Source organism: Stegostoma tigrinum, chromosome 11 (genome assembly GCF_030684315.1).
Source record: "Stegostoma tigrinum isolate sSteTig4 chromosome 11, sSteTig4.hap1, whole genome shotgun sequence".
In the NCBI taxonomy this organism is placed as follows: Eukaryota; Metazoa; Chordata; class Chondrichthyes; order Orectolobiformes; family Stegostomatidae; genus Stegostoma; species Stegostoma tigrinum.
This window is the reverse complement of record NC_081364.1, coordinates 71,075,101-71,147,189: the sequence shown is the minus strand read 5'-3', so window position 1 is coordinate 71,147,189 and position 72,089 is coordinate 71,075,101. Positions and strand designations below refer to the sequence as shown.

Below are 72,089 nucleotides of genomic sequence, written 5' to 3'. Positions count from 1 at the left end.
TCACACTCACTGGAGAGAGCAAATACTGATGTACTCATGTGGAGTGACTCAAATAATGAAATGCTGTCCATGGAATAACAGAAATCCTGACACACACCAGATGGAATGAATGCAGTTATTAACAAACCACAGAACCAGAGAAATTCTGATAGGCTCCCCTTATTTGTGTAAGTATCGGTGTATTTGTGTGTGTTTCTGTGTGGGGCAGGTCTGACAGTCTCTGAGATAATGGGAACTGCAGATGCTGGAGAATCCAAGAAAACACATTGTGACGCTGGATGAACACAGCAGGCCAAGCAGCATCTCAGGAGCACAAAAGCTGACGTTTCAGGCCTAGACCCTTCATCAGAAAAGGGGGATGGGGAGAGGGTTCTGGAATAAATAGGGAGAGAGTGGGAGGCGGACCAAAGATGGGGAGAAAAGAAGATAGGTGGAGAGGAGAGAATAGGTGGGGAGTTAGGGAGGGGTTAGGTCAGTCCAGGGAAGACGGACGGGTCAAGGAGGTGGGAAGAGGTTAGTAGGTAGGAAATGGAGGTGCAGCTTGGGGTGGGAGGAAGGGATGGGTGAGAGGAAGAACAGGTTAGGGAGGTAGAGACAGGCTGGGCTGGTTTTGGGATGCAGTTGGGGGAGGGACGAACTGGACTGGTTTTCGGATGCGGTGGGGGAAGGGGAGATTTTGAAGCTGGTGAGGTCCACATTGATACCATTGGGCTGCAGGGTTCCCAAGCGGAATATGAGTTGCTGTTCCTGCAAGCTTCGGGTAGCATCATTGTGGCAGTGCAGGAGGCCCATGATGGACATGTCATCTAGAGAATGGGAGGGGGAGTGGAAATGGTTTGCGACTGGGAGGTGCAGTTGTTTATTGCGAACTGAGCGGAGGTGTTCTGTAAAGCGGTCCCCAAGCCTCCGCTTGGTTTCCCCAATGTCGAGGAAGCCACACCAGGTACAATGCATACAGTATACCACATTGGCAGATGTGCAGGTGAACCTCTGCTTAATATGGAAAGTCATCTTGAGGCCTGGGATGGAAGTAAGGGAGGAGGTGTTGTAAAAGTGTAGCATTTCCTGCGGTTGCAGGGGAAGGTGCTGGGTGTGGTGGGGTTGGAGGGCAGTGTGGAGCGAACAAGGGAGTCACGGAGAGAGTAGTCTCCCCAGAAAGCAGACAAGGGTGGGGATGGAAAAATGTCTTGGGTGGTGGGGTCGGATTGTCGATGGCAGAAGTGTTGGAGGATGATACATTGTATCCGGAGGTCGGTGGGGTGGTGTGTGAGAACGAGTGGGATCCTCCTTGGGCGGTTGTGGCGGGGGCGGGGTGTGAGGGATGAGTTGCGGGAACTGCGGGAGACGCGGTCAAGGGCGTTCTCAACCACTGTCGGGGGAAAGTTGCGGTCCTTGATGAACTTGGACATCTGGGATGTGCGGGAGTGGAATGCCTCATCGTGGGAGCAGATGCGGCGGAGGCGGAGGAATTGGGAATAGGGGATGAAATTTTTGCAGGAGGGTGGGTGGGAGGAGGTGTATTCTAGGTAGCTGTGGGAGTCGGTGGGCTTGAAATGGACATCAGTTACAAGCTGGTTGCCTGAGATGGAGACTGTGAGGTCCAGGACGGTGAGGGATGTGCTGGAGATGGCCCAGGTGAACTGAAGGATGGGGTGGAAGGTGTTGGTGAAGTGGATGAACTGTTCGAGCTCCTCTGGGGAGCAAGAGGTGGCGCCGATACAGTCATCAATGTAACGGAGGAAGAGGTGGGTTTTAGGACCTGTGTAGGTGCGGAAGAGGGACTGTTCCACGTAACCTACAAAGAGGCAGGCATAGCTGGGGCCCATGCGGGTGCCCATGTCCACCCACTTTGTCTGTAGGAATTTGGGAGGAATCGAAAGAGAAGTTGTTGAGGGTGAGGACAAGTTTGGCGAGGCCAATGAGGGTGTCGGTGGAGGGGGACTGCTCGGGCCTGCAGGACAGGAAGAAGCAGAAGGCCTTGAGGCCATCTGCATGCGGAATACAAGTGTATAGGGACTGGACGTCCATGGTGAAAATGAGGTGCTGGGGGCCAGGGAATTGGAGGTTCTGGAGGAGGTGGAGGGCGTGGGTGGTGTCACGGACGTAGGTAGGGAGTTCCTGGACCAAAGTGGAGAAAATGGAGTCCAGATAGGTGGAGATGAGTTCGATGGGGCAGGAACAGGCTGAGACAATGGTTCGACCAGGGCAGGCAGGTTTGTTGATTTTGGGAAGGAGATAGAAACAGGCCAATGGGGAATAATAAGCTTGGAGGCTGTGGGTGGGAGGTCCCCTGAGGTGATGAAGTCATGAATGGTGTTGGAGATGATGTTTTGGTTCTCGGGGGTGGGATCATGATCAAGGGGGCGGTAGGAGGAGGTGTCGGAGAGTTGGCGTTTGGCCTCGGCGATGTAGAGGTCAGGGTGCCATACTACCACCGTGCCACCCTTGTCTGCGGGTTTGATGGTGAGTTTGGGGTTGGAGCGGAGGGAGCAGAGGCTTGCCCGTTCTGTAGGGGAGAGGTTGGAGTGTGTGACAGGGGTGGAGAGTTTGAGGCGGTTAATGTCTCGACGGCAGTTGGAGATGAAGAGGTCAAGGGAGGGTAGGATGCCTGGGGGTGTTGTCCAGGAGGAGGACTTGTGTTGGAAGCGTGTGAAGGGGTCAGTGGAGGGAGGGTAAGGTTCCCGGTTGAAGAAGTAAGCGTGGAAGCGAAGGCGGCAGAAAAACTGCTCTGTGTCCAAACGATCCACAAACCTGCCTGCCCTGGTCGACCCATTGTCTCAGCCCGTTTCTACCCCATCAAACTCATCTCCACCTATCTGGACTCCATTTCTCCACTTTGGTCCAGGAACTCCCTACCTACGTCCGTGACACCACCCACACCCTCCACCTCCTCCAGAACTTCCAATTCCCTGGCACCAAACACCTCATTTTCACCATGGACCTCCAGTTCCTATACACCGGTATTCCGCATGCAGATGGACTCAAGGCCCTCTGCTTCTTCCTGTCCCGCAGGCCCGACCAGTCCCCCTCCACCGACACCCTCATCTGCCTCGCCGACCTCGTCCTCACCTTCAACAACTTCTCCTTCGATTCCTTCCACTTCCTACAGACAACAGGGGTGGCCATGGACACCCACATGGGCCCAGCTATGCCTGCCTCTTTGTAGGTTACGTGGAACAGTCCCTCTTCCGCACCTACACAGGCCCTAAACCCCACTTCTTCCTCCGGTACATTGATGACTGTATCGGCGTTACCTCTTGCTCCCCAGAGGAGCTCGAACAGTTCATCCACTTCACCAACACCTTCCACCCCAACCTTCAGTTCACCTGGGCCATCTCCAGCACATCCCTCACCTTCCTGGAGCTCTCAGTCTCCATCTCAGGCAACCAGCTTGTAACTGATGTCCATTTCAAGCCCACCGACTCCCACAGCTACCGAGAATACACCTCCTCCCATCCACCCTCCTGCAAAAATTCCATCCCATATTCCCAATTCCTCCGCCTCGCCGCATCTGCTCCCACGATGAGGCATTCCACTTCCGCACATCCCAGACGTCCAAGTTCTTCAAGGACCACAACTTTCCCCCGACAGTGTCGAGAACGCCCTTGACCGCGTCTCCTGCATTTCCCGCAACACATCCCTCACACCCCGCCCCCGCCACAACCACCCAAAGAGGATCCCCCTCGTTCTCACACACCACCCCACCAACCTCCGGATACAACGCATCATCCTCCGACACTTCCGCCATCTGCAATCCGACCCCACCACCCAAGACATTTTTCCATCCCCACCCCTGTCTGCTTTCCAGAGAGACCACTCTCTCCATGACTCCCTTGTTCGCTCCACACTGCCCTCCAACCCCACCACACACGGCACCTTCCCCTGCAACCGCAGGAAATGCTACACTTGCCCTCACACCACCTCCCTCATCCCCATCCCAGGCCCCAAGATGACTTCCCACATTAAGCAGAGGTTCACCTGCACATCTGCCAATGTGGTATACTGTATGCATTGTACCCGGTGTGGCTTCCTCTACATTGGGGAAACCAAGCGGAGGCTTGGGGACCGCTTTGAAGTACACCTCCGCTTGGTTCGCAATAAACAACTGCACTTCCCAGTCGCAAACCATTTCCACTCCCCCTCCCATTCTTTAGATGGCATGTCCATGGGCCTCCTGCAGTGCCACAATGATGTCACCCGAAGTTTGCAGGAACAGCAACTCATACTCCGCTTGGGAACCCTGCAGCCCAATGGTATCAATGTGGACTTCACCAGCTTCAAAATCTCCCCTTCCCTACCGCATCCCAAAACCAGCCCAGTTCGTCCCCTCCCCCCACTGCACCACACAACCAGCCCAGCTCTTCCCCTCCACCCACTGCATACCAAAAGCAGTCCAACCTGTCTCTGCCTCCCTAACCTGTTCTTCCTCTCACCCATCCCTTCCTCCCACCCCAAGTCGCACCTCCATCTCCTACCTACTAACCTCATCCCACCTCCTTGACCTGCCCATCTTCCCTGAAATGACCTATCCCCTCCCCACCTCCCCACCTATAGTCTCTCCACCTGTCTTCTTTTCTCTCCATCTTCGGTCCACCTCCCGCTCTCTCCCTGTTTATTCCAGAACCCTCTCCCCATCCCCCTCTCTGATGAAGGGTCTTGGCCCGAAATGTCAGCTTTTGTGCTCCTGAGATGCTGTTTGGCCTGCTGTGTTCATCCAGCTTCACACTTTATTATCTTGGATGGAGGAGAAGATAGCTGGAGAGGCAAAGTTGGCAGAAAAACAAAACTGCTCAATGTCCCAACGTGACTGCCATTCGTGGATGTGTGGGTGAATGGGGACAAAGGTGAGACCCTTATTGGGGACTAACCGTTTGACCTCATCAGTGGGAGGTCTGGGGGATGGTGAAAATTTGGCAGGGGTCAGCGTGGCTGTGTCCTCTTGGGCTGCTGGCTGTGGGCTGTTTGGCCTGCTGTGTTCATCCAGTTCCACACGTTGTTATCTCATGTACAGCCCAGTGAGTGATATTCCCACCCCACTCCAACACAAACCTGACATGTTTTGAAAGACCCTCCCAGCTCCAGAAAGCCTACAAACTCCGGTCTTTATTTTCGCTAAGACTCCCTCCATCCCTTTCTCTCAGTTACTCCGTTTCCAGCACATACGTTCAGATCAGGCTAACTTCAACAAGAGAGTCTCCGACATGTCTACCTTCCTCCTCAACCAAGGATTCCCCAGCTCCTTTGTTGACAGGGCCCTCAACCAGGTCCGATCCATCTCGCACACTTCTGCCCTCACTCCTTCTCCTTCCTCCCGCAACAGCGATAGGGTTCCCCTTAGCCTCACCAAACCTCCCACCAGCATCCACATCCAGAAGATCATCAGATGCCATTTCTGCCACTTTCAGTGTGATGCCACCACCAGACCACCTCTCCCTTGATAACAAAGTGTGAAGCTGGATGAACACAGCAGGCCAAGCAGCATCACAGGCCTGCCTTCCGCAGGGACCGTTCTCTCCGGGACACCCTGGTACACACTTGCTTCACCCCCAACAATTCCCCATGGCCCTACGGCCCTTCCCCTGTAACAAGTGAAGGTGCAACACCTGTCCATTTTCCCCCTCCCTCCCCAGTATTGCCAAACATACCTTCCAGGTGAAGCAACAATTCACCCGCACTTCCCAGAATCTAGTCTACTGCATTCGCTGCCTACAATGTGGTCTCCTCTACATTGGGAAATGAAGTGAAGACTTGGTGAACACAAGGTAGAACATCTAAGCTTGGCTTGTAAAAAAAGTCTCTGAACTGCCTGTTGCCTGCCACTTTAGTGCACCACCCTGCTCCCTGGCCAACATCTCTGTCTCTGGCTTGCTGCAGTGTTACAGTGAAACCCAAAGCAAGCTGGAGGAACAACACCTCATTTTCCACTTGGGGACCCTGCAGCCCTCTGGACTCAGTATTGAGTTCAATAATTTTAGGGCCTAAACTCTCCCATGTCCCACACCCCACTGCACACACCAGGCCTTGTTACCACATACCCTGCCATTACACACTCCCTGTTGTTAGTCACTAACAGTCCCTATTAGCAACTATTCACCCTCCCAGCCTGATCGTTATTAACTCCTTTGTCTGTCCAACTTCTTTCTCTCTATTTGGGCCCGAGCATCTCGTTTACTCTCTGCCCGACCCACATCCCTATTTGCAGCATATAAACTGACATCTTCTCAGTCACCATCAATTCTGAGGAAGGGTCACTGAACCCCAGACATTGACTCTGTTTTTTTTTCCTTCAAAGATGCTGCCAGACCTGCTGAGCTTTTCCAGCAACTTTGTTTTTGACCCTAGAATATAATTTGTTGCTGTGTAACATTTAATGCTTTTAGGGGGAGGGCAGTCACACCTCTGCTATATGATCTTTTGGGGTTGGAAATTATGCTCTTTTGTCGTGTCTGGTGTTCAGTAATGTCTAATCGAGATTCTTCACAGTGCAGAACATGTCTGCAGAACTTCTTTCCCTAACATTGCAGTCTCCAGATATAGTCGGAACTGCTGCTGCTGGAGGATCTGAGATAACAAAGTATTGAGCTGGAAAACACAGCAGGCCAAGCAGCATCAGAGGAGCAGGAAAGCTGACATTTCGGGTCTGGGCATTTCTTTAGAAATGTGGGAGGGGAAGGGGATTCTGGAATAAATAGAGAGTGAGAGGGGGAGGCAGATGGAAGACGGACAAACGAACAGATAGGTGGAGAGGAGACAGACATCTCAAGGAGGCTGGGACGGAGCCATTAAAGGTGAGTGTCGGTGGGGAGTTAGGGTGGAGGTTGGTCAGTCAAGGGAAGACGGACAGGCCAAGGAGACAGGGATGAGACTGGTTGGTAGGAGGTAGGGGCGGGGTTTGAGGTGGGAGGAGTGGATCAGTGGGAGAAAGGATGGACAGGTCAGGGAGGCAGGGACGAGCTGGGCTGGTTTTGTGATGCATTTGGGGGTCGGGAGATTTTGAAGCTTGTGAAGTCCACATTGACACCATTAGGCTGCAGGGTTCCCAAGCAAAATATGAGGTCCTGTTCCTGCAGCCTTTGGGTGGCATCGTTGTGGCATTGGATGAGGCCCAGGATGGACATGTCATCCAGGGTGTGGAGCGTAGATGTTCCACAAAGCGGTCTCGAAGGCTCTGCTTGTTTTCCCCAATGAAGAGGAGGCCACATCAGGAACAGGGGATACAATATACATGAGCAGATGTGCAGGTGAACATCTGTTTGTTGTAGAAGGTTTTCCTGCGGCCTGGGATGGAGGGTACAGGGTGGTGGGGTCGGGGCAGGTTCCGCACTTCTCACAGTTGCAGGGAAAAGAGCCGGGTGACGTGGAACTGGAGGGGAGTGTGGAGCGGACAAGAGATTCATGGAGATAGTATTCCCTCCAGAAAGCAGGGAAGAGTCTCGAGGGAAAAATGTATTTGGTGGTGGGGTCAGATTGCAGATGGTGCAGGTTCTGGAGGATGATGTGTTGGATCCGGAGGTTGGTGGGGGTGGTCGGGGCGGGTGGGGTACCCAAGGATGAGAAGATTCTGTTTTGGTTTTGTTGAGGGGAGGGGGTGTGAGGGATGAGTTGCGGAAAACATGAGAGATGCATTCGAGGGTATTTTCAACCACTGTGGAGGGGGAGTTGCAACCCTTGAAAAACGAAGACATCTGGGATGTCTGGGAGTGGAATGCCTCATCTCAGGAACAGATGCAGAGGAGGCGAAGGAATTGGGAATAGAGGATGACATTTTTGCAGGAAGGTGGGTGGGAAGAAGTGTGTTCTAGGTAGCTGTGTGAGTTGGTAGGCTTGAATTGGATATTGGTTTCTGGGTGGTTTCCAGAGATGGAAACACAGAGGCCCAGGAAGGAGAGAGATGTATCACAAATGATGCGGGGAAACTCAAGGTTGGGGTGGAAGATGTTGGTGAAGTGGATGAACTGTTTGAGCTCCTTGTGGGAGCACAAGGCGGCACCGATACAGTTATCAATATAACAGAGGAAGAGGTGGGGTTTAGGGCCAGCGTGGCTGCGTAAAAGGAATTGTTCTATGTAGCCTACAAAGACGCAGGCATAGCTTGGGCCCATGCGGGTACCTACAGCCGACCCCTTTGTCTGTAGGAAGTGGAAGGACTTGAAGGAGAAGTTATTAATGGTGAAGACAAGTTCAGCTAAGTGGACAAGGGTGTCAGTGAAGGAGGACTGTTCGGGCCTGGGGGACAGGAAGAAGCAGAGGTCCTTTAGGTCGTCTGTATGGGGATTACTGGTATACAAGTATTGGAGGTCCATGGTGAAGATGAGGTGTTGGGGACCAGGGAATTGGAAGTTCTGGAGGAGGTGGAGGGTGTGGGTGGTATCACGGACATTGGTGGGAGTTGCTGGACCAAGGGAGAGAAAATGGAGTCCTGATAGGTGGAGATACGTTCGGTCGGGCAGGAGCAGGCAGACACAATGGGTTGACAGGGCAGGCAGGTTTGTGGATTTTGGGAAGGAGATAGAAGTGGGCAGTGCAGGATTAGGGAACGATGAGGTTGGAGGCTGTGAGTGGGAGGTCACCTGAGGTGATGAGGTTGAGGATGGTCTGGGAGATGATGTATTGGTGATCAGGGGTGGTCATGATCAAGGAGGCAGTAGAGGGAGGTGTCAGAGAGCTGGCATCTGGTCTCAGCAATGTCAAGGTCAGTGCGCCATTCTACAACTGTGCTTCCCCTGTCGGCGGGTTTTATAGTGAGGTGATGGCTGGAGACAAGGGAGCGGAGGGCTGTATATTCTGCGGGGCGAGGTTGGAATGGGTGAGAGGGGTGGAGAGGTTGAGGCAATTGATGTCTCAATGGCAGTTGGAGATGAAGAAGTCGAGGGAGGGTAGGAGGCCTGGGGATCATGTCCAGGAGGAAGGGGTGTGTTGGCGGTGGGAGATGGGGTCAGGAGAGGGAGGATTTCAGATAATAACAATTTAAGCTGGAAATCATAGCCAAGCAATTAAAGATGTTAATAGTTTATCTCAATGGCACAGCATATTCCCTCAACATCCTGTAGTTGAGGCAAGTACCCTGCATTTGTTCAACACTGAAAAATCTTCCCTGTGTAATTCAGTAAATTTAACCAGAATTTGATACATCCAAACTCAGCTGAAAGTTGGCACGTAAAATGTGACTCAAAATCTGGGTATGACTTTGGTCTTGTGTAATGGGTAGTGCCAATGCCTCTGTGCCTGTGCTCTGATTCAATTCCAATCTCTGAATCTATGATAATGTCACTAGCTCTAGACCAGAAGTTCTGGATATAACTCCTGCCAGTTGCAGAGGTGTGTCACAGCCTGTCAGAACAGGTTGATGAGCAAATATACGGGGCAGTCATATTGTAGATTCAGGGGCCATCGCAGTGTAGTGGCCTTCATCTTTGGACCAGAGGTCTCGATTCAAATCCCACAGCAGTGTTTCACAAAATGTCTAAACAAGTTGGTTAATTTTTTTCCAGAATTGTGACTTGATTGAGAAGGACCAGTGTTGAATTTCAGAATTCAGGCCCGGGATAACAGAAAGCACAGCCATTCGTGTTGATTGGAGTAAAATGTGCACCTTATATATGTTTATAAAATCATGAAGGGCATGGATAGGGTGAATAGTCAGGGTCTTTTTCCCAGAGTATGGGGAGTCAAACATTAGAAGGCACAGGTTAATGGAACAAATGGAAAGATTTAAAAACCATATGAATGAACTTCCAGATAAAGTGCTGGAGTCTTGTGAAAACACCATTTCAAAGGATGGGTATGTGTATTGGAAGGGTCCAGAGGAATGTAGGCCAAATGCTGGCAAATGGGATGAGATTAATTTCGGATACCTGGGCAGATTGGACATGTGGACCAAAGGATTTGTTCCCATATTGTACATCTTTGTGATTCATTCATTTGCTCCGGATCTCTTTGTCATCTTGGATAACCTTGTCTGTCCATGGTTCAAATAATCTCAGTGTCATCCGTAAACTTGCTAACCTTGCCTTCTATAATTTTCATCTAAATCATTCATTTAAATGACAACCAAAAGTAAATCTAGCACCAATCCCCGGGAATCACTGCTGACCACAGGCTTCCTGTCTGAAGGACAATCCTCCATGACCACCCTGTCTCCTGCCATAAAACAGAAACGCACACGCACACGTGCACACGCTCGCACATGCACACACTTGCACACACGCACACAGCCGTGGAGATAGATACATTTTGATGAATAAGCAGTTCAAGAGTTATGGTGAGAAGGCAAGAGAATTGTTTTGAGAAATATTCCAAGCATAATCGAACAGCAGAGCAGACTCAATGGGCCAGATGGCAAATTCTGCTCTAATTTCTTATACTGTCTGGTCTGAAGTTATTGGGAATATTTAGAGGAGGTAATTTGCTGTGAAGCTAACATACTTTAAGGAGTCTCCCAATTAAGACTGAGATACGAATATATCTTTCTCTTTAACATTGTGCTGTCTGTGGTGTTCTCATCCCCAGGGAACAGTGAACACTGGGTTAGTGAAGATATTCAAGGCGGAGATCAACTGACCTTTAATGGACAAGAGAGTCCATTATTGGGAATAATCAGGAAAAGTGTGTTCAGCCACAAACAGATCAGCCATGATCTTTCTAAATTAAGCAGCAGTCTCGAGGGTCCAATTGGCCAACTGCAGCTCGTATTCTGTTTGTTGTTGTCTCACTCCGCCCTTCAAAGCTGTTACAGAGGAAAAGGATGTCCCCATTTAAACAGTCATGGTTGCTCTCATAGAGACACACAGATATAGAGCATGAAAACAGACCCTTCGGTCCAACTCATCCACGCCATCCAGATATCCTAAATAAACCTGGGCCCATTTGCCAGCATTTGGTCCATTCCTCTCTAAACCATTCCGAAACATATACCCATCCTGATGCCATTTAAATGCCATAATTGTACCAGCCTCCACCACTTCCTCTGGCAGCTCATTCCATAAACACATCACCCTCTGCATGAAAATGTTGCCCCTTAAGTCCCTTTTAAACCTTTCCCCTCTCTCCTTAAAGCTGTGGCCTCTCGTTTTAGACTCCCCCACCCCGGGGAAAAGACCTTGGCTGTTTACACTCCTGTGCCCCTTATGACTTTGCAAACGTCTGTAAGGTCACTTGTCAAAGACTTTTTATTTTATTGTGGCAATTTTTCCACACAGCACCCACAGCCAAAAATGAAATTAACCAGAAGTTTATCTACATTTGTGATGTTCTTAAAGGGACAGATGTTAACCAGACTGATAGGAAATCTCCCCTCCTCCTCGATACATTTCCGGGGAAAATTGAGCACCTGATTGAGAGGGCAGACTAGATTTATTGCTGCATCGAAAAGACAGCATTTTTGACCATACAGCACTCTACTCAAATGTCAGTCTATATTCTGTGCTTGTTTTTTAAACACTCAGGGATCAGAATCATTGACAGTACAACCTCTACCTGATGATCTAAAAACAAATGGCCCTAATGGTGTAATGCTGAGCTCAGATACTTCTCGACAACCAGCTGCACACCACAGGAGAGGCCCTGCAACCGTTCTGGGCTGCAACACAGCGAGTCCTGGTTCACTAACAAGAAATGCAGAATATAGATAATTATTTAATTTCAGGTTTGAAAGCTGCGACTAATGGAATTCCTCAAGGAATGTTGTGAGTTCTTCTACAGTTTACAATCCAGATTAACAAATTCGATGAAGGGCTGATAGGATTGGAGCTCAATGTGCTAGTACAGCATTATAGTCACCCAATAAGATGACAAGTGGAGGGAGGCAATCTACACTGGTGTGTAGACAAGGGGTGTTTGGGAGCAAACTTCCGGCAATGCAAATAAAACAGTACAGTGTGGGTTGTGGGACATTTGTGTTTTGGGGAACAGATAAAACAGCAGTAAATTATATGACTGGAGAAGTAACGCAGAGATCGGTGCGACTGAGTGATTTGTGTGTCCTGGTACAGAAATCATATAAAGTTAGTCTGAAGATGTTGCAAGTGATGAGGAAAGTAAATGGAATAGTGCTGTTTCTTGAAAAGGGTGCTGGGTATGATGTTAGGCATGTTTCCCTGCTTCTGTACAGGGCATTGCTGAGAATCCATCTCATGCTCTGTATGTAGTTATGATGCACGAAACTAAAAAAAAAATCACAATGGCCTTTGAAACTTTTCAAAGATGGTTCTCTATAGACTGTCCTGTGATGAAGGCATCATGTTATGGAGGATTAACAGTTTAGTTCTGAGAACCAGAAATATTCTTGACTACATAAGAACTTGAGGAGAGTGTAAATGGTGAATACCTGACGGATAATTTGTCTTGATTGGGAGAATACAACTGGGGAAATAATTTTAAAAAATAAAACAGATTCTAAGGAAGGTTCACTTGACCTGAAACATTAATTCTAATTTCTCTTCATAGATGCTGCCAGGCTGCTGACCGTTTCCACTAATTTCTGTATTTCTTTAGGAGTAAGACACATTCATTTTAATATAGATGTTGTGAAGACGTCAAGGTTTGTTATTTTTAAATTATACAGGCACATATAAACATGTCTTTAAATCAAGTTGGCCCTTTCGTTGCTCAGGAAATGACTCTGTGTATGACAGCAGCAATGGTGCGTCAACATGGAGCAGGGAATGTGATGGAAACAATTAGCTCAGACAATGTTCAAGAGGACCTCACATGTTCATGTTTGGGGGTTGGATAGCATTATTGCGCGATTCAACTCAGAGAGGGGAAAAGAAATGCAACCTACCTGAAAAGCAACAGCCTATCGCTCCCTCTCTATTTCCTTGTTCCTCATCACATCAATGTATGAGAGCTGAAAACGCACCAATCATCTTTACCACTCATGGAAGATTCATGATTGGGATTAATTGGAATCTCCCACTGCCTGTAGCAAAGGGAATTCAGCCAAATCTAACAGTTCCAGGAAATAATCCCATTGCAAACAACTTGTGCGAGCAGAATAAATTTGGAAGCAGAATAACAGTTGGGACAATCTCTCACATTTTTCCTTTTATCATGAGTTCAACTTTTACGTGGACAAAGTTCTTTCAAATTAATATTTCAGCTTGTCATCAAATATACGTGTGTGTGTGCGTGTTTGTGTGTGTGTGTGTGTGTGTGTGTGTGTGTGTGTGTGTGTGTGTGTGTGTTTCTTCTTTGCATCACAGTTTGAGTAAAATTGGTTTGGTCATAAATGTGTCATTTTAGCAGATTAAAGAAAACTGTCTGACTCTTTCCTTACACTGACCCTGACCCAGTCTGAGACCTATATTATCAGCCACCTCACCAACCTGGTTACTTTTAAAATTTGTAGTGATCGGGGAGAGGTGGGACTAGAAAAGGGAACAGTGACCCGGCAAGCCAGGGAACCATTGACCAGTGAGCCTGACATGAGAGCTGGGTAAGTTGTTGGAGGGGATTCTGAGGGATAGGATTTACATGCATTTGGAAAGGGAAGAAGTGAATAGGGATAGTAAACATTGCTTTGTGCAGTGTAAATCACGTCTCACTAACTTGATTATTTTGAAGAAGTGATAAAGAAGGTTAATGAAGGCAGTGTGGCAGACATTTTCCAAATCGGCTTCAGGAAGGTGTTCCAGAACGTTCCGAATGGTAGACAGATTAGTAATGGGGAATCACATGGGATCTAGGGGGAGATAGCTCAGAAATAGGAAGGATGCAGTAACAATATCGGGGCTGTACTACAGGTCTCCCAACAGCGAGCGTGAGATAGAGGTACAAATATGGAAACAGATAATGGAAAGGTGTAGGAGAAACAGGATGGTGGTGATGGGAGATTTTAATTTTCCCAACATTGACTGGGATTCACTCAGTGTTAGGGGTCAAGACGGAGTCAGCCTTCCCCCAGTTTGTAAAGTGTGTCCAGGAGGGTTTTCTCGAGCAGTATGTATGTAGTCCAACTCGGGAAGAGGCCACACTGGACCTGGTGTTGGGGAATGAACCCGGCCAGGTGGTTGATATTACAGTAGGGGACTACTTTGGAAATATCGACCACAATTCCGTAAGTTTTACAATACTCATGGACAAGGATGGGAGGGGCCCTAAAGGAAGAGTACTAAACTGGGGGAAGGCTGACTATACCAAGATTCTGCAGGATGTGAGGAATGTAGATTGGGAGAAACTGTTTGAAGGTAAATCCACATTTGGTATGTGGGAGGCTTTTAAGGAGAGGTTGATTAGTGTGCAGGAGAGACATGTTCCTGTGAAAATGAGGAATAGAAATGGCAAGATGAAGGAACCATGGATGACAGTTGAAATTGTGAGACTAGCCAAGAGCAAAAAGGAAGCATACATGAGGTCTAGGCGACTGAAGACAGACGAAGCTTTGCAAGAATATCGGGAATGTGGATCGAATCTGAAACGAAGGATTAAGAGGGCTAAGAGAGGACATGAGATATTGCTGGCAAACATGGTTAAGGAAAATCCCAAAGCCTTTTATTCATATATAAAGAGCAAGAGGGTAACTAGAGAAAGGATTGGCCCACTTAAGGACAAAGAAGGAAAGTTATGTGCTGATTCAGAGAAAATGGTGACATTCTTCATGAGTATTTTGCATCGGTATTCACCAAGGAGAGGGACATGACAGATGTTGAGGTTAGGGATAGATGTTTGCTTACTCTAGGTCAAGTTGACAAAAGAAAGGAGGAAGTGTTGGGTATCCTAAAAGTCATTAAGGTGGACAAGTCCCCTGGTCCGGATGGTATCTATCCCAGGTTGCTGAGGGAAGCGAGAGAAGACATAGTCGGGGCCCTAACCTATATCTTTGCAGCATCCTTAGACATGGGTGAGTTCCCGGAGGACTGGAGACTTGCTAATGTTGTCCCCTTGTTTAAGAAGGGCAGCAAGGACAATCCAGGTAATTATCGACCGATGAGCCTGACATCACTGGTAGGGAACTACTGGAGAAGATACTGAGGGATAGGATCTATTCCCATTTGGAAGAAAATGGGCATATCAGTGATAGGCAACATGGTTTTGTGCAGGGAACGTCATGTCTTACCAACTTAATAGTATTCTTTGAGGACGTGACAAAATTGATTGATGAGGGAAAGGCTGTAGATGTCATGTACATGGACTTCAGTAAGGCGTTTGATAAGGTTCCCCATGGCAGGCTGATGGAGAATGTGAAGTCACATGGGGTCCAGGTTGTGCTAGCTAGATGGATAAAAAAACTGGCTAGGCAACAGGAGACAGAGAGTTGTAGTGGAAGGGAATTTATCAAATTGGAGACCTGTGACCAGTAGTGTTCTACAGGCATCTGTGCTGGGACCACTGTTGTTTGTGATATATGTGAATGATTTGGAGGAAGGAGCAGGTGGTCTGATCAGCAAGTTTGCAGATGACATTAAGATTGGTGGAGTAGCAGATAGTGAAGTGGACTGTCAGAGATTACAGCAGAATATAGATAGACTGGAGAGTTGGGCAGATAAATGGCAGATGGAGTTCAATCCGGGAAAATGCAAGGCGATGCATTTTGGAAGATCAAATTCAAGGGCGAACAATACAGTAAATGGAAAATTCTGAGGGAAAATTAATGAACAGAGAGACTTGGGTGGTTAGGTCCATTGTTCCTTGAAGGTAACAACGCCGGTCAACAGGGTCGTCAAGAAGGCATATGGGATGCTTTCCTTCATTGGGTAGGGTATTGATTACAAGAATTGGCAGGTCATGTTGCAGTCATATAGGACTTTGGTTTGGCCGCATTTGGAGTACTGTGTACAGCTCTGTTTGACATATTACCAAATGGATGTGGATGCTTTGGAGAGGGTGCAGAGGAGGTTCACCAGGTTGTTGCCTGGTATGGAGGGTGCTTGCTATGAAGGGAGGTTGAGTAGATTAGGATTATTTTCATTAGAAAGACGGAGATTGAGGGGGGACCTGATTGAGGTCTCCAAAAACATGAGGGGTATAGACAGGGTCGATAGCAAAAAGCTTTTTTCCCAGAGTGGGGGATTCAATTACTAGGGGTCATGAGTTCAAAGTGAGAGGAGGAATGTTGAAGGGACACATGTGTGGAAAGTTCTTTACACAGCGGGTGGTGGGTGCCTGGAACGCGTTGCCAGCAGAGGTGGTAGTTGCAGACACGTTAGTGTCTTTTAAGATATATTCGGACAGGTATATGGATGGGCAGGGAAAAAATGGACCCAGACCGTTAGAAAATAGATGACAGGTTAGACAGAGGATCTTCTGGATGTGAGTTTGCTCGCTGAGCTGAAAGGTTAGTCTACAGATGTTTCATCACCATTCTAGATAACATCATCAGCGAGCCTCCGATGAAGCGCTGGTGTTATGTCCCGCTTTCTATTTATCTGTTTGGGTTTCCTTGGATTGGTGATGTCATTTCCTGTTCTTTTTCTCAGAGGATGGTAGATTGGCTCCAAGTCAATGTGTCTGTTGATGGAGTTCCGGTTGGAATGCCATGCTTCTAGGAATTCTCGAGCGTGTCTCTGTTTGGCTGGTCCTCGGATGGATGCATTGTCCCAATCAAACAGGCAAATGGACAATCAAATGGACAAACAGGCAGAAAGCTAGCCACCAGGATACATGAACATCAACTAGCCACAAAAACACAGGACCCATGATCACTAGTATCCTTACATGGAGATGAGGAAGGACACCACTTTGATTGGGACAACACATCCATCCTAGGACAAGCCAAACAGAGACACGCACGAGAATTCCTAGAAGCATGGCATTCCAACCGGAACTCCATCAACAAACACATTGATTTGGAGCCAATCTACCATCCTCTGAGAAAAAGAACAGGACATGGCATCACCAACACAGGAAATGACATCACCAAACCAAGGAAAACTAAACAGATAAATAGAAAGCGGGACATAACACCAGCGCTTCATCGGAGGCTCACTGATGATGTTACCTAGAATGGTGACAAAACGTCTGAAAACTAACCTTCCAGCTCAGCGAGCAAACTCACATCCAGAAACTCAAGTTGAGCTACAAATCTTCTCAAAACTCGCTTACAGAGGATCTTGATTGGCATAGGCTTGGAGGGCCGAAGGGCCTGTTCCTGTGCTGTAATTTTCTTTGTTCTTTGTTCTTTGTTCTTTGACCCATGGGCAAAGGCTTAAAATTAGAGGCAATAAATTTAAAACTGAAATGAGACGACATTTCTTCAGCCAGAGAGTGGCGGGCTTGTGGAATTCATTGCCACGGAGTGCAGTGGAGGCCAGGACGTTGGATGCCTTCAAGGCAGAGATCGACAAATTCTTGATCTCACAAGGAATCAAGGGCTACAGGGAGAGTGCAGGGAAGTGGAGTTGAAATGCCCATCAGCCATGATTTATAAGGCAGAGTAGACTTGATGGACCGAATGGCCTTACTTCCACTCCTATGCCTTATTGTCTTATGGTCTTATACAGTTAATGCTGGGGCTGTGGGGACTGTTGCTGAATAAAGAGACCTTGGGTGCATACACGGAGTTCCTTGAAAGTGGAGGAGCGTGTGAGACAGGGTAGGGAAGGACACATTTGTCATGATTGCCCTAATCAGTCAGAGCATTGGGTATCGGTGTTGGGATGGCATGTTGCCCCTGTACAGGGCATTGATGAGGCCACTTTAAGAATACTGCGCACATATCGGTTGGCTCTGCTAAAGGAAGAAAGTTGTTATTTTTGAGAGGGTGCAGAAAAAAGATTTACAAAGATGTTCCTCAACAGGAGGGTTTGAATTGTAGGCAGAGGCTGAATAGTTTGAATTGTTTTCCTCTGGAGTGTCAGAGGCTGAGGGGTGATATGACAGATGTTTATAAAATTTCAATTCCATGAATATTCTGAATAACCAAGGTCCATTTCTCAGGGGGAAGGGAGACCAAAAGTCAAGTGTTAAGTTCAAAGCTGAGAGCGGAACAACTTAGAAGGGAACTTACAAAGGTCAAAGAACAAAGAAAATTCGGCCAAGCCTGGTCAAGCCCAGGCAGGTGGGAATAGGATAGTTTAGGATTATGTTTGACAAGGGCTGGTTGGACTGAAGAGCTGTCTGACCCTGTAACTCTTTCACTAGCTCCATTCCCACCTCCATGTATTCTCTGGGATGTACCAGAGCAAAGTACCAAACTTCAGGCAGTCCGATTACATTGCACATATTGCAGCTCAAAACTGGGCATTCATGTGGTGATGTAAACCACAGCAGCAGCAGAAGCAGAATTGTGTTCAATCACAATCTGTAACTTTTTGTCCCAGAGAATCCCTCAGTCTATGGTGACCATCAAGCTGATCAATGGTTCAGTGACGATTGCAGGCAAACACGCCGGGGTCAGAACCATGTGTACCTGAAACTGATGCCAGCCCATTATAAATGCCAGATTTGGCTGCTTGCATTCCAAATAGCAGAGCCGACATATTACACACAGGGCAAAGTGATTGCAACAGTAACAGACCAGAGGTCCTGCCATAACCAGTCATAAATGGTGATTGACAGTTAAACAACCCCCTGGAGGAGAGGGCTCCACAAATATCCCCATCCTAAACAACGGAACAGCCCACCACATCGGTACAAAAGTCAAGGATGTAGTATCTGCACCATCCGCAGCCAGAAGTATTGAGTGGATGACTTTGCTCGCCCTCATCATGACCCTCTATAAAATCACAGATGCCAGTCTTCAACCAATTCAATTCACTCCACATGATGCCAAGAAAAAGATGATAAACTAAAGACACGAAGAAGATATTTGGCCCTGTCGCCATTCCTGCAATGGGACTGAAGGCTTGTGCTGCACAACAAGCCGTGCCCCTGGGGAAGCTGTTTCATTCCAGCCACAACTCTGACACCTACCTGGCAAAGTGGACAATTACTCAGCTGTGCCCAGTCCCCTAAGAGGAGAATAGTTACATTCTGACCAACTGCCACACCCTCAGTCTCATCAGGGCGGTTGAATTGTTGCCAAGTTGTTTTTGACAGAGCTGTCAAGCAGCACAGAAATAACCTGCTCAGTGTGGTTTCTGATGGGTCTCCATGTGGAGATGGTGCTGTTGTGGATATATCATTAGATTACTAATCCAGACCAGGCTAATGCTTTGGCAGCCAAGGAATGTTAAGACAATTAACAAAATACCAAAACTTCAAATCTAGTGTCAGTAAAAGTGGGCCTTGAAGCCAATATTGATTGTAAAAAACCAATGTGCTTCAGCAATGTACTTTCAGGATGCAAATCGACTGTGCTTTCCTGGTATGTCCTAAAAGTGACTCCAGAACCATGTTGAACTCTTCAATGGTCTCTGAGGCAGGACAGGCTGCAACATTACCTGCAAAGTTTTATACTCAATGCCCACGCCACTGAAGGCTGTCATGCCATATGCCTTGTTGACTACCTTTTGCACCTGTGTAGCCACTTTCAGTGATCTGTGTACCTGGACACTCAGATCCCACTGCCTCTGAGTGCTCTTCAGGGTTCTGCCATTTACCGGATATTTTCCAGCTGGATGAGACCTTCCAAAATGCATTACCTCACATGTTTCCAGATTGAACTCCATCTGCCATCTGTCTGCCCAAGTCACCAACCTATCGATATTCAGCTTTGTCCTTTGACAGTCCTCATCGCTGTCCGCAATTCCAACAACCTTTGTGTCATCAGCAAACTTACTAATCAGACCAGTTATATTCTCCTCCAAATCATTTATATATATGACAGATAGCAAAGGTCCCAACACTGATTCCTGAGGAACGCCACACTTTTGATCTCAATATGACCCAAACTATCTACACACCCTTCCCCAGACTCATCATCCACCATGTCCTTCTCTATGGTAAATACTGACACAAAGTGCTCATTTAATACCTCGCCATATTCCTCTGGCTCCGCATATAAATTCCCTTCCCTGTCCTTGAGTGGGCCATCCCTCTGCCTGGCTACCTTAATTTTCCTTAATCTTGTTGGTCAATGACTTTTCATGACCTCTTTATAGCCGCCCTGACTCCTCGTTTAAATTTCTTTCATCTTTGCTTGTATTCCACCCTCGCTTCGTATATTCCCATCCTCCTTGCCTTAATAAATTCTTCCTTTTTCTTTTTAATTAGGCTCACAATATCCCCCACTATCCAAGGTTCCCTAAACTTGCCGTACTTTCCCTCATCCTTACAGTAGCATACTTGTCCTGAGTCCCCAGCAACTTACACTTGAAAGACTCCCACATATCAGATGTGAATTTGCCCTCAAACATCTGCCCGAATCGACATTCTTCAGTTCCTGCCTAATATTGTTGTAATTAGCCTTTCCCCAATTTAACACCTTTCACTCGATAACTACAACTATCATGATCCATCAGGACCCTTAAGCTTACTGAATTGTGATCACAGTCTTTGAGCTATTCCCTTATTGAGACACCGACCACCAGGGCAGGTTCATTCCCCAATATTAGGTCCAGTACGGCCCCTTTCCAAGATGGACTGTCTACATCGTGATTCAAAAAGCCCTCCTGGATGCTCTTTACAAACTCTGTCCCATCCGAGCCCCAAGCACTAAGTGAGTCCCAGTCAATGTATGGGAACTTAAAATCACCCACAACAACAACCTTGTTACTTTTACATCATGCCAAAGTCTGGCTACAAACCTGTTCTTCTATCTCCTGCTGACTGTATGGAGGCCTATAGTAAACCCCAAACATTGTGATTGCACCCTTCCTGTTCCTGAGTTTTACCCATATTGCCTCGCTGTATGAGCCATCCGAGGTGTCCTCCCATGGTACAGCTGTGATATCCACCTTAGCAAGTAGTGCAGCTCCCCCACCCATTATCTACCTGCCTCAATCCTGCCTGAAACACCTGTATCCTGGAACGTTAAGCGATCAATCCTGTCCCTCCCTTAACCAAGTCTCTGTAATAGCAACAACATCATAGCTCTGAGTACCAATCCAAGCTCCAAGTTCTTCTGCCCTACCTGGCCTACACTTCTTGCATTGAAGCAGGTGAACTTCAGTCTACTAGATACGCTTTGAACAGCAACCACTCCCAGACTGTTCTTTCTCTGAGCCTTACTGGCCCTATTCTCTAGTTCCCTTTCAGTCCATTCACTTTGCATTGATTCCGACACCGCTGCCAAGCTAATTTCAATCCTCCTGAGTGACACCAGCAAACCTTCCAGCCAGAATATACACCTAATATTTTCAAATCCCAAAACATCAACTTTCCTGAACCTCTGATACTGCCTGGCCTGTTGTGATCATCCAACTCTACACCTTGTTAACTCATATTCCAGCATCGGCAGTTCCTACTATCTCTGAGGAAGTTCTGGAATGAAACCAGTTCACTTGATGACCATTGTCAGTACTGGCCTCTTCCTGGTGCATACATGGCGCACTCTCTCAGTGTTGAAAATGTCTTCCTCTCCTTAGTTTATTTTCCTGGCTGATAAACTGTTATATCTCTGTGCGGTCACAATGAACTGAAATTTTAATGTGCCCACACTGAATAGAAGTGGTTGACAATGTAATTGCACAATTTTCTGTACCACAGTCACAGTAACAGCAACAACACTATTGCTGCTGGAGGTGACTGGGGATGTTGGGGATGAGATGGCCTTGTGGAATTATTTCTAGACTATTAATCCAAGGACCCAGGTAATGACCCACACCCCAATTCAAATCCTGCCACGGCAGATTGTGGAATTTGAATTCATTGAAATACCTGGAATGATGAAACTATTACGCCATCATTGATCATTGGGAAAAAAGCCACCTGGCTCACTAATGGCCTTCAGGGAAGGAAATCTGCCATCCTTACTTGTCCTGGCCTACATGTGACTCCAGACCAACAGCAATGTGGTTGACTCTCAACTGCCATTTGGAATGACCAAACCAGCCACTCAGTTATATCAATCACCACAAAGTCTCACAGAAATGACACAGGACAGACCTATTTACCAGCAATATACAGCATGTGTACGGTAGAGATGCAAGAAAAAAGCTCACAAACATCTTCTCAAGGGCAACGAGGAAAGGGAAGTAAATGCTGGCCCAGCCAGTCACACTCACAAACCATTAATGCATAAAGAAGATGACCACATTCAGGAAAGACAGACTGAGGTGACACAGCTTACTTTAAGCAGGGACTTAGAAGTATATCTGCATGGGCATGATATTCAGGAATATGGGAAAAGGCAAAAAAAAGTAATTAATTTCACATTTTATTTCCATTCCATCTGAGCATCAACAACCCCTTTTTTTGCTTATATTTGTCTCTCGCTGTCTCTTTCTCAATTTATTCAACTCATTCCTTCCCCATTCAAAACAAATATCCCTGCCACCAGCATAAATCACAATACTTGCCAGCACATTTCAGTTCTGATGTTTGTTCAGTCGACTTGAAATGTTAACTCCATTTTTATTTCATCAGAGACTGCCAAACTGTTCACTTTCCTCAGCACTTTGTTTTATTTTTGTTTCAGATCTCTGACATAATTCTTTCTTTGGTTTTACCATTTTTAAAATAAATTTCACAGGGTGTTGAAATCATTGGCAAAAGAAACATTTAATGCCCATCATTAATTACCTTTAGCTATGACCATTCTACAAGGCAGTTTGAAGCCAGAAACATTTTGTGAGTCTGAATTCACACTTCATTCACCCCGGGTAATTACGTTAGATTTCTTTACCAGAGGAGATCAATGAAATGAGATAGGTTTTTTGACAAATTGCTGCTGGTTTTATGGTTGCTGTTAGTGAAATTGGCCTTGGTTACAATTCTTATCATTAGAATGAAAGTCCTACCACCAATTGTGGTAGGATTTGAAACAATATCTGTTATGTAATAACCAGTGTCTCTGCATTACCTGCCGATTGACTTAACTACTCTAATATGGAGTCCCTATCGTTAGTTACTTTGAAAACAAGAACAAGGGTGTGATCAAATTATTTGTAACTTGGAAGACTGGTCAGAAGACAGCTGGAACCATAAAGCCTGAATTTTACCAAGGCACAGATAATGGTTTATCCAGCCACAGCGCAGAGGCAGAGAGTGCAGATATTATGGAGCTGGTGTTGGACAAATTTGGTGATGGAGACAATAGTAAGGCATAAATCAAAAAAGGCCCTCAATGTTGTGAACAAGCCTTGTTCTCAGATGCTTGCGAAGGATGAGTCTGAAATTCATGGACAATGAAGCGAGGTTTTAATTGAAACTGAAGATAATTGTTTAAATCTTTTCCAAATACAGGTAACAGAAACGGCAACAAAGTTGTATTTGCGGCAGTAGTGACTCGACAGAGATAGAAAGGCTTACCAGGAACACCAACAACAGCGAGAATGGGATAGTAACCAGCCTGAATAATCATCAGTACACCTTCTATTCGAAGTGGTAACGTTGACCAAGATGCGGCAAGATAAATAAGACCTGAGGATAAACCCCTGCCCATTGTTGTAACATTCCAGTCTATTGTTCTCAGATTCTGATCCATTGTTGTAACATTCCAGTCTATTGTTCTCAGATTCTGATCCATTGTTGTAACATTCCAGTCTATTGTTCTCAGATTCTGATCCATTGTTGTAACATTCCAGACTATTGTTCTGAGATTCTGATCCATTATTGTAACACTTCAGTCCATTGTTCTCAGATTCTGATCTCCCTGCCCCCTCTCCCTGCAGCTGCCGATCCCTGTTAGTGCTGTCACTGATGCTCCCGCTGATACTATGGGATAAGACATTGAACAGAGCACCTTAGTTCTAGGAGAGGGAAAGCTTTCTGTGACGCAGTTAGAATCCATAGAGACTAACATCAATCACAATCACTGAACAAATAGTTCCAGTTAACCCCTTTCAAAACACCTTCAGTGAACCTTTGGTTCACAACTAAAACTGGGCTGGATTGGATCTTAACATCGTTGTCTATTTGTTGTATATTCCATCACCAATTGCTCTAAAGATGTATGTGGTGAGGGAGAATGATGGATGTTTTCATTTTGCAGGTTATGTGGCTCTGCCTTGTTGTCCACGTGCAATGCTGTAACCACCTGCATCAATGCACTAACCCCCCAAAAAAGACAAGCAAAATGTCATTACTGTGCTGATTGTACAAAAAAAAATGCTGAGCAAAATTGGGTTGGCCTTGCAGAGAAAGTGTAGATTTCTCACTGCTGTAATAAAACAACATTGTATGTTGAAGATACAAAGTTCTTCATTGCAGTTTATGTGCTTTAAAGCAGTAACATTTACATTTCTTGATTCAATTGACCAAAACTAAAATCAAATGTGGTGCGTACAATGATGTTGTTCATTAAAGCCCATGGACTAAAGAGTCAGCGACAGAATGAATGTGACATTGGTTCAGAGACAGAGAGGAATGGGTGCAGTGGCTGTCGAGACTGGAGAGGAGTACAGTGATATCCCAATGTCATCAGTATTTAGCTAGCACTTATTCTGACAGATGGAATGAAATGTAATGCAGAGCAAGGAAACAGATTATATTTGGGAGATGGAATGCCAAACAACAATATGAACACACCATGATAATTTTAAATGTAATAGGAAATTATATTTTATGTAAACACTGTTTAATCATGGGGTATGCAGAATGATAAAATTGTTCATATACGCACAGGATATTCAGAAATAAAAGCAGACAAAGATTTCAAAATAACAAGGTTTAGAGCTGGATGAACACAAAAGGCCAAGCAGCATCTTCGCAGCAGAAAAGCTGACATTTTGGGATTTCAAAATGTTAGGTGTATAGGGATTTTACAGGATAATAATAGTAGGGATATAGTTCACCCCCAGCTCGTGCAGAGATGATGGGCTGAGTGACCTCGATCTTTGCTGTAATTATTCTGAGATTTGTATGAAAAGGCTTCAGAGCCTGAGGGGAAACACTTTCAGAGAAGGGCACGGATTGTGCCGTCATGAGTAATCTATTGCTGTTGTCTCATGAAGTGCAGCCGCCTTGGATATTTATTTTCAATCAAAATCAATTTCCTGAAATTCCTGCATTGAGGACGATAGTCACAGAATTTTTTTTAATAAAGAAACAGACACTGGTGTAATACACCTGTACTCAGCCCATTGGCTCTCACAGAATCAGGGATGGACAATATTGTTCAAATATAAACAAGTTCAACATTTGGACCTATCAAGAAAAGCAAAATTCTGGAGATTAAGGAAACCTGAAATAGAAGTTAGTGGAGAAACACAATATATGAGGCAACATCTGGAGACAGATTTTAAGTTAACAGATGTGGTCTGTTATGAATCTGTTCTGAAAAAGTCATATTGCAGATGCCGCTAGACATGATAATTTTTATTCCAGCATTCTTTTCTTTCTTTTGGACTGTCACAATTTGTCTGATCTGAATCAGAACCGTGAAGCTGCCATTTGAGTTGACCTTCAAGTATTTGTGAATGGTCATTAAAGGAGACATTGCAACGTTTCTTTAATAACGATCCCAAGTATCGATGGCATGTTACATTGAGATAAATTGCCATGAAAAGTTTGAACTCAGTGGTACTGATATCGCATGATCAGTCCTCTTATTGAAAACGATGGGGATCCTTAACTCAATGTCATACCATGCTCCTGGTGTCGCTGGTGTTACACTCATCCAGCAAAGTGTTACCTTTCTGAGACTTTGGGCTCAACTTTGAAAACATAAAATATCTTGATATTTTTAATAGGACACACTCAACCATGGGTTTTAGCAGGCACTGGCAAAGGCTGAGTTTATTTGTCATCACCAATAGCTCTGGAGAAAGTAACAGCGAGCTACCTTCCTGAAACACTTCCAATCCAAAAGCTGCAGACGTACACACAGAGCTGTTTGTTAGGGATTCCAGGATTTTGTTTTCAATACATTATAGTCGAGGAACAGCAATTTAGTGCCTATCCAGGATGACAAGTGACTTGAATGACTACTTTCAGAGATTGATTTTCCCATTGTCCAGTCGAGGACATTACCAGTGCAGGATTGTCTCCAATTTGCTGTGATCACATTTTTGTTCAGGGTCCATAATGCCACATTCAGTGAAGTAACATGGGTGGCATGGGAAGTTACTCTGATCTCACTTCAAATGATGTTGGAACATGAGCTAAAACACTAAAGACTGAAAGTACAGAGCACTGTGCTCACTGTCCTCGCAATATTCCAAAGCTGTTTCTCGGTAGGACTTCTGATTCTGTCAGCAGATGTTTGTCCTATTTGTGATGAGGCTAGTTGGTGTCTGGAATGCACTGCTTAGGAGGGTGGTTGAGGCAGGTAACATCCCAAACTTTAAAAGCATTTGGATCAGCACCTGGTGGTGTAGTCTCAATGGGCCTTTTCTCAATTGTATGGTTCTGTGTGGGAGCAGCCATGAAAGGTCTGATGTATTCTGAAGTACTGGCCAATGGTACTTGTTTGTCTGTTCCATCAACTGTGCTCAGAAAGTGTTTCAAAACAGCATCACTCACACAGTATCAGCACTTACTCAGCCGAGGACAGACCAGCTATCTCTGAAGGCATACAGGATTTTTCAAATGGTCAGTGCAAGATTATTTCAGCTGTTTATCGCCATTATTTTAACAAAACCAATAAAATGGATACAGCTTTCCGTTCATTAGAATAAAGTATTTTAGCTGTTATGGTGTCATTCCTCAAAAGAAGAATAAACTCCTTCTTCCCATGTACACACTTTGAGAATGTATTTGTTTTCCTGCCTGTTCTTAATCCCCACTCCCCTCCAGTGCTGTTTCCATGATCTGGTTCCATGTTCGTGCCACTCGAATATGCATTTCCAAAGAGAATGTTTCTGTTTGAGCCAAGATTGTGAATGCTCACAAACAAACAGATCATATTCCTCAGCACAGTTTCACAGTCCTCAGTTCCTGCAGTAGTCTATGTCGTTATTCCAACATATGTGGCACCATTCAGGTTTAACTGATGAATGGCTAACAAGAACAGTTCTTCAGTGTTGCCGGGCAGGAATTATCTCCAACAGGAGGCAATCCAAAAGGTCCACCTTGATATTCAATGAGATAATAGTAACTATTCATCAGAAATTCACCAAATCATTGAGTCAGAAAGTTGTGAAGAATGGAAGCAGAGGCTTCAGTTCACTTCATCCATACCAATTACATATCCCCAATAAATCTTGTCCCATTTGCTAGCTTTTGACCCATATACTTCTAAACCTTTCCTAGTCACATACCCATCTTTTCAAATGTTGTAATTGTACCAAACTCCATTACTTCCCCTTGCAGCTCATTCCACACACTCACCTCCCTCTGTGTGAAAATGTTACCCCTGAGGTTCCTTCTAAATCTTTTCCAGCTCACCCTAAACGCACAACCTCTAATTTTGGACTCCTACATCCCGCTGAAAACACCTTGTCTAGATACCCTATCTATTCTCCTCCTGATTTTATAAATCTCAGTGAGGTCACCCCTCAGCCTTCGAATCTCCAGGCAAAAGCCTATTCAGTTTCTCCCTGCAGCTCAAACCTTCCAACCCTGGCAACATTCTGACAAATCTTTTCTGAACCTTTTCAATTTTCACAACATCCTTCCGATAGCAGGGAGACAAGGAGTGCATGCAATATTCCAAAAGTGGCCTAACCAGTGTACAGCCACAACAGGACCTCCCAACAACTACACGCAATGCACTGGCCAATAAAGGCAAGTTGTAACAACTGCAACAGTAGTAGACTCCCAACTTTAAGGGCATTTAAATGGTCATTGGATAAACATGTGGATGATAATGGAATAAAGTCGTTTAGATGGACTTCAGATTGTTTCACATTTCAGCACAACATCGAGGACCGAAAGGCCTGTACTGCACTGTAATATTCTATGTTCTATGATAAGTGCTTTCTTTACTATCCTATCTATCTCTGAATCCACTTTCAAGGAACCAAGCGCCTGCACATCAGGACTCATTGCTCAGCAATACTCCCCAGGGCCTTACCATTTAGAGCACAAGTTCTGCCCTAATTTGATTTCCAAAATGCAACATGTCCGATTTTGTCAAATTAAATCTACCTACCATTCCTTGGTCCATTGTCCCATCTGATCAAGATCCCATTGTACTCTGAAGTAACCTTTTTCAGTGTTCACTACATTTCCAATTTGGTGAACTTCTAGCTGGAAGTTTTCAAGGTCAAATACTGCCGGTCTAGCTCCACTAAAATCCCAAATGAATGAAAACGAAAGTCTGATTTTCCAGAAAAAATATTGATCTATAGAGCTAATTGCTGTCTTTGATGTTGTGGGATATATTTGCAAAATGCAGTTCATGCATAACGTGAAAGAAAAAGCCAAATCACAGCTCAAGTCGCAGATAATTAAAGACAACGTAGCATTTTTTGAAGCAGCTGGAGGAGCACTCAAAATGCCATGCCTAGTGGGTGTCGACTTCAAGGTAAGTGTGATCAATTTAGTTTTGTTTTTTTTATTGGAACAGACATGTTGAGCTGAAGGTCCTGTTTTTATGCTGAATTGCTCTCTGACCTTAATTTTTGAAAACAGAAAAAACAGTCTCACAATTTCCATAATATGTCAGCTTTTGTGCTCCTGAGAACCTGTTTGGCCAGCTGTGTTCATCCAGCTTCACACTTTGGTATCTTGGATTCTCCAGCATCTGCAGTTCCCATTATCTCTGATCACAATTTCCATATGTTGTGAGCATCAAGTGATGATGGTTACAATCTCCAAGACCAGACAGCATCCTGGCTTGAATCTATATCATTGTCCATACACGAACACTTCTTCAGAATCCTGAACATCTCCATGAAACATATATTAGTGTCCCTGGGTTTCACCATCATATTCTGAATGGAAACTAGACAGATGCAATAATTGCTGGTCTTGCCAACAAAAGTCATCTCAACAGTACAAATAAAAGTAATCTGTACTATGAAGGACATATATTCAGCCCAATCTGTTCACTAAAGCAGGTTTATTGAGATTTTAACTTTGTTCTATGTCTCTGATCTTGCTGAAAAACCATGAAACTTTCCTGAGTATTTTCATAGTGTTGTTCAAAAATCGTATTTGCAAGTTGTACACATCATTCTGAAAGGCAGCGCCTTCGTGGCCATGTGAAAACTTGGATCAGGAGTAAGTGATTAGAAAAATCAAACCAAGCCTGCCATGCAGTGAGCTCTTGAATGATGTGGCCTCAAATAAACATTCCTCTCCACCCCTTGTAACATTGGTGTGTTATTGTTAGTCAAGAGTCTGTCTGCGTCTCTCTTAAGAATATTCAATGATTTATCCTCCATCTCTCTCTGGAAGGACTTCCATAAACACACAATCCTTTGAAAGTGTAAAAGAAATAAGCCACCATTGCCAAACTGACATATTCTCCAGTTTAACGGTCCATCCACTGGTGCTAATCTCTTGCACAAATGGAAATAATGTTTCAGCACTCAACTTGAAAAGACTGCTCGGAATATTTTGCGTTTAAACAAGATCATGTTTCATTCGCCTGAAGTTCAATAAATCCAGGGCCAGTCTGGTCATGATTTCCTCTGAAGATAAATACTTCTCAAAGGAATCACTTCAGTCAATCATTTCTGGATGGCTTCGGATTTCATCATGCACACAGCCTAATGCAGTCTCACCATTACTCTGGAAAAGTGTCCAAAAACTGCCCTCTTCAGCCTTGAGATTGCTCGACCACATCCTGCAGCAAACCAGGTACTACAGCCACATCACCTTCCTTTGTACCTGCCTATGGAACCAGATCATCCCCATTGGACTACAGTCCACGTTCAAGCCTTCCCAACTTGGCCCCAAACGTGACAATGTCTACATCCAGAACATTACAACACTTCAGAAGTGTTTCTCCCTGCGACTCCTGACACACACACTCACAGCAATGCGACAGCATCTCCAGGCACTGCAATCCAGCCTACCTCAGCTCAGAGCCTCCCTCTCTCAAACCTACAAAGGACCTCTCCTGTTTTTTATTCTTCATAGGATCCAGAACCTGAACTCACAATTCTACTTAGCTCTGGTGGACACAAAAAACCCTAAGTACAGTAAACTTCCTGGTGCCTACCATCCAAAATGGGCAGCCTACACCTCCCAAATCCCCAACCCTACCCAAGAACTCCCCCACAATGTGCCCACAGCATTGGCCATGTGGCCACTGTCGGAGCAACCAGGGATGACGTCACATCCTCCACCGCCGGATACACCGTTTCCGGGACAGCAAATGCCACAGCCGCCATTTCCGAGTCCAACACCACAGACACTGAGGGCACACCGACCATCACCGCTGCTGCCTCCTCCGACCCCGCTCCTCCCACCACCAACGCAAATGGCGCTCCGCCCACCACCGATGCAACTCCGCCCATGCCAATGCAACTCTGCCCACTGCTGACGCAACTCGACACACAACCATCTCCGATGTCACTCTGCCCACAGCCAGCAGCTCCAGTGGAGACAGAAACACTGAGCCCTGTCGAGTCTTCACCATCCCCACAGACCTCCCCCTTACTGAGGACAAATGATCAGTCCTCAGTAAGGGGCTCACCCTTGTCCCCCTGCACCCACACATCAATCAATACCGGTTACGCTTGGACGTTCAGTAGTTTTTCCGCTGCCTCTGCCTCCATGCTTACTTCTCTAACCGTCAGCCTAACCCTCCCTCTGCTGACCCCTTCATTCACCTCTAATGCACTCCCTCCTCCTGGGCACCATCCCAAGGTCTCCGACCCTCCCTCGTCCTCTTCATCGCCAAGTGCCACCGTGACATCAAACTCCTCAACTTCTACACCCCTCGCACTCACTCCAACCTCTTCCCTGCAGAACGTGCAGCCCTCCACTCCAATCCCAACCTCACCATAAAACCCATGGGCAAGGAAGGCGCAGTTGTAGTATGGCTCACTGACCTCTACATCACTGAGGTTACATGCCAACTCTCCAACAGAACCTCCTACTGCCCCCTTAATCATGACCCCACGCCCGACCACCAAACCATCATGTCCCAAACCATCCACAACCTCATCACCCCAGATGACCTCCCACCCACAGCTTCCAACCTCATCATTCCCCAACCCTGCAACGGCCGCTTCTATCTCCTTCCCAAAATCCACAAACCTGCCTGCCCTGGTTGACCCATTATCTCTGCCTGCTCCTGCCCCACTGAACTTATCTCCACCTAACTGGAATTCATTTTTTCACCCTTAGCCCAGGAACTCCCTACCTACATCTGTGACACCACCCACGCTCTCCATCTCCTACAAAACTTACAATTCCCCAGTCCCCAACACATCTTTACCATGCACGTCCAGTCCCTATACACCCGCATTCCCCATACAGATGGCCTAAAGGCCATCCGCTTCTTCCTATCCCGCAGGCCCAACCAGTCCCCCTCCGCTGACACCCTCATCCGCCTAGCCGAACTTGTCCTCACCCTTAACAACTTCTCTTTCAATTCCTCCCACTACCTACAAAAGGGGTGGCCATGGATACCTGCAGGGACCCAAGCTGTGCCTGCCTCTTTGTAGGTTATGTGGAACAATCCCTCTTCCATACTTACACAGGCCCTAAACTCCACCTCTTCTTCCATTACAGTGATGACTACATCGACGCCACCTCATGCATCCACGAGGAGCTCAAACAGTTCATCCACTTCACTGACACCTTCCGCCCAACCCTTAAGTTCACCTGGACCATCTGTAATGTCTCTCCCTCCTTCCTGGACCTCTCTGTCTGCATCTCCTTCAACCACCCAGAAACCAATATCCATTTCAAGCCCACTGACTCCCACAGCTACCTGGAATACAACTCCTCCCACCCACCTTCGTGCAAATATGCCATTCTCTGTTCCCAATTCCGCTGCAACTGCTCCCAGGATGAGGAATTCCGCCCCTGTACATCTCAGATGTCCTCATTTTTCAAGGACCGTAACGTCCCCCTACTCTGGTTGAGAACTCCCTCGACCGCGTCTCCCACATTTTGCACAACTCATCCCTCACACCCCGTCCCCACCCTTGTCTGCTTTCCGGATGGACTACTCTCTCCGTGCCTCTCTTGTCCACTCCACACTCTCCTCCAGCCCCACCACACCCGGCACTTTTCCCTGTAACCGCATAAAGTGCTCCACCTGCCCCTACCCCTCCCTCATCTCGATCCCAGGCCGCACATCAGCTAATGTGGTAGACTGCATCCACTGTTCCCATTGTGGCTCCGCTACATCGGAGAAACCAAGCGGAGTCTTGGTCACAACTTTGCAGATCACCCATGCTCGGTTCGCACTAAACACTCCCCCTCCCATTGCTCTCCCCATCCCCCTTTTCTGAAGAAGGGTCTAGGCCCGAAACACCAGCTTTTGTGCCCCTGAGATGCTGCTTGTCCGGCTGTGTCCATCCAGCTCCACAGCTTGTTATCTCACACTCTCCAGCTTCCGCAGCTCCCACTGTCTCCCCCTGATTGGTGGAAGAATAACCCCGCCCACCCGCCGCACGAATGACGTGACAAAAACAAAGCCCAGCGGGTCTCGCAGCTTCTGTGACGGAGTAAACACAGCTGACGTTTCGGGTCTGGGGATTCTCGCTGAGAAATGGGCCCCGCCCTTGTCCTCTGATTGGTTGGAGGAGAAGCATTTCTGCTGCCTTTTCTGTCCCGCCTCTTGCTTGCTATTGGTCGTTCGATGTCAACCGGCGTATTCAGCTATGGAGCATGCGCACAGCTCATTGTGACTGTGAGCATGCGCACTGGGAGAGATATTCCGAATGCAATGGTCCTCCGAGAGCCACAAGTGGTGAGCACAGGTTAAAGGGGAGGGCAGCTTCGGTGCTGTATTCCAGCAAGAGGGCTGCAGGGTTGCTCAGTTTAGGTCTCAGGTCCCAAACAGGGGTCTTCTGGTGCTGCGTGTAGGTTGCAGAGAGCCTCAGGCTTCTTCCCTGAAACAGGCCGAGACTGTCCTGTGAGAGGGAAAGTCCTGTCAGTTTTTACCCTGTCAAGCCACTTCAGAATGTGATTACAGCAATGAGAGGTGTTCTCAGCAAAGCAGAACTCCAATGTGCTCTCACTGGTTAGAGGTCTTTCCACTGTGTCCTGTGTTAGCACCCGCGCTGAGTTTTTAAAAATCATTTTGGTTTGAATCTGAGAGTTGAACGGTGACGTCTGGTCTGTGAGCAGTAGTTGTGCTAAAAATACAATACAAAATCAATTATTGGTTTCTGAGGCCAGGCCTGGAAGTTAATTGGAGGTTGTTTATTATTCAAAAACTGTGTAGACTCTTTTGCCCATTAATAAGGTCAGCATCTGAGAACTGGTGCCAGCAAGTTTGGGAGGGAATGTGGTCAAACAGAAGGACTTTAAAACTGGGCCAAATGCACATCTTTGATACTGAGCCTCTGAGCCTCTGTCACAGCAGCTGGCTGCTGGTCTGACCGAGGCTCAGAGAAAGACCACAGAGTGGAGGGAGAGAGCTGAGCAGGGTTGGGGCCCTGTGGTTTGGATATTAGGGTTATTCTTCACCCATCACCCCACCACAAAATCCAGCCAGTTGTTTCTCTCATTGTTCCCTTCCCCAAATTTGCCCCCTTTGTATCTGCAGCCCCTATCCCACCCCTTGCTTCCCCCAGTATCAGCAAACTTCCAAAGATATTTCTGACATACTCTGTTACTTTTCTCAGAACATTCAACAACTTGAAAACTGGATGAAAATGAGAGACAGAGCAGCCACTGCAGAAGCTTCCAAAATCACTCTGCACCTTCTTGAACTGCTGCAATCTGCGTAGTGAAGTAGCTCCCATGTTGCAATTTGGTAAGAGTTACAGGATTATCATCCAGTGGTGATAAGGTTGTGCTGTTTTTTTGTGTCAATTATCGTCATTTTGTTCTTATGTTCTACCCTTCAACAGAATAGAAACATAGAAAATAGGAACAGGTGCAGGCCATTGTAGCTTTCGATCCTTCTCCGCTAGTCACTTTGATCATGACTGATCATTCTACTCAGCCTCTTCCCACTTTAGAGCCAGACCCTTTGATCCCTTAAGCCCCGACAACTATACATATTATCTTCTTCTTGGAAGCATCCAGTGTTCGGCCTTAACTGCTTTCTGTGGCAGCAAATTTCACAGGGTCACCAGTCTCTGTATTTTTTTTTGATTTCCTCATTTCATTCCTTTACAGTCTCGCCCATGCCCCTAAGCTCTGACTCCCTGGTCATTGACAACATCCTTCCTGTATTTACCTAGAATTTTATTGGTTTCTGTGAAATCTTTCCTCATTCTTCTAAACTCCAGTGAATTTCATCCTAACCAATCCATCCTATTCTTATATGGAAGTCTTGCCATCCCAGGAATCTGTCTAATCAACTGCTATGAACAGCCTCCAGAGCCAGAAGTTCCTTCCTCAGATAAAACTTGGAAATTTACACATACCATTCCAGGTGTGGTCTCACTAAGATCCTGTACAATTTCAGCAAGACATCCCTGCTCCTGTACTCAAATGCTGTCACTCTGCAGGTCAAAATACCATTTGCCTTCTTCACCCCCTGCTACACCTGTATGCTTCCTGTCAGTGACTTGTGTTTTCCTAGTTTTGTAATCCAACTTGATAATCTCGAACTGAGACACATTTCTCATTTAAATGACTAATTGATTGTATGAATACCTGGGATCCACCATGGACCACAGTACCACACTGGTCACTGGTCGGCATACAAGAAGTGACTGTTACCTTGTGCCAAACAGTTCTGTATCCCTGTGAATACCCAATCTCTCATGCTTTAAATGTACGTGCTAATCTCTTCTGTGGGACCTTTGAATGCCTTCTCAAAGCCGACATAAGCCACATCCACTGCCTTTTCAACTCGAAATGTTGCATTCTTGAAACATTCTGGCAGTTTTGTCCAACATGATTTCCCTTTCGTAAATCCATACTGACTCTAATTCTGTCACTGTTTTCCAGTGTTAGTCTAAGGTTCATAGTTCTCAGGCTTCTCCCACATCTCTTCTAAAACAAAGAGATAATATCAGCCTCTCTCCAGTCATCTCACACCCACCCATATTTATAGATGATACGAATATTACTGCAATTTCCTCCCTTACTTCCCACAACATCCTCAGATACACTAGATCAGGTACTGGAGATTTGTCAATCTTTATATTTTCTGAGACATTTAGCACTTCGTCTCCTGTACTGTGAACTATTTTCAAAATATCAAAAATTATTTGAGTTCTCTAGCCTCCTTCATTACAACTTGTCCATGCCGACCAGGCTTCCCAAACTGAACGAGTCCCACTTGCTTGAGTTGGGTCCATATCCCTCTAAACCTTTCCTATTCATGTACCTGTCCAAATGTCTTTTAAATATTGGAAGTGTACCTGCATCTACCACTTCCTTTGGCAGTTCATTCCACATAGAAACAACCTTCTGTTTGAAACAGCTTCCCCTGGTTTCCCTTCAAATCTTTCTCCTCTCCTGTTTAAAAAATACCCTCTAGTTTTGGACTCCCCGATCCAATGGAGAAGACCCTTGCTGTTCACATTATACCCCTCACGATTTTATAAACCTCTCGAAAGTCACTGCTCAACCTCCTATTTTCCAGTGAAGTCCCAGTCTCTCCTCATAACTCATACCCTCCAGTACTGGTAACCTATAGACTGTAAGTGCAGCATGAAGCCACCCAGAGTAGAAAGCTAATCCAGCCACGAGAAGCATCACCTAACCTCCACCTCTTTGGCCCTTCGTCAAATAGTCTGGCAATAAGAACTGTCCAGATTCAGACATGAACAGGGAACGTTTCAGCTTGCTTTCTGCAGCCCCCCAGTCTTGAAATTCCCCTCCCAAATGAAAAGGGATCTTCCATTCACCTTAGGTGTACTCTTCATGATTTTATAAACATATAAATCACCCCTCCATTCTTAGACTGCAGTGGAAAAATGCCTCAACCAATCAAGCCTCTCGTTACGATTCTCAACCTCCATTCCTGGCAACTTCCTGCTAAATCTTTGCTGAATCCTCCCCAGGTTGATGATATCCTTCGAAGAACAGGAGATCTGAAGTGGACACACTACTCCAGAAGAGGCATCACTGATGTTCTGCACAATTTCAACATAACGTCCCAACTCCTGTACTCAAAAGGTCTGAGCAGTGAAGGCAAGCAGGCTAAACACCGACTTAACCACCCTTTCTACATGTGATGCCAACCTCACAGAATTCAGGGCCTGAACCCTGAGGTCTCTCTGTTCGACAACACTAACCCCAAGGCCCTACGTTTAATTGTACAAGTCCTGATCTTGTTTGTTTCACCAAAATGAAATACCTTGCCTTTATCCAAATTAAACACAACCTCCCATTCCTCAGCCTCTTAACCCTATAAATCAAGATCTCTTTGTAATCTTGGACAGCCTACTTCGCTGTCCACTATCCTGCCTATTTTGGTGTCATCTGCAAACTTACTGACCATGTCTCCACTATTCTCATCTAAATCGCTTTTTTTTATATAAAGTCAAACAAAATTGGAGTGAGCACTGACCCCTGTGGAACACTTCTGGTAACAGGCCTCCGGTCTGACAAACAACCCTCTACCACCAGTCCCTGTGCCCTGTCACTAAGCCATATTTGTATCCAGTTGACAAGCTCCCCCGAATCCCATACGATCTAACTTTACTGATTAGTCCACCTTGTTGAACCTTGTCAAAAACTTTACTCTTGTCAAAATAAACTACGTCCACCGTTCTGCCGTCAATAATTTTCTTTGCTACTTCTCCAAAAAACTCAATCAACTAATCATTCCTTGACTCTCCAAATGCATAAATCCTACATTTGACAATTACCTTCAACTACATGCCCAAAACTGAAGTCAGACTCAGGTCTACAGCTCCCAGGCTTCTCCTGATATTCCTTAAACAAAGGCACAATTTTAGCCACTCTCCAGTCATCTGGCACCTCACTCGTAATTATAGATGATACAAATATTTCTGCAACGGGGCCCCATGTTTTCTCTTTAACTTCCCACAACATGGTTTGATGCACTAGAGCAGGACCTGGAGGTTTAAAGTCAGAGTGTAATACAGCATGGAAACAGGCCCTTCGGCCCAAACTGGTCTGTGCTGACTATGGTGCCCACTCAGCAATTTCTAACTGCCTGCATTTGGTCCATATCCCCCTCTAAACACTTCCATCCATGTACCTGCCCAAATGTGTTTTAAACGTTGCTATTGTACCTGTCTCAACGACTTTCTCTGGCAGCCCATTCCAAATATGCACCACTGTCTGTGTGAAGAAGTTGCCCCTCACGTCCTCCTTAAATCTACCCCCTCTCACCTTAAATCTGTACACTCTAGTTTTCCATTCCCCATCCCTGGGAAAAAGACTACGTGCATTCATTCTATCTATGCCACTCATGATTTTATTCACCTCAATAAGTTCAGCACTCATTCTCCTCCATTGCAAGGAATAAAGTCCAATCCTGGCCAACCTCTCCTTAGAACTCACCTCCTCTTCCTAGCAACATCCTTGTAACTCCTCTTTGCACATTTTCCAGTTTAACTATGCCTTTCCTGTAACAGGGTGACCAAAACTGTACACCACACTGCAAGTGTGGCCTCACCAATGACCTGCACATCTTTAACATAACATCCCAACTCTTATATGCAATGCATCGACTGAAGAAGGCCAGCATGCTAAATGCTTTCTTCACCACCCTGTCTACCTGTGATGCTGCTTTGAACCAACTGTGCACTTGTGTTTCTCGGTCTCTCTGTTTCACAATATTCCTCAGAACTTCACCATTTACTGTATAACTCCTACCTTGGCTGAACTTTCCAAAGGCCAACACCTCACACTTAGCTGTGTTGAATTTCATTTGGCAATCCTCAGCCCACTTCCACATCTGATCACAATCCCCCTGTAATTTTTGATACCTCAGCGATACCTCTTAAGTTTGCAGATGATACAAAATTACTAATCATGGCATATACATTCATATCCAGATCATTTATGTAAGGGACAAATAGCAAAGATCCCAGTATCGACCCCCATGGCACACCATTAGCCACAGGCCTCCAGTCCGAGAACCAACGTTCAGCCATCATGCTATGCTTCCTACCATCGACCCAATTTTGAATCCCATGAGCTAGCTCTCCCTGGATCCCACACAACCGAACCTTCATGACTAGGCTGCGATATGGTACCTTGTTGAAGGCCTTACTAAAGTCCATATAGACAGCATTCGCTGCCCTAACCTCATCAGTCCTCTTGCTTACCTCCTCAAAAAACTTGAATAGATTTGTCAGACATGATTCCTGTGCACAAATCCATGCTGACTGTCCCTCATCAGATCTTGAATATCCCAGCTTTGGTTGATTGACTCCCTGAATATCATCTCCAATACCTTGTCTACCACTGGTTCACTGGCCTGTAGTTCCCTGGCTGGTCTTTGCTACCTTTCTTAACCAATGGGACAACATTAGCCACCCTCCAGTCTTCTGGAATTTAAGTCGTGAGAAAAGATGAAGGGAAAAATCTCTGCAAGGGTCTCTGCAATTTCTACCCCAGCCTCCCACAGTGTCTAAAGATGGACTTCATCAGATCCAGTGGAATTATCAACCTTAATGTGCTTTAAGGCTGCAAACGCCACCTCGATGGTCCAAAACATCCCCACTTGCTTCCCTTGTTTCCTTAGCATCCATGATTCTCTGCTTAGTAAATACTGAGGAGAAATATTCATTGAAAATCTCCCCCATCTCCATGAACAGTTTTCAAACCAAAATATTTCTACCCCTGACTTGTCCCCCGTCCATTTCTTTCTCAACAGTGAAAACTGATGCAATATATTCCTTTCAAGTCTCTCTCCTCTCCTGATGCTCAACACAGAGTTGATCTCTTTCATCTTTATGGAGCCCTGCTTGCTCTTTCGGTGCTCACTTGCTTTTAATGCACTTGTAGAAACTCTTTGAATTATTCTTAAGCTTATCAACCAAGGCAGTTTCATGTTGCCTTTTTGCCATCCTGATCTCCTGTTTAAGAATGCCCCTAACACTGTTTACACTTTCAAGAGATTCATTTGAGCCAAGTTTTTTTATATATCTACTAATTTATATTTTTTTTATTCTTGACTAAAACCCGAGTATCTTTTTTCACCATTGTTCTCTAATCCTACCAACCTTACCTTTCACTCTTTCAGAGACATAATGACTCTGAATTGTCACATTTTTGAAAGCCCCCCACTTATCAGACATCCTTATACCTGCCATCTACTCATGTCAACTTTTGAAAGTTATAAAAACAGAAGCTGCTGGAAAAGCTTAGCAGGTCTGGCAGCATCTGTGACGGACAAATCAGAGTTAATGTTGCGGGTCTGTTAATCCTTCTTCAGAAGTGTTGAAAGTTCTTTTCTTATAGCATTAAAATTTGCCTTACTCCAATTAAAACTTTTACTTTTTCTGGAAGGCATATCCTGTTCCAAAATTGTTTTAAAACTGATAGTAATTCTGTCACAAGACTCAAAGTTTCCCTGTACTGTCACTTCAGTCACTTGCTATGCCTTATTTTTTTTCCCATAGGAACATCGATTTATTGATAAAGAAAAATTTCTTGAACATATTTCTCAAAATACTCACCATCTAAACCTTTAACACAATGGCAGTCCCAGTAAATGTTTGGAAACTGAAAATCACCAACTATTACAACCTTGTTATTCTTACACATATCTGAAATCCCTCTGCATATTTGTTCCTCAGCTTCCCTCTGACTATTAGGAAGCCTATGGTACAATCCCATCAGATGATTGTTCCTTTCTTATTTCTTATTTCTAATTTCAACATATGTTTTCATGGGATGATTTTTCAGAAACATCTCTTCTCGTGATAGCAGCAATGTTTTCCTTATTTTAAAAGAAAAATCCCTGCGATTGGCCCATATTCGCTCCAAACCATTCAAATTCATGTCCTTATCTGAATGTTTTTCAAACATCGTTACTACCCACATCCATCACTTCCTCTGGCAGTTCATTCCACACACTGAGCACTCTATATAAAACAAAAAAATGCCCGTCATGTCTTTTTTAAAATCTTTCTCCTGTCATTTTAAAAATATGCCCCTGGTTTTGAAATCCCCAACCTGAGGGAAACGACCTTTGCTATTCCTTATCTGTGTCTCTCATTATTTTATTAAACTTACATAAGGTCATCCCTCAACCTCTTACCTTCCCGTGAAAGAAGTTCCTGCCAATCTAGCGTATGTTTATAACTCAACGCCTCCATTCCTGGCAATATCCTGGTAAGTGTTTTTCCAAACCCTCTCCAGTTTAACAATATTCTTCCCACAACAGGATGACCAGAGCAGCACGCAGTCCTCCAGAAGAGGACTCGCCAACATCACTTCCCAACTCCTGTACTCAAAGGCCTGAGCAATGAAGACAAGTGTGCTAAATGCCTTCCTCACCACCCTGTCTACCTGTGATGCAAATTTCCAAGAATGATGTACCTGAAACCCGAGGTTTTTTTTTCTGATCTGCAACACTACCCAGAGCCCAACCGTTAATTGTGCAAGTCCTGCCCTTGTGAAGTATTGCGTTGTGGCAAAACAAACATTTATCCAAATAAAATTCAATCTGCCATTCCTCAGCCCATTGCCCCAATTGATTAAGATCTCTCTGAAATCCAGAAAGCCACGAGGCCATCTCCCTTGTTATGACAACAAATAATCATCAATGAAAAGATGTTCTGCTTCATTTGTACAAGGAAGGGGTCAAACCAAATCTCGAATACTGTCTGCAGGTTTTGGTCTTTCGTTCGTTTATTCAAAGTGGCTCAGAGGAGGTTTACAAGATTGAAACCTGGAATCAGTGGGTTGTCTGAGGAAGATGGATTGGGCAGGAAAGAGGGAAAAGGACTTGTCAGGAGCTGCTGATTAAAACAGGAAACTGATGTGAGCCAGGATATAGGGTGTATTGAAGTAGAGTCTGTTTGGGTTGAGCTGAGAAACACCAATGGACAGAAAATGACCTTAGTGCTGCATATGGACCCCAAGCTGCAGTAATATTGGGGAAGGCATTAGGGTGGAATTGAGAGATACAAGGCATAAAGGTATGGCTTTAATTACAGGTGACTGCAACTTACTTATAAATTGCCCAAATCACACTGTAGCAGTATAGTGCAGGAGGGATCCTTAGTGTCTATATGGTACAATTTTATGAATCAACATGTTGAAGAATCAGATGGGTATTGTATGATGAGGATGGAATAATTGACAATCCAGTTGAGTATGGGCCCTTAAGGATGGATGAGTGACCACAATAGGATAGAATTCTTCACAAAGCTGGAGAGTGATCATGGGATGCGCGGGAGTGGAATGTCTTATCGTGGGAGCAGATGTGGCGGAGGCGGAGGAATTGGGAATAGGGGATGGAATTTTTTGCAGGAGGGTGGGTGGGGGGGAGGTGTATTCTAGGTAGCTGTGGGGGTCGGTGGGCTTGAAATGGACATCGGTTACAAGTTGGTTGCCTGAGATGGAGACTGAGAGGTCCAGGAAGGTGAGGGATGTGCTGGAGATGGCCCAGGTGAACTGAAGGTTGGGGTGGAAGGTGTTGGTGAAGTGGATGAACTGTTCGAGCTCCTTTGGGGAGCAAGACGCGGCGCTGATACAGTCATCAATGTACCGGAGGAAGAGGTGGGGTTTGGGGCCTGTGTAGGTGTGGAAGAGGGACTGTTCCATGTAACCTACAAAGAGGCAGGCATAGCTGGGGCACATGCGGGTGCCCATGACCACCCCCTTAGTCTGTAGGAAGTGGGAGGAGTCAAAAGAGAAGTTGTTGAGGGTGAGGACGAGTTCAGCTAGGCGGATGAGAGTGTCGGTGGAGGGGGACTGGTCGGGCCTGCGGGACAGGAAGAAGCGGAGGGCCTTGAGGCCATCTGCATGCGGAATGCAGGTGTATATGGACTGGACGTCCGTGGTGAATATGAGGTGTTGGGGGCCAGGGAATTGGAAGTCCTGGAGGAGGTGGAGGGCGTGGGTGGTGTCACGGACGTAGGTGGGGAATTCCTGGACCAAAGGGGAGAAAATGGAGTCCAGATAGATGGAGATGAGTTCGGTGGGGCAGGAGCAGGCTGAGACGATGGGTCGACCAGGACAGGCAGGTTTGTGGATTTTGGGAAGGAGATAGAAACGGGCCGTGCTTTCCCTGAAGGATAGCCGTAAGCCAGATGATTTTTTTTTTTCCTGACGATTGACAACGGTTTCATGATTGTCATTAAACTCTTCGTTGAAGATTGGTAGTGAAAGACTGGTCACGAAGAATATGGGTTCTCCTTACAAGCAGAAACATTGAATTTATAATGGGGTGCAAAGTGATGGCAGACCAATTAAATATGACTGAGGTTTTCAATAAGGAGGATACAAATAATGTCCCAAAATTAAGGGGATCTCAGGGTCTAATAGGAAGGTGGAATCAGTATTAGTAGGAAAATGATATTGGAAAAACTAATGGGATAACAGGCAGATAAATCTCCAGAGACTGATAACCTTCATCTCAAAGTACCTTAGGAAGTGGCTGTAGAAATAGTAGATGCACAAGTGGTTATCCTCCAAATTCTATACACCGTCAGTTTTTTATGGATTGGAGGATTGCTAATGTAACCCCAGTATGTAAGAAGGGAGTCAGAAAGAAAACAGGGAATTTGCATAAAATTGTTGGTTGGAAAAATGTTAGGGTCAGCTATAAAAGATGGAATAACAGAGTACTTGGAAGATAGTGTCAAGGTCAGACAGAGCCAGAAGAGCCTTTTTCCGTGCTGTAGACTGTGTTGGGCGTGAATTCCCTCCACGCCACTCACCATCCTGACTTGGAAATGTATTGCTACACCTTCAGTACTGCTGGTTCAAAATCCTGAATTCTCTCCCTAACAGCATTATGTGTCCACCTACCACTCATGGGCTACTGTGGTTTATGAAGGCAGATCACTGCCACCTTCTCCATGACAACTAAACTCAGCCAGCAATGCCCACAGGGTGTTTTTTTTTTAATTATTAAGGCCAAGTGGGAATGTGGAATCGAAGCGTAAATAGATCAGCTTTGACCTTCTTGAGGCTCGAGGGACAGAATGGACAACTCTGATTCCTAATTTGTGTGTTCTCTACTCTGATTTAAAATGCATCATCCCACTAGGAATGATGTTTTCCCTGTAAGTTAGAAGGATGACGGCTGATGTGATTAAATTTTTTCCAATGTTAATTGAAGCTGTTTGGGGTGTAGAGAGGAACTAATCCGCTGGGTGAGTGAAGTGGGAATACAAACCCTGACCCCCCCTCACCCACAGTAATCAGACAAGACTTGAGTTTCTTTGTCTTGCGGTTTATTCAAACAAAGGAATGAGGAACAAGTGTAGGCCACTAGGCCCCTCGACCCTGCTCTGCGACTCTATAAAATCACTGCTGATCTAATTTCAACCTCAGCTCTATGTGCCTGCATATCTCAGAATATCTTTCATCGTCTTGGTCAGCAAGAATCTGCATCCACTGCCTTTTGACGAAGGGAATCACAAAGGTTCTCAGCCCTCTGAGAGAAAAGAAATGTTCCTCACTATTTCAAATGGACTCACCCTTACCTTTAAACAATGACCCTCAGTTCTAGATCCTTCCAGAAGAGGGACCACGTTTTCACCATGCATCTGGTCAGGTCCCCTCAGGATCTTTCATGTTCCAATTTAATCTCCTCTTTCTTTTCTCACCTCCAGAGGACACAGGCGAGCCTGTCTCGATTTTCCTCTAGATTTTCTTTTAAGGCAATCCACTCATTCCAGGTATTAGTCCACTGAATTTGCCCCGAAATGTTTCATAACCTTCTTTAAGTTGGGTGACCAGAACTGAACACAAGTACTCAAAATGCAAATCTCACCAGTGCAAAAGGGGAATTAATTATCAAAAGGAGGACCATGAATTCTGACTTGCTTGCACGAATGCATTTTCAGCCAGCTTCGGTCATTTACATGTATCCAGTTACAGACTGACACAGGTTATGGTCCGATAGTTGTACGGTTTGTATTGTTACACCGAAGCATTGTTGTGGTCTCACTCAAACCTCCCACTCTGGCTCTGCACAAATAATGATTGGCACTGCAGCCAGTTCCCACAGCCTGATTTGTCCTGTATTTTTCATCTTCTGTCCTTTCAAAGGTATCAAATGATCCAAGTGGAGTAGCTCAACAAGACTGACAACATCGTGAAGGAAAAAAACAGAGCTTCTGTTTCGGGTCTGGTGACCCTTACTCTCAACTTGAGAAAGGGTCACCAGACCTGAAACATTCACTCTGTTTTTTTCATTCACAGATGTTGTCAGTCCTGCTGAGCTTTTCCAGCAACTTTTATTTTCATTCCTGACTTGCAACACCCCGCAGTTTTTTGTGAGCCAGGTGACAATCCGGCAGCTTTCATTCTACTTTTACTGTATTAAATTTATTTTCCAGGAAATTTGAAAGGGAACATTTACTGACAGGCAGCTCAACTCAAACACGGGATCAAAAACTGCCAGGAACACTTAATTCTCAGGAGCTTTGAACATGGAAGGAACAAGCATCGTTTACAGTGAAGAGAAACCATACATGTGGTCTGTGTGGACAAGCCTTCAGTCAGTTGTCTGGCCTGTCAGTACGTAAATGCAGTCAAAACAGGGTGACAACAATGACATCATGCAGCACTTGCTTTGTAATATCATAGTGATGGATCTCAGTTTGAGTTAAGCAAGGGCCACTCATCTCCTCTCCTCCCTACATTCTTGGTGCAAACGTGGACCAAACAGCTGAATTCCAAATGTGAGAGTGACTATCCACTATCTTAAGGCTCCATTTGACAGAGCATTGTATTAAGGAATCATGACAAAGTTAAGTTCAATAGGAACCAGAGAATATTATTCTTCCATGGATAGCTGGTTTTTGAAAACATTGTGTCTTCAGACCTCACTGGATTGAAACAAGGTGAGTTTATTCAAACTTGTACCACATACACGCGGAAGAGGTCTATAAGCCGAGCTCGGAGACACTTCCATTTACAGCTACTCAGAAACTGCATATTAAGGCATTTTCACGTCAGAATGGTTGCATGTAACATTGATATAAAATAAATGTATATGTAAGTACTTACTACAAAACAGGATGCTGTTCAGTTTCTGACAAAGTTCTGAGTCCTCTAATTTCAACAGGACTGCCACTTCCATACTATCTTCAGAGCTTCTCTACCCCACTATCAGCTCACAGCTGGGTGAGTAATATTTACATGACTGTTATACAGATAGTTTCAGAGCCCTAAGTAACTGTTGATGTTTCGCTGTTATGGACCTGCAGTTAAACTGTCTGAGACATGTGAATGTGAAAACATCCCATTCATTTATATACTTCTATAAATTAAAATCTTTTGTCTGCATTTGATTCCTACACAGAGACTTTAATTTATAGAAGTAAACTCTTATCCACCTACACATTGATATGCAGGCACTACCCTGAAGCTTCCTGCCCAGCTAGGAATTCAGTGTAAAGCTTTTGTAACTCCTTTTCTTCTCACACATCGGTCTGCAGACACTGTCTTAAGATTGCTGACTGAATTAAAATCCGAATCAAACTGTTTCAAATAGGGTTAGCTGGGGAAGTTTTGTAAAGGTGTGAAACCTCTGAAGCATGTAACTTCTGTCGCTGACAAAGGGGCCAGGGCACTGACTTTGTTCTAGTCAGACACACTGGCAACTTGAAATCAGAATCTGTCCTAGCCAACAAATCGAAATCGCCTCCTGCCATTAGCAGCTGCTTCACTAGCAATCGATACTATATCCTGGTCTTTTATGTTGTTGATGGAATAACTGTTTGGTATCCTGTTTTTGTCTGTTGTAGTAATTGTTTTATGTATCATGTCATTGTAAGTTGTGAAATCGTTTTATGTATCATGTCTTTTGTAAACTATAAAAAGCGGGGACTGTCCGCTGCTCGGGGAGAATTACTTGAGACTGTGCACTCTGTGCTGGGTTGAGTACAGTAATTCTCCACAGCTTGTACTTAGTTGGTTATAAAAGGATTTGTGTTTTTCTAAACAGGTCAGTGTCTTGTTATTGCAGTAAGTCCATGAGGGTCTCCGAAAACGAACTTGACAACATCACAGCTCCGGAACTCAATCCCTCTACCAATAAAACCTAACACACCGTAAGCCGCCTTAACAGCACTATCAACCTGGGTGGCAACTTTCAGGGGTCTATGTAGATGGACACCAAGATCCCTCTGCACATCCACACTACCAATATTTTTTTTCCAATGACCCAGTCTTCTGCCTTCCTATTATTCCTCCCAAAGTGAATCACCTCACGAGTTTTGAGAAGATTTGTAGCTCAGGTTGAGGTTCTGGATGTGAGTTTGCTCGCTGAGCTGGAAGGTTTGTTTTCAGACATTTCGTCACCATTCTAGGTAACATCATCACTGATGATGTTACCTAGAATGGTGACGAAACGTCTGAAAATGAATCACCTCACGTTTATCCGTATTAAACTCCATTTGCCACGTTTCAGCCAAATTCTGCAGTTTAACCAAGTCTCCCTGCAACATTCTTCCACACTGTCCACCACTCCACCGACTTTAGTGTCATCTTACTCACCCATCCACCTATGCTGGCGGCCAAGTCATTTATCAAAATGACAAACAGCAGTGGTCCCAAAACAGATCCTTGAGGCACACCACTAGTGACCTGACTCCAGGCTGAATATGGTTATGGGGAAGTCTGTGCTATGATGGAAGGATAAAATAACAGTAAAGTACATGAAAGCGATTGCAGAACATGGTGGTGCTGATGTATCTGTGAGTCCTGGCACATGAATCCTATAATTTTAGTCTGCGCATGTAGCCACTGATTAAGAAAGTATATGGAATGGTGCTGTTTTATGCAAAACCTATCTCTATAATCATTGGATTGTTGTACTACACCTGTACTGGGCTTTACTGAGACCACTCCCGATATATTCCGAGCAGTTACAATTCCCTAAACTGAAAACAAAATGCAATTGCTTCAGAAGCTTATCAAATTTATTTCACGTTACTCATTCCTGGAAGGAAAGTCTTGTCGAGCCACAGAGTCATACAGTTCAGGAACAGACCCTTTGGTCCAACCCGTCCATGCTGACCAGAATTTCCAAACTGATGTATTTCCATTTGCTAGCATTAGGCCCATAACCCTCTAAACCCTTCCTATTCATGTATCCATCGTGGTGCCTTTTAAATGTTGTGACTGTACCAGTCTCAACCACTTCCTCTGGCAGCTTATTGCTTACACACAGCACCCTCTGCATGCAACAGTTACCCTTCAGGTCTCTTTAAAATCTCCTCCGTCTCTCAATAACTCTATGCACTCTATTTTTGCGCACCCTCACCTGAGAAAAAATGACCTTGGCTGTTCCCTGTATCACACAATATTCAGAGAAAAATTGCCATCTTTCAGCCCCCCGAAGCAGTCTTGTGTACATGTGTGGGATGACAACAGTCAAGCTTATGCTGTTGAAGTGTCGGTAATATTCATGTAACAGTACAAAGCTATACACTGCTCATGTCCACGGTAATAATGGAGCAGTTTATCCAGCTCTTCAAGCTGGTTTCAAAGGAAGGGGATGAAGCCATTTAGCTCATCAAAACTATTGGGAAATAAGAGGCACAGCCCATTCACTCTCTCCTGCCTATTACACAGGAAGGCAAGGAGTCTCGTCAGCACATCGAGCTGTTAAACAGGTACCGGGGTCATCCAATCAGGTCCTTGAACCTTGTCCCTGGGACCAGGAGTCGGCCATTCCGACCCTCAAGCCACATAAACAGAAACAGAAGGATGTCATTGATGCTCCAGCATGACAAACCAATGAAGCAGAGAATGCACAGACAGACTGCTCCATGTGGTTTCTCCTGGTGCCATTGCTTATGGTACACACATGTGACTTTAATGTCAGAACAAAAACAAAGTCACTGGAAAAACTCAGCAGCTCTGGCAGCATCTGTGAAGGAGAAAACAGAGTTAATGTTTCGAGTCCGGTGACCCTCGCTCAGAACGGTTACTTTAATGTCACTTGCTGATGGTTAGGAGGGACAGTGGATGATAAGGGAATAGTGTAGGTTAGATGGGCTTCAGTTTGGTTTCACAGGACGGTGCAACAGCGAGGGCTGAAGGTTCTGTACTGCACTGTAATGTTCTATGAATCATATCAGATCGCATGGATCAGTTACAGCAGTAGCTGGAGGCAAAGAGGAATTTACAGGAGCGAGGGAATGTGATGAATATCTGTTCCGGGGGTAGAAATACTGCAGATGCAGTGAGGTTGATGGGTTACTTGTAGGAAATGTAGGATGGGTAGACAGGCAATGCAGGAGTCTCCTGTAGCCATCTCCATCTCAAACGATTATGCTGTTTTTTGGAATTCGGGCGTGACAGACTCTCGGAGGCATATAGCACTCAGAGCCAAGTTTCTGGTAGCCATACTGTCTCTACTGTAATGAGGATTACATCAGGTTCCAAGTGATTGATTTCAGGGAACTGTCAAGGCAGAAACACAGGCAGACGTTTCTGCAGCCAACAGCAAGACAGCAGGATAGTGTGTTGCCTACAGAGTGCGAGGGTTAAGGATGTCTTGGACAGGGTATATAATATTCTCAATGGCTCGACAGACGAACAGGAGATTGTTGTACACTTTGGAACTAACAACATAGGACGAGAAAATGGATGAGATTTTGAGGGTAGCACATGGGAAATTAGGGAAGGATGTATGAAAGTTGGTTGGTGAGTACAGTAATACCTGGATTACTTCTGGTGACACGAACTAGTGAGGTTTGGAATAGAGAAGATCGAGCAGATGGACTCGGGGCTGAGGAGCTGATATGGGGGAAAGGATACACATTTCTGGATATTTGGAATCTCTTCTGGGTTGAAGTGAACTTTACAAAGAGGATGGATTGCAGTTGAATGGGAAGTGGCCTAATATTCTGGCATTGAGAATTGTTCTAGCCATCCAGGAGGATTTAAACTGGTAAGATGGTGAGGGTGGGTTGCAGGGTTGGTGCAGATGGATATGCTGGAGGGATCAAGCGACATTGTGAGAAAAGGGAGCAGTCTGAGTCTGTTGCAGTAGTTTTTTTAAAAAAAAGCAAGTCAAATAGGCAAAGCAGGCTGGAGCAAAGCAGAGAATGAGGTAGGTCTGATAAGTTAAACTGCATTTATATCAATGCACATGGCCTGATAGTATTGCAGATTAACTCGGCACGGTTAGTGACATGAGACTGGGATAACATAGCTATCAGAAATGTGGCTCCTGGATGGACAGTCATGGCAGCTTAACGTTCAAACAGATAGCTGCTGTCAGACAGGTAGAAAACGTTGCAAAGGAGGTGGGGAAGAAGGGCGATGGCATTTTTGATTTGGGATAACATTCTGGCTGTACTTAGGGAGGATATTCCTATGAGTGTGATCAATGAAGTTATTTGGGTGCAATTGAGAAATAAGAAAGAGTTGACCACCTTGTAGGAATTGTACTCCCCACCACAAAAATAAACAGTCAGTGGTTCAACTGAGAAGCAAATTTGTTAGGATATGACAGTTATGTGTTAAAATAATAAGGTGGCCATGGTAGGGGATTTTAATTTTCCAAAAATAGACTGAGCCTGCCATAGTGTGAAAGAATCAGATAGAAGGAGGGTTTTTTTGTGTATGTTCATGAATTTTTTTTGTTCAGCATGTGGATTTACCTCCAAGAGAAGGTTAAAGAAAGAATTAGACGTACTCTTGGGGAATAAGGCAGGGAAAGTAACCGAGTTGTCAGTGGGGTAGCACTCTGGGGCAAAAAAAATCCATAATTTTATTCATTTTAAAATAAGTATGAAAAAGAATTAACCTGACCTAAAAGCTAAAGTTCTAAACTTCAGCAAGGTCATTTTGAACCGATATTAGCCGTGAATTGTCAAAAGTTGATATGAATGATATTTGCAAGTAAAGGGATGGCTTGCAATGGGAAATCGTCACAAATTTATAACGAAATTCCAGCGACAGTACACTTGGTTAGGATGAAAGGCAAGGCTGATAGGTGTAGGGAATGCTGGATGACTCGAGAAATTGAGTTTCGGATCAAGAAAAAGGAGGCATGTATCAGGTATCAACAGCGGGGATTGCATGAATCCCTACAGGAGACGAAGGACAGTTGGAGTATACTTAAGAAGGGAATCATGAGGGCAAAAAGTGGTCATGAGAGAGTTTCAGTAAATAGGGTTAAGGAGAAGTCAAAGGATTTATGCAAATACATTTTGGAGAAAAGAGTATATAAGGAGAGAATGGGGCCCCTTAAAAATCAGCAAGGTTGCCTATGTGTGGAACCGCAGGAGATGAGTGAGTTACTAAAATGAACAAATTGTATCTGTGCTTTCTGTTCAAAGAATATGAACCTGAGGGAACTCGGGGAAATAAACAGCAAGAAGTGTCCACATTACGGAGGTAGTGGTGCTGGCCCCTTAAAATGCATAAAGATGAATAAATCATCAGGATCTGATCAAGTAGATCCTCGACATTTATGGGAACGTAGGGGACTGACTTATGGGCCCCTTGCTGAGATATTTGTATCATCGATAGCCACCGATGAGGTGATGGAAGGCTGAAAGTTGGCTAACATGGTCCCACTATTTAAGAAAGGTGATCAGGGAAAGCTAGGGAACTGTAGACTGGTGAGGATGACATCAGTGATGGGCACATTGTTGGAGGGGATTTTCAGGACAGGATTTACATGTATTTGGAAAGGGAAGGGCTGATTGAGGACAGTCAGCATGGCTTTGCGCCTGGGAAATTGTGTCTCAATAACTTGATTAAATTTGAAGAAATGACGAGAAGGATTGATGGAGGCAGAGTGTTAGATGTTGTCTATATAGGTTTCAGTCAGGCATTCAACAAGGTCCCACATGGTGGACTGGTTAGCAATGTCACATCACATGGAATACAGGGAGAACGAACAATTTGAATAAAAATTAGCTCAAAGGAAGAAGACAAAGCACAGTGACAGAGTGCTTTTCGAAATGCAAACCTGTGGCCAATGGTGTCCTACAAGGACCAGTAATGGGCCATTGTTTTTGTCATTCTATAATGATTTCACTTTTAAAACAGGAGGTATAGTTGGTAAGTTTGCAGATGACACTAAAATTGGTGATGTAATGAACAATGAAGCAAGTTATCTCAGGTAAAATTTGATTTGAATTTCCCACAGTTCCTCATTTTCACTATTCACCATGTTCCCTGCTATTTCTGGAAGAGTTTCTGTTCCTCCCTTCATGGAAACAGAACATCACATTCACTACACCAGGCAGGGCTGGCGTTTGTCATGTTGTGAATATATTGGAGGTTGGCACTCTGGCACATGATGGATAAGTCACCCACTGCTGCAAAGAAAGTTCTAGAATGAGATAACAATGTGAAGAGCTGGATGAAGCGCCCAGACCCGAAACATCAGCTTTCCTGCTTCTCTGATGCTGCCTGGCCTACTGTGTTCATCCAGCTCTATACCTAATCTCATATTCCAGTATCGGCAGTTCCTACTATCTCTGAGTAAGTTCTAGAATGAAACCAGTTCGCTTGATGCTCTTTGTCAGTACTGCCCTCTCCCTGATGCATACATTGTGTTCTCTCTCAGTGTTGGAAATGCCTTTCTTTCCTTAGTTTATTTTCCTGGCTGATAAGTAGACATATCTCTACACAGTCGCAGTGGCCTGAAATATTAATGAGTCTGCTCTTAATAGAAGCAGTGGACAATGTAATTGCACAATTTTCTGTATCACAGTCGCGATAGCAACAACATGTGAACCATCATCAATTACCTTTAACTGTGACCATTCCACAAGGCAGTTTGGAGCCAAACACATTGTTATGGGTTTGAATTCACACTTAATCCAGACCAGTAAAACGTTAGATTTCTTTATCAGAGGAGATCAGTGGAATGAGATCGGTTTTTTAGTCAAAATGCTGCTGATTTTATGGTTGTTATTACTGAAATTCACTTTCGTTACAATTCTTATCATTAGAATTTAAGTTCTACCACCAACTGTGGTGTGATTTGAAACAGTATCTTTAGAGTAATAACCTGTGACTCTGGAATTACCTGCTGAGTGACTTAATTGCTCTGACATGATGTTCCTATCGTTGATTACTTCAGAAAGAAGAACAAGGGTGTGATCAAATTAATTATAACTTGGAAGACAGGTCAGAAAAGAGCTGGAACTATAAAGTCTGAATTTTACCACGTCATAGATAATGGTTTATTCAGTAACAGTACAGAGGCAGAGGGGGAGAGTGGGGACATTATGGAGCTGGTGTTGGACAGGTTTGGCGATGGAGACAATAGCGAAACATAAATCAATAAAGGCTCTCAATGACGTGAACAAGTCTTGTTCTCAGATGCCTTTGAAGGATGAGTCTGAAATTCATGAACAATGAAGTGAGGTTTTAATTAAACTGAAGATAATAGATTCCATCTTTTCCAAATGTCGGCAACAGAAACAACAATAAAGTTGAATATACTTTGTGGAAGTAATGACTGGACAGAGATAGAGAGACTTACCAGGAACACCAACAATAGCGAGAATGGGATAGTAACCAACTTGAATAACCCACAGTACACCAAGTATCCGCTCTGGTAATGTCGACCTATAGTTAGTAAGATAGTAAAGACCCGAGGATAAACTCCTGCCCATTGTTGTAACATTCCAGTCTATTGTTCTCAGATTCTGATCCATTGTTGTAACATTCCAGTCTATTGTTCTCAGATTCTGATCCATTGTTGTAACATCCCAGTCTATTGTTCTCAGATTCTGATCCATTGTTGTAACATTCCAGTCTATTGTTCTCAGATTCTGATCTCTCCGCCCCCTCTCTCTGCAGCTGCTGATCCCTGTTAGTGTGTTTGCTGATGTCTCACTTGTACTGTGGGATAACACACTGAATGGAGCCCCTTAGTAATAGGAGAGGGAAAGCCTCCTGTGACACAGTTTGAATCTGTGGAGACTGACATCAATCACAGTCACCGAACAAACAGTTCCAGTTAACGCCTTTCAATACACCTTCAGTGAACCTTCAGTTCACAATTAAAACTAGACTGGATTGCATGTTAACATCATTGGCTGTAGGTCTTATATACCATTAGCAATTGCTCTAATGACGTCTGTCGTGAGGGAGAATGATGGATGTTTTCATTTTTCAGGCTAAATGGCTCTGCCCTGTTGTCCATGTGCAATGCTGTAACCACCTGCACCAACACCCTCCCCCTCCAAAATAAAACACAATCAAAATGTTATTACTGTGCTGATTACTCTGACACAACCAACAACAACAAAAAATAATCGCTGGGCATAGTCGGGCTGACCTTGCAGAGTAAGTGTGGTTTTCTCGCTGCTGTAATAAAACAACAATGTATCTTCAACATGCAAAGTTCTTCATTGCAGTTTATGTGCTTTAACGCACTAACATTTACATTTCTTGATTCAATTGACCAAAACTAAAATCAAATGCAGCGTGTACAATGACATTGTCATTAAACAGCATGGACTAAATAGTCAGGGACAGAATGAATGTGACAATGGTTCAGAGACGAGTGGAATGGTGGCAGTGGCTGTCGTGACTGGAGAGGAAGACAGTGATATCCCAATGTCACCAGTATTTAACTAGCACTTATTCTGACAGACAGAATGAAATGCAAAGCAGAGCAAGTCAATACGTTATACTTGGGAGATGGAGTGCCAAACAACAATATGATCATAGTATGATAACTTTAAATGTGATGTAGGAAATTACGTATTATGTATACACTTTTTAATCATGGGGTATCCCCAGGATATTCAAAATTAAAAGCAGATCAAGATTTCAAAATGTTAGGTGTATCGTGAGATGACAGAATAATAATAGTAGGAATACAGTTCATCCCCAGCCGGTACAGAGATGATGGGCTGTGTGACCACAGCTTTGCTGAAAATATTCTGAGATTTGTATGAAAAGTTTTCAGAGCCTGAGGGGAGATGCTTTCAGTGAAGGGCACGGATTGTGCTGTCATGAGTCATCTATTTCTGTTGTCTCATGAAGTGCAGCCACCTCTAAAATTACTTTTAATCAAAACTGATTTCCAGATATTCATGCATTTAGGATGATATTCGCATTTTTTTGGAACTTAAAAGAAGAAACAGACACTGGGGCATGATGAGTGTAATCGGCAGAATAACACTAATGGAAACAGGAATGGATGATATTGTCAAAATCTCACCAAGCTGGGCCAGTCCAGAAAAGCAAAATGCTGGAGATTATGGAAATTTGAAACAGAAAAAGAAATTGGTGGAGATGAGGCAACATCTGGAGACAGATTTTGAGTTAACATATCTAGTCTGTTATGAACCTGTTCTGAAAAAGTCATATTACAGATGCTGCTGGACTGGATAAGTTACATTCCAGAATTTCTTTTCTTTCTTTTGGACTGTCACAATTTGTCTGATCTGGATCAGAACAATAAAGCTGCCATTTGAGTTGACCTTCAAGTATTTGTGAATGATCATTAAATGAGTCATTGCAAAGTTTCCGTATTAAAGATCCCTAATATTGATGCCATGTCGCATTGAGATAAATTGCCAAGAATGGATTGAACTCAGTGGCACTGATATCGCATGATCAGTCCTCTGATTGAAAATGATGAGGATCCTTACCATAATGTCATGCCATGCTCCTGATGTTGCTGGGCTTACACTCATTTGGCAAAGTCTTACCTTCCAAGACTTTAGACTCAACTTTGAAACCATAAAGTATCTTGATATTCTTAATAAGACACACTCATCCATGGATTTTAGCAGGCACGAGCAAGGGCTATGTTTATTTTTCATCAAGAGCTCTAGAGAACGTAACATGAAGCTGCCTTCCTGAAACGCTTCCAATCCAAGTGGTGCAGAAGTACACACAGGTGTTTATAAGGGGTTCCAAGATTGTGCAGGATTGTCTCCAATTTGCATTGATCACATTTTTGCTTCGGGTCCATGATGCCATAATGAGTGAAGTAGCATGGGCGGCATGGGAAGTTACTCTGATCTCACTTCAAATGATATTGGAACACCAGCTGAAACAATAAAGAGTGAAAGTACAGAACACTGTGCTCACTGTCCTCACAAAATTCCGAAGAATTTTCAGTATAGACTTGCAATTCTGTCAGGAGATGTTTGTCCTATTTGTGATGAGGCTATTTGGTGTCTGAAATGTACTGCTTAGGAGGATAGCTGAGGCAGGTAACATGCCAAACTATAAAAAGCATTTGGATCAGCACCTGGTGGTGCAGTCTCAATGAGTTTTTTCTCAATTGTCTGATTCTATGTGGTAGCAGCCATGAAAGGTCTGATATATTCCAAAGTACTAGCCAATGGCACTTGTTTGTCTGTTCCATCAACTGTGTTCAGAAAGTTTTTTCAAAACCGCATCTCTCATAAAGTATCAGCACTCACTCAACCTGGGACAGCCCAGCTGTCTCTGAAAACATCCAGCTTTTTTCAAATGGTCAGTGCCAGATTATTCCAGCTGTTTATCACCATTATTTTAATGAAACTAATAAAATGGATACAGCTTTCCCTTCATTAGAATAATGTATTTTAGCTGTTATGGTGTCATTCCTCAAAAGAACAATAAACTCCTTGTTCCCATGTGCATATTTTGATGATGTATTTGTTTTCCTGCCAGTTCTTAACCTCCACTCCCTTCCAGTGCTGTTTCCATGATCCGGTTTGTGTCACTCGAATATGCATTGCCAAAGAGACTGTTTCTGTTTGAGCCAGGATTGTGAATGCTCACAAACTAACAGAACATATTGACAGGAGATTAAAACATCAGCAACCCAACTGTACTGAAACCGAGTCCTCAGCACCATTTCATGGTCCTCAGTTACTGCAGTCATCTGTGTCGTTATTCCAAAAGATGTGGGCACCATTCAGGTTTAGCTGATGAATGGCTAACAAGAGTAGTCCTTCAGTGCTGTCCGGCAGGAATTATCTCCAACAGGAGGCAAACCAAAAGCCCTCCCTTGATATTCAATGAGATAATCAACTTCCAGCCACAAATATCCTGCATGTAACTATTCATCAGAAATTCACCAAATCATAGAGTCAGAAAGTTGTGAAGAACGGAAACAGAGGCTTCAGTTTCACCTCGTCCGTGCCAACTACATATTCCAAATAAATCTTCTCCCATTTGCCACCATTTGGCCCATATCCCTCTAAACCCTTCCGAATCACATACCCATCCTTTCAAATGTTGTAATTGTACCAAAATCTAGCACTTCCCCTTGCAACTCATTCCACACACACACACACCACCCTCTGTGTGAAAAAGTTACCCCTGACGTCCCTTCTAAATATTTTCCAGCTCACCTTAAACCCACACCGTGTAATTTTGGACTTCCCGACCCCAGTGAAAACACCTTGTCTGGATGCCCTATCTATTCCCCTCTTGACTTTACAAACATCAGTAAGGTCACCCCTCAGCCTCCGAATCTCCAGGAAAAAGTTTATTCAGTTGCCCCCTGCAGCTAAAACCTTCCAACCCTGGCAACATCCTTATAAATCTTCTCTGAACCCTTTCAAGTTTCACAACATCCTTCCGATAGCAGGGAGAGAGAATTGCATGCAATATTCCAAAAGTGGCCTAACTAGTGTACAGCTGCAACAGGACCTCCCAACTACGATACATAATGTACTGGCCAATAAAGGCAAGTTGTACCAAATTCTTTCTTCACTATCCTAGCTGCCTCTGAATCCACTTTCAAGGAACTATGCGCCCACTAACAGGACACGTTTTCCAGCAATACTCTCCAAGGGCTTACCATTTAGAGTATAAGTCCTGCCCTAATTTGAATTCCAAAACACAGCACATCACATTTATTCAAAATAAACTCTATCTACCACCTCGTGGCCCAGTGTCCCATCTGAGCAAGATCCCATTGTACTCTGAAGTAACCTTTTTCAGTGTCCACTACATTTCCAACTTGGTGAAATTCGGGCTGGAAGTTTTCAAGGTCAATTAGGGCTGATCTAGCTACATTAAAATCCCAAATGAATTCAAAAGAAAGTCTGATTTTCCCGAAGATTATAAAACAATGTAGACATTTGTAATGATCTATCGAGCTAATCACTGTCTTTGATGTTGTGGGATATATTTGCAAAACGCAGTTCATGCAGAAAGTGAAAGAAAAAAGCAAAATCTCAGGTCACAGATAATTCAAGATAACTCAGCATTTGAGAAGCAGCTGGAGGAGCATTCAAAATGCCAGAGCCTACTGGCTGTAGACTTCTAGGTAAGTGTGATTAATGTAGCTTTGTTTGTTTGACTGGAATAGGCATGCTGAGCTGAAGGTCCTGTTTGTCAACTGAATGACTCTCTGACCTTAATTTTTGAAAACAGAAAATACAGTCTTACAATTTCCATATGTTGTGAGCATCAAATGTTGAGGATTACGCTGTCCAAGGCCACACAGCATCCTGGTTTGGATATATATCATTGTCCATTCACTGTCACTTGCTCAGAATCCTGTACTTCTCCACGAAACATATCTGTTAGTGTCCCTGGGTTTCATCATCATATTCTGAATGGGAATTAGACAGAGGCAGGAAATGCTGCTCTTGTCAATGAAACTCATCTCACCAGAACAAATAAAAATAATCTGTCCTATTAAAGACATATATTCAGCCCAATCTGTTTACTAAAGCAGTTTTAATGAGAATTTAACTTTGTTCTATGTCTCTGATCTTTCTGGAAAACCATGAAACTTTCCCGAGTATTTTCATCGTGCTGTTTAAAAATCGGATTTTGTACCCATGGAAGTTGTACCCATTATTCTGAAAGGGAGAGCCTTCGTGACCACATGAATTCTTTCCTTATTTTCCAGTTTATGAAGACAATAGACGTAGAAACTTGGATCAGAAGTAAGTGATCAGAAAAATCAAACCCAGTCTGCCATGCCATGAGTTCTTGAAAGATCTGGATGTGGCCTCAAATAAACATTCCTCTCCACCCCTTATAACATTAGTGTGCCATTCTTAGTCAAGAATCTTTCTGCCTCTCCCTTAAGAATATTCAATCATTTATCCTCCATCTCTCTCTGGAAAGACTTCCATAAGCACACAATCCTTTGAAAAGGTAAAAGAAATAAGTCACCATTGTCTAACTGAGATATTCTCCAGTTTTACAGTCCATCCACTGTTCACAAATGGAAATATTGTTTCAGCATTCAACTTGAAAAGACTGCTCAGAATATTTTGGGTTTAAACAAGACCATGTGTCATTCGCCTAAAGTCCAATAAATCCAGGGCCAGTCTGGTTATGATTTCCTCTGAAGATAAATACTTCTCACAGGAATCAGTTCAGCCAATCATCTCTGGATAGCTTCTGATTTCATCATGCCCACAGTGCTCTCAATGCAGTCTCACCATTACCCTGGAAAAGCGTCCAAAAACTTCCCCCTTCAGCCTTGAAACTGCTCGACCACATCCTGAAGCAAACCAGGTACTACAGCCACATCACCTTTCTGCGTCCCTGCCTATGGAACCAGATCATCCCCATTGGACTACAGTCCACATTCAAGCCTTCCCAATTTGGCCCCGAACGTGACAATGTCTACATCCAGAACTTCAGAAGCGTTCAGTACATTAAGACATTTCAGAAGTGTTTCTCCCTGTGCCTCCTGAAACACACACTCGCAACAATGCGCCGGCATCTCCAGGCACTGCAATCCAGCCTACCCCAGCTCAGAGCCTCCCTCTCTCAGACCTGCAAAGGAGCTCTGTTTTGTTTTATTCTTCGTAGGATCCACAACCTGAACTCACAATTCTACTCAGCTTTAGTGGACACAAAAAACCATAAGTACAGTAAACTTACTGGTGCCTACCATCCAAAACGGGCTTCCTCCACCACCCAAATCGCCAACCCTACCCAGGAACTCCCCCACAATGTGCCCGCCACCATTGGCCATGGGGCCACTGTCGGAGCCACCAGGAAAGATGTCACATCCTCTGCCGCCGGATACACCGTTTCCAGGACAGTGAATGCCACTGCCTCCATTTCTGAGTCCAACACCATAGACACTGAGGACACTCCTACCGTCACCGCGGCTGCCACCTCTTACCCTGCTCCGCCCACCGCCGATGCAACTCCACCCACTGCCACCGTACATAATTCTGCCCACTGCTGACGCTGACGCAACTCCACCCGCCATTGCCGAAGCAACTCTGCCCACCGCCTCCACAGCCAGCAGCTCCAGAGGAGACAGAAACACTGAGCCCTGCTGAGTCTACACCTTCCCTTCCTTACTACCCCCCTTACTGAGGACGAACAGTCAGTCCTCAGTAAAGGGCTCACCTTTGTCCCCCTCCACCCACAATTCAACGAGAACTGCTCATGCTTGGGCGCTGAGTAGTTTTTCCACCGCATCCGCCTCCACGCTTACTTCTTCAATCGTGAGCCTAACCCTCCCTCTACTGGCCCCTTCTCCCTCCTCCAACGCACCCACCCCTCCTGCACACCATCCCAAGACCCCCGACCCTCCCTCAACCGCTTCATCATTAACTGCCATCATGACATCAATTGCCTCGACCTCTCCGCCCCTCCCACCCACTCCAACCTCTCCCCTGCAGAACGTGCAGACCTCTGCTCCAATCCCAACCTCACCACAAAACCCATGGACAAGGGAGGCGTAGTTGTAGTATGGTGCACTGACCTCTACATCGCTGAGGCTGTATGCCGACACTCCTACACCACCTCCTACTGTCTCCTTGATCATGACCCCACGCCCGATCACCAAACCATCGTCTCCCAAACCATCCACAACCTCATCAACTCAGATGACCTCCCACCCACAGCCTCCAACCTCATCATTCCCCAACCCCAAACTGCCCACTTCTATCTCCTTCCCAAAATCCACAAACCTGCCTGCCCTGGTTGACCCATTCTCTCCGCCACCTCCTGCCCCACCGAACTTATCTCCACCTATCTGGACTTCATTTTCTCCTCCTTTGTCCAGGAATTCCCTACCTGCATCCGTGACACCACCCACACTCTCCACCTCTTCCAGAACTTACAATTCCCTGGTCCCCAAAACCTCATTTTTACCATGGACGCCCAGTCCCTATGCACCTGCATTCCCCATACAGATGGCCTAAAGGACCTCTGCTTCTTCCTGTCCCACAGGCCTGACCAGACCCCCTCCACTAACACCCTCATCTGCTTAGCCAAACTCGTCCTCACACTCAACAACTTCTCTTTCAATTCCTCCAACTTCCTACAGATAAAGGGGATGACCATGGGTACCCGCTTGGGCCCAAGCTATGCCACCCTCTTTGTAGGTTACGTGGAACAATCCCGCTTCCGTACCTACACTGGCCCTAAATCCCTTTTCTTCCTCTGTTACATTGACGACTGTATCAACGCCGCCTCATGCTTCCAGGAAGAGCTCAAACAGTTCATCCACTTCACCAACACCTTCCACCCCAACTTTAAGTTCACGTGGACAATTTCTAATACCTCTCTCTCCTTCCTTGGCCTCTCTATCTCCATCTTCAGCAACCACCTAGAAACCGATATCCATTTCAAGCTCACCAACTCCAACAGCTACCTAGAATACACCTCCTCCCACCCACCTTCCTGCAAAAATGCCATCCTCTATTCCCAATTCCGCCACATCTGCTCCCAGGACGAGGCATTCCACCACTGTGCATCTCAGATGTCTTCATTTTTCAAGGACCACAACCACCTCTCTCAGTGATCGAGAACGCCCTCGACCATGTCTCCTGCATTTCCCACAACTCATCCCTCACACCCCCTCCCCGCAATAACAACCAAAACAGAATCCCCCTCCTCCTCACGTACCACCCCACCAACCTCCGATCCAACGCATCATCCTTCGACACTTCAGCCATCTGCAATCCAACCCCACCATGAAAGACATTTTTCCCTCCCCACCCTTATCTGCTTTCTGGAGGGACCACTCTCTCCATGACTCCCTTGCCTGCTCCACACTCCCCTCCAGCCCCACCACACCCGGCACTTTTCCCTGCAACCGCAGGAAGAGCTACACGTGCACCTATACCTCCCCTGTACCCCCCATCCCAGACCCCACATCTGTTAATGCGGTATACTGCATCCGCTGTTCCCGTTGTGTCACCCTCTACATCGCGGAAACCAAGTGGAGGTTTGGGGACCACTGTGCAGAACACCTATGCTGGCTTCACACTCGACAACTGCACCTCCCAGTCGCAAAACATTTCAAATCCCCCTCCCATTCCTTCGACGACATGTCCATCCTGGGCCTCCTGCAGTGCCACAACGATTCCACCTGAAGGATGCAGGAACAGCAACTCATATTGGGAAACCTGCAGCCCAATGGTATCAATGAGGACTTCACAAGCTTCAAGATCTTCCTACCCTACCGCATCCCAAAACCAGCCCAGATTGTCCCCACCTCACTAAACCTGTTCTTGCCCCAACCTATCCCTTCCACCCACCCCATTTCCTACCTCCTAACCTCATCCCGCCCCTTGACCTGTCTGTCCTCTATGGGCTGACCTATTACCTCCCTAACTCCCTACCTACACTCACCTTTCCTGGCTCCATCCCCGCCCCTTTAACTTGTCTGTCTCCCCTCCATCTATCTTCTCCTCTCTCCATCGTCTATCCACCTCCCCATCTCTCCCTATTTATTTAAGCCCCCTTCCCCTCCCCAACTTCTGATGAAGGGTCTAGGCCCCAAACGTTGGCCTTCCTGCTCCTCTGATGCTGCTTGGCCTGCTGTGTCCATCCAGCCCCACACCTTGTTATCTCAGATCCTCCAACATCTGCAGTTCCTACCATCTCTGTTGGAAAAGCTCAGAGATCATAGGAACTGCATTAAAACTGCCCGAAACACCAGCTTTTGTGCCCCTGAGATGCTGCTTGTCCTGCTGCGTCCATCCAGCCCCACACTTTATTTTGCTGGAAAAGCTCAGCCTGTCTACAGCACCTGTGAAGGATCAGGCAGAGTTTAACGTTTCGGGTCCGGTGACCCGCCCTCAGAATTGTGGCCTCGTCCTCTGATTGGTTGGAGAACAAGCACATCCGGGGCCTTCTTCCTGTTCCGCCTCTTGCTTGCTATTGGTCGTTAGATGTTTTGGTCAGCTATGGAGCATGCGCACTGGGAGGGATGTCCGGAATGAAATGGTCCTCCATGGGAGCCACAAGCGGTGAGTACAGGTTGAAGGGGAGGGCAGCTTCGGTGCTGTATTCCAGCAAGAGGGCTGCATGATTGCTCACTTTAGGTCTCAAGTCTCAAACAGGGGTCTTCTCGTGCTGCGTGTAGATTGCAGAGAGCCTCAGGCTTCCTCCCTGAAACAGGCCCAGACTGTCCTGTGAGAGGGAAAGTCCTGTCAGCTTTTACCCTGTCAAGCCACTTCAGAATGTGATTACAGCAATGAGAGGTGTTCTCAGTAAAGCAGAACTCCAATGTGCTCTCACTGGTTAGAGGTCTTTCCACTGTGTCCTGTGTTAGCACCCGCGCTGAGTTTTTAAAAATCATTTTGGCTTGAACCTGAGAGTTGAACGGTCACGTCTGGGCTGTGAGCAGCAGTTGTGCTTAAAAAAATACAAAATCAATTATTGGTTTCTGAGGCCAGGCCTGGAAGTTAATTGCTGGATGTTTCTTATTCAAAAACTGTGTAGACTCTTGGCCATTAATAAGGTCAGCATCTGGGAACTGGTGCCAGCAGGTCTGGGAGGGAACATGATCAAACAGAAGGACTTTACAACAGGGGCTTTCTGAGAAAAGGTATTTAGCTGCTGATGTGACAGGGTAAAGGTTTGACAATCCTCTGTCCATGTGAAACAGTGCATCATGGAAACTGCTTATGTAATGTGGACAGTTTTGTTTTTTTAAATTTATCTTGTCTTTGGTGTGAATGGGGCTGGTATCAAAAGCTAATGGTTTAAATCATTGCTGTGCTCACTGAGGACAGTTTGCAATATGCTTGTCCTCGTGTCCGAGACTGATGGAAAAGTGTCCGTGTTCATGCACATCTTTGCTGAGCTGGCTGCTGGTGTGACAGAGGCTCAGAGAAAGACCACAGAGTGGAGAGAGAGAGCTGCACAGGGTGTGGCCCTGTGGTTTGGATATTGGGGTTATTCTTCGCCCATCACCCCACCACAAAATCCAGCCAGTTGTTTCTCTCATTGTCCCTCTTCCCCAACTTTACCCCCTCCTGTAACCCCAGCCACTGTCCCACCCCTCGGGTCCCCCAGTATCAGCAAACGTCCAAAGATATTTCTTACATACTATGTTGCTTTTCTCAGGGCATTCAACAACTTGAAAACTGGATTGAAAATGAGAGACAGAGCAGCCACTCCAGAAGCTTCCAAAATCACGCTGCACTTTGTTGAACTGCTGCAATCCACGTGGTGAAGTAGCTCCCATGTTGCTGTTTGGAAAGGAGTTATAGGATTTTCATTCAGTGGTGATAAGGTTGTGCTGATATTTGTGTCAGTTGTAATCATTTTGTTCTTATTCCACCTTCACCATATTAGAAACATAGAAAATAGGAACAGTTGCAGGCCATTGTAGCTTTTGATCCTTTTACCGATAGTCACTTTGATCATGGCTGATCATTCTACTCAGCCTCTTCCCACTTGAGAGTCATACCCTTTGATCCCTTAAGCCCTCGCAACTATACATATCATCATCATCATCATCATCATCATTAGTGTTTGGCCTTAACTGCTTTCTGTGGCAGCAAATTTCACAGGGTCACCAGTCTCTGTTTTTTTTTAAAAAGGTTTCCTCATTTCAGCTATTAACAGCTTAGCCCATGCCCCTAAGATCTGACTCCCTGGTCATTGACAACATGCTTCCTGTATTTAGGCTTGTTAGAATTTTATTGGCTTCTGTGAAATCTTTCCTCATTCTTCTAAACTAGGGTGGCACGGTGGCTCAATGGTTAGTACGGCAGCCTCACAGCACCAGGGACCCAGGTTCGATTCCAGCCTCGGGCAACTGTCTGTGTGGAGTTTACACCTTCTCCCCGTGTCTGCGTGTGTTTCCTCTGGGTGCTCCGGTTTCCTCCCACAGTACAAAGATGTGTATGCTAGGTGTATTGGCCATGCTAAATTGCCCGTAGTGTTTGGGGGTATGTGGGTTGGAGGAGGATGGGTCTGTGTGCGATGCTTCAAGGGGTGGTGTGGACTTGTTGGGCCGAAGGGCCTGTTTCCACACTGTAGGGAATCTAATCTAATCTAAACTCCAGTGAATTTCATCCTAACCAATCAGTGCTGTCCTTATACGTAAGCCTTGCCATTCCAGGAATCAGTCTCACATCAACTGTGTGAATAGCGTCCGTAGCCAGATAAGAATTCCAAATTTGCACGTACCACCCCAGGTGTGGTCTCACTAAGATCCTGTACAATTTCAGCAAGACGCCCCTGCTCCTGTACTCAAATGCTGTCACTCTGAATGTCAAAATACCATTTGCCCTCTTCGCCCCCCGTTGCATCTGCATGCTTACTGTCAGTGACTTGTGTTTTCCTAGTTTTGTAATCCAACTGGATAGTCTTGAACTTATCCACATTACGTTTCATCTGCCTTGCATTTTTGCCCCACTCACTCAACTCCAAGTCACACTGAAGCATATTTGCATCCTCCTCACAGATCACTGTCCTAAACCTGCAAGCTTGCAGATATGATATTCGAGTTTTCTCATTTAAATAACTAATAGATGATGGAAATACCTGGCGTCCATCACTGACCCCTGCAGTATCACACTGGTCACTGGCTGGCACACAAGAAATGACTGGCACATAGAAGCAATCAGTTCTGTATCCCCGTGAATACCCAGTCTCACATGCTTTAACTTTACTTTTTAATCTCTTCTGTGGGACCTTTTGAATGCCTTCTCAAAGCGCACATGAGCCACATCCACTGGCTTTTCAACTCCAAATGTTGCATTCTTGAAACATTCCAGCAGTTTTGTCCAGCATGATTTCCCTTTCATAAATCCATACTGACTCTAATTCTGTCACTGTTTTCCAGTGTTACGTTAAGGTCTATAGTTCTCAGGCTTCTCCCTACATCCCTTCGAAAACAAAGGCATAATATCAGCCATTTCTGGCCATCTGGCACCCCACACGTATTTATAGATGATACCAACATTTTTGCAATTTCTTCCCTTACTTCCCATAATGTCTTGGGGTACATTAGATCAGGTGCTGGAGATTTATCCATCTTCATATTTCCAAGATATTTAACACTTCCTCTCCTGCAACATGAACTGTTTTCAAAATATCAACAATCATTTGAGTTCTTTAGCCTCCTTTGTTCCAACTTGTCCATGCCGACCAGTTTCCCAAACTGAACGAGTCCCACTTGCTTGAGTTGGTTCCATATCCCTCTAAACCTTTCCTATTCATGTACCTGTACAAATGTCTTTTAAATATTGGAAGTGTACCTGCATCTGCCACTTCCTTTGGCAGTTCATTCCACATAGAAACAACCTTCTGTTTGAAAGAGCTCCCCCTTGTTTACCTTTAAGTCTTTCTCCTCTCCCTTTAAAAATATACCCTCCAGTTTTGGATTCCCCTCTACAAGGGAGAAGACCCTTGCTGTACACATTATACCCCTCACGATTTTACAAACCTCTCTAAAGTCATCCCTCAACCTCCAGTGAAGTCCGAGTCTCTCCTCATAACTCATACCCTCCAGTACTGGTAACCTGTAGACTGTAAGTGTAGCATGAAGCCACCCAGAGTAGAAAGTTAATCCAACCACGAGAAGCATCACCCAGTCTCCATCTCTTTGGCCCTTCGATAAATAGTTTGGCAAAAGCAACTGTCCAACTTCATACATGGAGAGTGAACGTTTCAGCTGGTTTTCTCCAGCCCCCTAGTCTTGAAATACGTCCCATGAATGAAAAGGGATCTTCCATTCACCTTATCTTTACTTTTCATGATTTTATAAACATATAAGTCCACGCCTCCAATTCTTAGACTGCAGTGGAAAAATATCTCAACCGATCAAGCCTCTCCTTACGACTCAAAGCCTCCATTCCTGGCAACATCCTGATAAATCTTTTCTGAACCCTCCCCAGCTTGATGATGTTCTTCATATAACAGGAGATCTGAAGTAGCCACCCTTTCAACATGTGACGCCAACCTCAAAGAATTAAGGGCCTGAACCCTGAGGTCTCTCTGTTCGACAACACTAACCCCAAGGCCCTACGTTTAATTGTACAAGTCCTGATCTTGTTTGTTTTACCAAAATGAAATACCTCGCCTTTATCAAAATTAAACACCACCTGCCATTCTTCAGCCTCTTAACCATATAAATCAAGATCTCTTTTTTTGTAATCTTGGACAGCCTACTTTGCTGTCCACTATTCTGGTGTCATCTGCAAACGTGCTAACCATGTCTCCACTATTCTCATCTAAATCACTTTTTTATGTAACGCCAAACAAAATTAGACCGAGCACTGACCCCTGTGGAACACTTCTGGGAACAGGCCTCCGGTCTGATAAACAACCCTCTACCACCAGTCCCTGTGTCCTGTCACTAAGCCATATTTGTATCCAGTTGACAAGCCCCCCTCCAAGTCCCATATGATCTAACTTTACTAATTAGTCCACCTTGTGGAACATTGTCAAAGGCTTTACTCTTGTCAATATAAACTACTTCCACCACTCTGCCCTCAATTATCTTCTTTGTTACTTCTCCAAGAAAATCAATCAACTAATCATTCCTACCTTTCCAAATACATAAATCCTACATTTCACGATTACCTTCAACTACATACCCAAAACCAAAGTCAGATTCTCAGCTCGATAGTTCTCAGGCTTCTCCTCACGTCCCTGAAATGAAGGCACTATTTCAGCCACTCTCCAGTCATCTGGCACCTCACCCGTAATTATAGATGAAACAAATATTTCTGCAAAGGGGCCCCATGTTTTCTAATTAACTTCCCACAACATGGTTTGATGCACTAGAGCAGGACCTGGAGGTTTAAAGTCAGAGTGTAATACTGCATGGAAACAGGCCCTTTGGCCCAAACTGGTCTGTGCTGACTATGGTGCCCACTCAGCAATTTCTAACTGCCTGCATTTGGTCCATGTCCCCCTCTAAACACTTTCCACCCATGTACCTGCCCAAATGTGTTTTAAACGTTGCTATTATACCTGTCTCAACCACTTTCTCTGGCAACCCATTCCAAATATGCACCACTCTCTGTGTGAAGAAGTTGCTCCTCACATCCTCCTTAAATCTGCCCCTCTCACCTTAAATCTGTACACTCTAGTTTTCCATTCCCCATTCCTGGGAAAAAGACTATGTGCATTCATCCTGTCTATGCCCCTCATGATTTTATTCACCTCAGTAAGGTCAGCCCTCATTCTCCTACATTCCAAGGAATAAAGTCCAATCCTGGCCAACCTGTCCTTAGAACTTGCATACTATTCCTAGCAACATCCTCATAACTCTTCTTTGCACATTTTCCAGTTTAATTATGCCTTTCCTGTAACTGGGTGACCAAAACTGTACACCACACTGCAAGTGTGGCCTCACCAATGACCTGTACATCTTTAACATAACATCCCAACTCTTATATGCAATGCATCGACCGAAGAAGGCCAGCATGCTAAATGCTTTTTTCACCACCCTGTCTACCTGTAATGCTGCTTTCAACCAACTATGTACTTGTACTCCTCAGTGTCTCTGTTCCACAATACTCCTCGGAACTTACCATTCACTGTATGACTCTGACCTCGGTTGAACTTTCCAAAGGCCAACACCTCACACTTAGCTGTATTGAATTTCATTTAGCAATCCTCAGCCCACTTACCCATCTGATCACCATCCCCCTGTAATTTTTGATAACTTTCACTGACATCAGTGATACCTCTTAATGTTGTATCATCCGCAAACTTACTAATCATGCCGTGTACATTCACATCCAGATCGTTTATGTAAGTGAAAAATGACAAAGGTCCCAGTACTGAACCCTGTGTCACACCATGAGCCACAGGACTCCAGTCCAAGAACCAACCTTCAGCCATCACGCTCTACTTCCTACCATCGATCCCATGAGCTAGCTCTCCCTGGATCCCGCACAACCGAACCTTCATGACTAGCCTGCTGTATGGGGCCTTGTTAAAGGACTTAGTAAAGTCCACATAGACAGCATTCTCTGCCTTACTCTCATCAATCCTCTTGCTTACCTCTTCGAAAAGCATGAATAGATTTGTCAGACATGATTCTTGTGCACAAAGCCATAATGACTATCCCAAATCAGACCTTGAATATCCAAGCGTTTGTGCATCCACTCCCTGAATATCTTCTTCAATGCCGTGTCTACCACTGGTTCACTGGACTGTAGTTCCCTGGCTGGTTTTTGCTATCTTTCTTAACCAATGAGACAACATTAGCCACCCTCCAGTCTTCTGGAATTTCAGCAGTGGCAAAAGATGAAGGAAAAATCTCTGCAATTTCTTCCCCAGCCTCCGGCAGTGTCCGAAGCTGGACTTCATTGGGTCCAGTGGATTTATCAACCTTAATGTGCTTTAAGGCTGTAAACACCTCCGCGATGGTCCAGAACATCCCCACTTGCTTCCCTTTTTATCCTTAGCATTCACGATTATCTACTTAGTAAACACTGAGAAGAAATTCATTGAAAATCTCCCCCATTTCTGTGAACTGTTTTCAAACCAAAATATTTCTACTAACTATTATAATCTTAATATTCTTACACCTATCTGAGATCTCTCTGCACATTTGTTCCTCAATTTCCCTCTGACTATTAGGAAGCCTATGGTACAATCCCATTAGATGATCGTTCCTTTTTATTTCTAATTTCAACATATGTTTTCATTGGATGGTGCTTCTAAAATATCTCTTCTGGTGATAGCAGCAATGTTTTCCTTATTAATAAAAGCTACTCCCTCACCTGTTTTGCCCCACTTTCAATTTTTCCTCTGAAATCTGGAACATTATTACAGGCAAAATAACTTGCAGGAGGTGGATGAAGTGGAAAAATTCTTCCTACCAAAATGAATGGAGCACAATATTCGTTAAATGGAATTCTGAAGTGCAGAAGAATTTAAATTTATAAATTGAGTTTCAGAGTTAGTGTGCAGATATAGAATGTTATCAGGGGGTCATACAGCATGGAAACTAGTTCATGCCGATCATGTTCCCAAACTAAACGAGTCCCATCTTCCTGCGTTTGGCCCATATTCGCTCTAAACCTTTCAAATTCATGTACTTACCTGAATTTTTTAAACATTGTAATTGTACCCACATCCACCACTTCCTCTGGCAGTTCACCCCACACACTGAGCACTCTATGTAAAACAAAAAGTTGTCCGTCATGCCTTTTTAAAATCTTTCTCCCCTCATCTTTAAAAAAAATGCTCCTGGTTTTGAAACCCCCCACCTGAGGGAAAAGACCTTTGCTATTCCTTATCTGTGTCCCTCATTATTTTATTAACCTACATAAGGCCATTTCTCAACCCCTAACCTTCCAGTGAAAGAAGTCCCAGCGGATCCAGCGTATTTTTATAACTCAAACCCTCCATTCCCAGCAATATCCTGGTAATTTTGTCCAAACCCACCCCAGTTTAATAATAATCTTCCCATAACAGGTCGACCACAGCAGCACACAGTCCGACAGAAGAGGACTAGCCAACATAACTTCCCAACTCCGGTTCTCAAAGGCCTGAGCAATGAACACAAGTGTGCTAAATGCCTTCCTAACCACCCTGTCTACCTGTGATGCAAATTTCCAAGAATGATGTACCTGAAACCCAAGGTTTTTTTTCCTGTTCTGCAACACTACCCAGAGCCCAACCATTAATTGTGCAAGTCCTGCCTTTGTGAAGTATTGTGTTTTGGGAGAACAAACATTTATCCAAATAAAATTCAATCTCCCATTCCTCAGCCCATTGCCCCAGTTGATCAAGATCTCTCTGAAATCCCCAAAGGATGAGTGACCACAATAGGATAGAATTCTTCACAAAGCTGGAGTGATATTGTAGTTTCTGAGACTTGGGTCCTATAATTAAATGAAAGAAGTTAAAATGGTATGAGGCACGAGCCAGTTGTGATAAATGGAGAATCAGTGTTTAAATGGATGGTGGGAAATGGGTAATGGCAAACATTGAAAGAGGGTGTGGGCAAGCTGTGGAAGTTCTTCATCACAGCCTGGCATAAGAACAAAATGGGAAACATGATGAAACCACAGCACAGAAAGGGAAATGAACAGGTATTAAATTTAAGGAAGCAGCATACACAATTAGGCCAATAAAACAACTGACAACAGGATTGGGAGCAGTTTAGATTTCTGCAAAGGGAAACAAAGGGATTTAATAAGAGTGAGAAAACAGAACATAAGGGCATGCTGCAGGGACCATCCAGCCAATAGAATTTTGTTTTATATTCATTTACAGGACATGGACTTTGCTGGCTTGGCCAGAATTTATTGCCCATCTGTGATTGCCCAGAGGGTTATCAAGTGTCAGCTGCATTGCTGTACGGCTGGAGTCACACACAGGCCAAACCAGGTGAAGGATAACAGTTCCTTTCCCTGAAGGATATTAGTGAGCCAGATGGGTTTTTCCTGACGATTGACAACGGTTTCATGATCATCATTAAACTCTTAGTTGAAGATTGGTAGTGAAAGACTGGTCAAGAAGAATATAGGGTCTCCTTACAAGCAGAAACAAGTAATTTATAATGGGGTGCAAAGTGATGGCAGACCAATTAAATATGACTGAGGTTTTCAATAAGGAGGATACAAATAATGTCCCAAAATTAAGGGGATCTCAGGGTCTAATAGGAAGGTGGAATCAGTATTAGTAGGAAAATGATATTGGGACAAATAATGGGATAACAGGCAGATAAATCCCCAGACACTGATAACCTTCATCTCAAAAGTACCTTAGGAAGTGGCTGTAGAAATAGCAGATTCACAAATGGTTTTCCTCCAAATTCTCTAGACTCAGTTTTTATGGATTGGAGGATTGCTACTGTAACCCTAATATGTAAGAAGGGTGTGAGAAAGAAAACAGGGAATGTGCATAAAATTGATGGTTGAAAAAATATGTTTGGGTCAGCTATAAAAGATGGAATAACAGTGCACTTGGAATGTGGTGTCAAGATCAGCCAGAGCCAGCGGAGCCTTTTTCCGTGCTGTAGACTCTTTGTTGGGCGTGAATTCCCTCTACACCACTCACCATCCTGACTTGGAAATGTGTTGTTGTACCTTCAGTGCTGCTGGGTCAAAATCCTGAATTCTCTCCCGAACAGCATTATGCGTCATGGACTACAGTGGGTCATGGAGACAGATCACTGCCATCTTCTTAATGACAATTAAACACAGCGAGCAATGCCCACAGGATGTGTTTTTTTTAAAGACTATCAAGGCCAAGTGGGAATGTGGAATTGAAGCCGAAATAGATCAACTTTGACCTTTTTGAGGCTCGAGAGGCAGAATGGATAACTGATTCCTAATTTATGTGTTCTCTTCTCCTATTAAAATGCATCATCTCACCAGGAATGATGTGTTCCCTGTAATTTAGAAGGATGACAGCTGATGTGATTAAAACTTTTCAAATGTTAACTGAAGCTGGCCGGGGTGTAGAGAGGAACTAATCCACTGGGTGAGTGAAGTGGGAGCTCAAACGCCCTCCTCACCCACAGTAATAAGACAAGACCTGAGCTTCTTTGACCTGCGGTTTATTCAAATGTAGGAATGAGGAACAAGTGTGGGTCACTCGGCCCCTCGAGCCTGCTGTGTGACTCAATAAAATCGCTGATTTAATTTCAACCTCGGTTCTATCTACCTGCATATCTCAGAATATCTTTCATTGTCTTGATCAGCAAGAATCTGTCTCTGCCTTTTAAAAAAAAAGATGCTGCATCCACTGCCTTTTGACGAAGGGAGTCACAAAGATTCTCAGCCCTCTGAGAGAAAAGAAATGTTCCTCACTATTTCAAATGGACTCACCCTTACCTTTAAACAATGACCCTCAGTTCTAGATCTTTCCACAAGAGGGACCATGTTTTCACCATGCATCTGGTCAGGTCCCCTCAGGATCTTTCATGTTTCAATTTA

At 44.8% G+C, this 72,089-nt stretch overlaps 2 long non-coding RNA genes across 2 annotated transcripts in view; both read left to right on the top strand.

Moving 5' to 3' along the window:
- The first annotated feature begins 32,664 nt into the window (after window positions 1–32,664).
- Window positions 32,665–46,009, top strand: LOC132210220 (uncharacterized). The gene is made up of 3 exons (XR_009446450.1): window positions 32,665–32,740; window positions 33,621–33,751; window positions 44,400–46,009. It is a non-coding gene; the product is annotated as an uncharacterized LOC132210220 (long non-coding RNA).
- Window positions 46,010–62,083: 16,074 nt separating this feature from the next.
- The window catches only part of LOC125450264 (uncharacterized), an 11,436-nt gene continuing 1,430 nt past the window's right edge, over window positions 62,084–72,089 (top strand). Inside the window, exon 1 of the long non-coding RNA XR_007247067.2 lies at window positions 62,084–62,192. This is a non-coding gene — a long non-coding RNA (uncharacterized LOC125450264). The remainder of the gene's footprint in view (window positions 62,193–72,089) is intronic.